The 72,089-nt window shown below is 41.7% G+C and overlaps 2 protein-coding genes across 3 annotated transcripts in view; one reads left to right on the top strand and one right to left on the bottom strand.

The window, feature by feature from the left end:
* Window positions 1–23,970: 23,970 nt before the first annotated feature.
* Window positions 23,971–26,142, bottom strand: LOC147905928 (protein ANTAGONIST OF LIKE HETEROCHROMATIN PROTEIN 1-like). Its single transcript, XM_087375680.1, has one exon. It carries the CDS (start codon window positions 25,907–25,909, stop codon window positions 24,404–24,406), a length of 1,506 nt encoding a protein of 501 aa, XP_087231806.1. The 5' UTR covers window positions 25,910–26,142; the 3' UTR covers window positions 23,971–24,403.
* A 40,699-nt stretch (window positions 26,143–66,841) lies between these two features.
* The window catches only part of LOC147905927 (tubby-like F-box protein 6), a 19,014-nt gene continuing 13,766 nt past the window's right edge, over window positions 66,842–72,089 (top strand). The window contains exons 1-3 of one of the 2 annotated variants that reach the window (XM_087375672.1): window positions 66,842–67,452; window positions 67,647–68,015; window positions 69,859–69,946. In XM_087375672.1, coding sequence (XP_087231798.1) covers window positions 67,647–68,015; window positions 69,859–69,946 — 457 coding nt within the window. In that variant the 5' untranslated portion in view covers window positions 66,842–67,452. Of the gene's footprint in view, window positions 67,453–67,603; window positions 68,016–69,858; window positions 69,947–72,089 lie in introns of both variants that reach the window. The other variant, XM_087375667.1, reaches the window with a different exon arrangement.

Genomic DNA, 72,089 nt, shown 5'->3' with positions numbered 1-72,089 from the left:
ATCCTGGGAATATGCATCATCTGAAGTGGTAAGCAACTCTACAGATAAACTAGACATGAAGAGAACGTCATTGTCACTATCATGTGTGACTGCATTGATCTCCTCGATCTTCACTTTTCCTTTGTCCTCCCTTGGACTCTCTTCCTTTTGATTTGCACCCCAATTTGCATTCTTTTTCTTATCCTTTTGCTCTCTTTTTAGCTTGTAGCAATCCTTTTTCATATGGCCCTTCTTGCCACAGTGGTAACACTCAATGTTTCGTGCCCTGGATTTGCTACGTGACTTCCCTCTTTCTTGGGACTTCCCCATGAACTGTGATCTGCCCCTCTGCACATTTAAAGCTGCATCCTGCTTGTTGCCATCCATAGACTTCCGTCTAATCTCCTCGGCCAACAAGCTACCCACAACATCATCATATTTCAGTACTCCACCATGTGCAGAGTTACTGACAGCTATACGGAAGGTATCCCATGAGGATGGCAATGAACATAAGAGAAATATTGCCTTAGTCTCCACATCAAAATTCATCTTCTGAGCCTGAAGCTGGCTGAAAATAATATTGAATTCATTCAAGTGAGAAGCAATGGAGACCCCTTCCTTCATCTGCAGATCAAACAACCTCTTCATGAGGTAAACTTTATTAGAGGCAATTTTCTTCTCATAAGTGGCACACAGTTTCTTCCACAAATCTTCCGTAGTCTGCTCATTTACTACTATGAAATAAACTGACTCTGCAAGATGAAGTCTAATAGTAGACTTTGCTAATTCATCCAACTCATTCCAATCATCCTCAGACATATTTGTAGGCTTAGCTTCAATCCCTACCAAGGGTTTAATCTACTTCTTTTGAATAAGCATATCCCTTATTTGTTCTTTCCACAAAGAAAAGTTTGTCCCATCAAACTTTTTAATGCTGAAAAACTCCTTTTCAAACATGGAAGAGGATGCCATGATGCAAATGAAACAAAATCACAAATGCTAGTGCCTGCAAGAGAGAATCACACCAAATACCAGGTGCACCCAAATGTGTATGCCACAATAGAGTGAAATATCACCAAAACTCAAAGCTCAAAGTATCAAAAGATGCATCTGACTCATGTGCATATACTATGCATCCATATGAGCAAATCTGGCCCAAAAGAAAATGCCAATAAGTGCCAAATGACTCAAGCATAAACACCGTCCACTAGCATATGCATCAATAATATCTCATCCAAGAGAGCATAGCACTATCAGTGCATCACCTACAATGTGTCAAAGCTGTCCCTCAGCATAAAATAGCATACATGTGCAAAGGGTCCATAAAAAATAGCATCCCACAAGGCAATTTGGGCCTATCAACGCATCCAATAAGGACCGCAATGCATCCAAATGGCCTATAAATCATCCACTGCAACCCAATGCATACCACGAATGAGCGCACACTGCTCAAATTGCAACCAGAGTGATCTGCATAAGGTATGCTCAAGAAATCATAGTCCCACGGTAATGACTGCTACTAAAAATAGAACTTGAGATGCCTCAAAACATGGGCACCATTGCATAATCGGACTCAGCAAGAAAATCTGCAAATATCTCTCTTCTGCCAGAACTCCAAAATCCCAACCGATGAGTGAGAAATGGGAGTCAACACTTATCCATTGCCATGTGGCATAAATCTAAGGTTTCAAAACCTTAGAATGAAAAAATTCATAACAGAGAGACGAAATCGAATACACAGAGATCTCTAACTCTGAAAATCCTCCACCGAATCGTGCAAGAATTGACAGGTAGGGGTTTTTGGGCGTCCGAAACGCAATGGGACAGACGGTTTTGGAAACCGTGGTCTCAATCACTAGGTCCAACACACGGACTGAAAAAGGTTTTTGGAAATAGAGCTGTTTGTAAACTCCACCGGAGTGCGAATGATGAGCAACATAGAAGTTTTAGGACCTCCTGAGTCCACCGGAACTGACAGATCTGCAAATGGTTGCTCCAAACTTGAGTTCCAACACCCAGGCAAAAAACGCAGAAACTGATACAGTGAGTCAGAAATCCAATGAAATAATCCCAGATTCAAGAATGAAGGTGTTTCCAAGCTCCTGAAGTGAAGTGGACACCAAAAGCAAGCAATAGTATCCTCTACAAGTCAATATGGAGTCTCTGTCATCGAACGGAACAGGGAAAAGCTCAAAAAACGACTTTTTCTTTGAAAACACTTAACAGGCTCTCAAAACCACTTCGCAAAACCAAAGTGACTTTTCCAAAGGTTCCTCCAAGGTCTCTACACACTCGGATGCAAGTAAAGTCACCCACAAAGCTTTCGACAGAGCTTCTCCTTCCTCCCACAGAGCTGCTGAGCTTCAAGCATTCACGCACGCTCAGCTAAATCACCTGGGCTCTGATACTAGTTGAGAGTGCTCTCAACGAAAGCAAGAACAGAAGAAGGAGAGAGAGAGACACACAAGTTTTGGTGGGTGCAGAACCACCCTAATCTTCTTTTTAATTCATTTATATATGTGTTTCAGTATTGTACATAACCGGGGTAAAGGCACAGTGACCTTTAACCCCCACACAACCCCCACCCCTTAGATGCCGCCGCTGTACACCCCCCCCAACCTTTTTTTTTTAAGGGTAAGGTTTTTAAAAAACTAACCCTAGTTAGGTTAGATTTAACCAAAGCTAGTTAGGTTAAATTTAACCAAGGTTAGTTTTTACATAGGTTAGTCTTACTTTAGGTTAGTTCGTTTAACTAATTGTAGTTAGTTCATCTAACTGTAGTTAGATAGCTACACAATTAGGTTAGGTTAGACTAAAGTCGGTTAGGGTATTTGCCTTTGTAACTATAGTAGTTCCTCTAGCTACCAATTAGAACCACGAATTCACACACGGAAACACCACTCTACGAGGCATTTTTCCAACCCATTGCACACCATTTTGGCATCCCTAGAACTCTTAATTCGCACCCCCGTGTGGGCCTCTTTTCACACTAATTCACTTGTATATTTCCACCGTGACCTCCGATTCACGATTCATCTACACCAACACATTTCCCTACACATGTGGGACAATCCTAGGCACATTATTAACACAACGGTTCCTACAACACTAACACATCTCTAACCCTCCTAACACAATTATATCAACACCCACACTTGCAGTAGAGACACCCATTACACTTGCATGCAGCTGCGCTCCGCGACCAACGCCTTTGACATGAATGCTCGCCAAATCTGCATACAACTCCATTGAAACCACTGCCTCTGACAATCCTCTACGCCGATTGCCCCCCTGAAATTTAAGAAATCCCTTTGACTCCACGCCACAACGCGCCGTTGCGATGATGGGGATATTAACCTTGATGCGAAGGGGAACAATTTCTTTAATCGCAACAATTTTGGCAACAATAATAACAATCAAGGTAGGCACCCCCTGGGCAAACTTGAACTTCCCAAATATAATGGTAGGGGCGATCCAACCTGATTCCTTCAGCATTTTGATGCCACATGCCGAGTAGGTGGAGATTAATCCAATGAAACCAAGGTCGCCTGGTTCCCCATGGCCTTAACATATGAAGCGTCAGAATGGTACCTAGACCTCCTAGTGGAAGAAAGAGCCACATGGGACCTGCTGCAAACTGAATTCAAGAGGCGCTTTCAAACGGAGAGACTATAAGATGATCCTGCTCTCCAACTAAGCAAGCTCAAACAAGGTCGCCGAGAAGATGTATGCACGTACCTGGGTAAGATGAAACAATTAATTGCCAAACGTGACCCACGCCTGGATGCAAAGTACCTCACGGCCTAGTTCATTGCAAGACTAAGGAAGATAATCACAAAGACATGAAAAAGATTAGCAATTATGAAACATTCAGTGCTGCTCGGGCAACAACCATTGACATCAAGGATGGCATGACCGACTCTGACACGAGTAGTGATGATGGAAGATCCAGTACATAAGATAAATGCTCTAAAAAGGGAAAATCCAAGCCCACTGCCAAAACGTCTAATGAAGATCATCTAGAGGCCATGACCATGAAGCTGAAAGAAGAAATGATGCAGGCCATGGAACAAAAGCTTCACTTGTCTCAGCCGCCACCTCAGACATCCACGACGAGAAAATGTATGGTGCCCCCACTGCATGGCCAATCATACAACAAATGAATGCTCGGTCCTAAGATCCAAGATCACTGCACAAGTAAATCCATCGCGAAGGTTGCGGTGCCATATCTACGTAGTCGATGGCCATGATGAAAATAGTTGCATCTTTAACATGTGCAACAACCCGCCTCGACCCCAACAATACCAACTGGCACCCATGCTAATGTGCAGGCAACTGGCACTTGCACAAGCACCCCCAGCTCCGAGGCTAAATCCTATTCTCATTCAGACACAAGTCCCACAATTACTCAGGAATCCAAATCCATGACCATATCCAAGAGTGCCAAATCCAACTCCTCAGGCAGTTCTAATACAACAATTGCAAGCCGAGGAAGTAGACTCGCCATTCAAGTATGAAGCCGAGTACCCAGTGTACTATGTAGAAGGCGCAGAAGGTTTAATACCAGTCTATGCAAATCAAGTACAATCCAACATGTATTGAGTGCCAATCAAGTGCTACGGTTGTGGAGAAAATCATCGGATCGCAGAGTGCCCTCATCATGGTAGCCCCGCTACTTTCCAACCACTCTACAGAGATTGTGGCATGGGCCATGCCTGTATGGATTGTCCCATGAAAAATAAGGTCCCACAACAAATAGAGGTTAAGCCTGATGTCCCAATCGGCATTATTGGGGTGGACCATCAAAGTCTGGGGCCGACAAGCATAATATCACAACCTGTGAATGTAATTATACGCCAGCAAAAGGAGGCCACCAAGGACCCTAATATTCCAATCCAACCAAGATGACTTCTTAAGAAGACTGCACAAGTGCCTCTACCTCTGCCAAGCAATGAGTAGCCAAGCTCCTCCACATTAGCTTCCAAGCCTTAAATAAAAGAAGCTCCATACCCAAATGCAAAAGTGGAGAAGGCTCGTTTTCAGGCACTTCAACAATGGGTACAAAAGGAACAAGCTCAATTTAAGGCTGAGAAGCAGCAGGCTCAAGATCCACAATCCATGACTTGACCCCACAAAGTATTGATACTATACTCGAGCCTCTATTCCAACAACAGACTCCGCAACATAATGTACTGCCATGTCAACTTGAAGGAGCCGCACTCTCTAGCATCCTAAGTTGCCCTGTGTCAATTCCCATTGGAATCCGACTACAAAATTGTCCCAATCTCTGGGAGAGTTTCAAAGGCTGGATTGAACTTGCAAATCCCTGGCTTTGATCCACAAGGTATATAATGAAGTCCAAGCCATAGTGGATGGTGGAGCAGGTGTAAATGTCTCATCAAACGAGCTCTATGATCAATGGGTTCTCCCACCAATGCAAAAGGCTAATTTCAACATACACCTTGCCGATGATTCACGGACAAAACCCTTTGGAATAGTGAATGGTGTGTCAGCAAAAGTCACAGGAGTCCGCTTTTCCCTTTAATTCACAATCTTAGATCTCCCCAAGAAATCCTATCAAATCTTACTGGGATGTCCTTGGTTGCAGGAAGCATCAGTCCTCCATGATTGGGGAATAGATATACTGACAATCCAAAATCGCGACACCGTAGTCAAGGTGAATGTGGGGATAGGAGCTAAAAAAACCAATTGTGCCTAGAGCGCTGGATGAAACCTCTTCAACGACGATCTCAAGCAAATTAGCTCCCCTGCAACAACATGCCATAGCGGGCGATACACAAAGCAATGTCAATAATTGGATACAAACATTGGCAACCATTGACAAAACTGCCATTCATTAGAACCCATCTTCTCGTAGATAGATGCTAAGGTGATACCGGTAGATCCTCAACTTACACATGAAGAACCAATCGATCTAGAGGTGCCATTCTTTATGGCTGAACTCGAGTGGAATAATGAACCTAAGAAGGTAACCATACCAATAATGAGTCGGATTTTCCTTGGGACCTTGAAACTGAGGCTGAGAATGCTCAAATTGAAGATCAAGTCTTTGACAATGACTTAGCCATTCTACATGCCCTAATGGCAATCGAGCTTCCAAAAGTTGAACCTCCAAAGTTGAATAACATCAAAAGATTCTACAAGAAAGTTGGAGGAAATCGTAGAAAAGCCAAGGCCGAACACTTCAATGAATTCGAACGAGTCCAAATAAGGATTGCCAAATTATATCTTAAAAAGCCAACTCCCTCAAAATCTGATCCACCTCCTCTTGAATGGTCCCCTAAGGGACTGGAAGGAGTATGCACAGCAAATGAAGCCTTACTTGGGAACACCTTACCAGTGGAAAAGTTACCCCACAGTTCCCAACGTAAGAAGTTTCGAAAGTATAAGCCACATGTGCAGATGAAGATCGATCAAGAGACTTTAGAAAAAGAAAGTCCCCAAGAGCCTAACAAATTGGTTAAGGATACTATGCCACCCAATACCCATAGCACATGTCAAGCTAGTTCAACACCATCAGAGGCTGATCTTTGAGAAGTGCCGGAGTACTTTAAGAATTATATAAGTGGCAGTGCCCCCATAGCAATGCCAAGACCACTAAGAGAATCTGAAGTTCAAGAAACCGATAACATTGGAAAAACTCCAATGTATGAGGGACCGGCAAAAACTTACACAATAAACCTCGCCCTTGAAGGGGAGGAAGAAAAACTATTTTTCATTGGGAAACAGCTTCGACAGGAAGATGAAACCAAACTTAAAGCAGTCCTAATGGAATATCGTGATGACTGCCTAGCATGATCATACAAAGAGATGAAAAGAATTTCACCAAACGTGGCAGTACACACAATACCTATAAGGGAAGGTGCCCACCCTAAGGTATGTGGACCTTATCGAACAAATCCTAAGTATGGCACCATGGTTTAATGACGAGCTAGAAAAACTCCTAGATGCCAGATTTATCTATGAGATAGAGCAAATTGATTTGGTTTCACCCATTGTCATTGTGCCTAAATGCAACAAGAAGCTTAGAAAATGTGTAAACGAATGTGAATGCCACCACAATTAGGGATCACTATCCCCTACCCTTCACAGAAATAGTGTTGGAAAAGGTGGCAGGTTCTGAGATATATAGCTTCTTGGATGGCTTCAATAACTATAACCAAGTGCAAATTGCTCCTAAAGACCAATCAAAAATAGCATTTACTACAAAATGGGGTATTTTTGCCGATAGAGTCATGCCATTCGGCCTTTGTAATGCCCCAGCCACATTCCAGCGAGTCATGTTCACAGCTTTCAAGTCATTTCTGAATGAGTTTTTACAGGTGTTCTTGGATGATTTGTCCATCCACTCAAACAAAAAAGACCACTTTAAATGTCTTGAAGTAGTACTAATCAAATGCAGGGAGTATGGCATCTCCCTAAATCCAACAAAATGCCAGTTCATGGTCACCCACAAAGTTGTTTTGGGACACATCGTTTCTCAACATGGAATTGCAACTGAGATGGACAAAATCAAAATCATCATGGAATTGCTTCCTCCTACAAATTCCAAAGATGTACAGGTCTTTATGGGACATGTTGTCTACTATAGAATATTTATCTTGTGGTATGCCATGATAGCCATACCACTTTACAAATTATTAGTGGAATTCTTATGAACAGAAGAGTGCGACCAAGCCTTTGAGCTTTTAAAGTGGCGCCTAATCATAGCACCCATCCTTATATCTCCCAATTGGGATATTGATTTTCATGTTCATACTGATGGATCCAAGTATGCAATTGGGAGTGTGCTTTGTCAACCTAGTGAATATAAGAAAGACTACCCATTCTACTTCTCCAGTCGACAACTCAATGATGCCGAGATCAACTATACCACCACAGAAAGAGAAGCCCTAGCAATGGTGTATAGTGTTAAGAAATTTCGACACTATCTATTGGCAAATGATTTTTTCTTCTACACCGACCATCAAGCATTGCTTTATCTTGTGAACCGTACAACTAGAAGAATAACTAGATGGCTCCTCTTGCTTCAAGAATTAAGCTTCAAAATAGTGGTCCGCAAAGGTGCCCAACACTACATTGCCAATCATATGTCTCATGTCAAGTCGAGAAAAGAAGCCACTAGAGTAGAAGATGACTTGCCAGATGCCACACTATTTTAGATAGATGCTGTTCCAGATTGGTGTGGAGATATCATTGGGTACTTAATGGTAGGAAAACCACCCCCTGGAAATGAAAGCAGTGGATGCCAGAAAATTAATTTTAAAAGCTGCACCCTATCAACTCATTGGAGGACAACTGTACAAGATGGGCAAGGACCAAACATTAAGAAGATGTGTAATGCCTCATGAGATCATGCCAATCCTGAGTGAAGTCCATGAAGGCATTGTAGGAGGACACTTCCAAAGGGAAGCCATAGTAAGAAAAGTCCTCCTTGCAGGCTATTGGTGGCCAACAATTTGGGCACATGCCTATGAATATGTCAAGGGTTGTGATATATGCCAACGGACCACTAAACCCCAACACAAATACTTCAATCCCCTAACAACAGTTCTTGCACAAAAACCATTTGAAAAATGGGGGATTGACTATGTGGGTCCCATCCATCTAGCAGCAAAGAGAACACATACATGCTACATCATTGTGGCCATTGATTATCTTACCAAATGGGCTGAAGCTAAAGCAATTAGAAAGGCAGATGCCAGAAGCACAGCAAGATTCTTATACAAGAATGTGATCACCTGATTCGGATGCCCCATTGAAATTGTGTCATAGATAGAGGCACACATTTTTTCAATGAGGTAATCCAAGAACTCATGTCTAGCTTTATGAGGTAATCCATAGAAAAAGCACACCCTACTATCCCCAAGGGAATGGATAGGCCGAATCCACCAACAAAATATTATGTGTTATCCTCACCAAGGTAGTAGAACCACAACATTGCAGCAGAGAAACTGAATGCAGCCTTATGGGCATACTGGACGACACTCAAGGTCAGTACAGGGAACACACCTTTTAACTTGGTCTACGGCCTTGAAGCTGTGGTCCCACTAGAATTTGTAATACGAAGCCTACGCATAGCAGTAGAGGAATGCGTGGGAGATCATGCATCCTTGAAAGAAAGACTCTATCAATGGAGAAGCATATAGAGACAAGATTAATGCCATGACAATAGAAAAATGTAGAAGAAAGGCATGGTTTGATAGGAATCTTAAAGCTAAAGACATCAAGAAAGGTGACTTGGTCTTGTTATACAATGCCAAAGTATACAAGGGAAAACTCAAGTATCTAGGTCAAGGACCCTACCGAGTAAGAAAGATGAATCCATTCGGAGCTGTGCTACTAGAAACATTGGATGGAGTCCAATTCAACACAACAATAAAGGGAGCCAACTGAAGCACTACTACTTCAACACACAAGCCATCCCCGACAAAAATGAAGATTCGGGAAACCCAAGTCTTCCTTTGTTAGGATTAGATTGTATCACGAGCACTCACTTGCATATGTACATCTTCGTACATATAGGTAGCATCGATCGATTTTAACCTAGGGCTCAAAAGTAATTTCTAGCTGCCCTATGAAATCCTAGCAACAAAAAAAAAGCATATAGTTAGTCCCTACCTAGCTCCTAGGTCACGTGCACTCACACGCTTTCACTTAGACACATAGTCGATTGGATGAATAATTGTGCCACACACTTTCATTCCACACTCTCAAAGCATGTGTAAAAATAGGATCTCTCACAAACATACACACATGTCATACCTACATGCCAACTAATCTAATGATCAATGGTACACCATATGCACATGGATGTAGGTTCAGAAACAATGCCGCCACTAAAGAGGATGCGTAGAAAGAGCCCACTGCCTCAACTACGAGATCCCCTCTAAAGTTCACAGACAATTGTCTCCTCTCAACTACGATGACCACAGGCATTTGTGGTTTAAAGCGATAGCTCTGAGGAGGATTCTGGGCATGACATGGAAACCCAAGAAGAACAAATGTCACCACTAGCCTACACCGCCATTGACGGGGCCCAGTCATTGGAACTTGTGTGGCCACCTACATCGGCTTATGCTCTTTCCAATGCAACAACATCTTTCTTAGAGCAAAGGGGTCTGGGCAGTTTGTATGAGAGCCTAAAATCCTTGGAGGATAGTCCTATAATGACCATGTACATTAGGGACTTTCTCCATTCTTACCACTCCGGCAATGCACAGGATGGCAAGTGCGGCACCATCACTGTAGGGTTCAGAATCATATCATGGCATATTTCCCCGCTTTGTGACTTTGTGTTAGGTGGGAATAAATACTGAATTTCAGAGAATCTTGCATCCAAATGTTTCTTTGGATATTCTTCTTGTGCCTTTGGAAATGAGAAAGCCTCCTACATAGTGGATCTACTGAGGTAGATCTATAAGGGCTTTTCTTTATATGTTACTGTGCCATACTTATCTTTCTCCAACTCTCTACTTTTATATGATGTTATGAATTGACAAATGTATTCTGTCATAGCAGGTGTTGGTGAGAAGGATTTTAGCTTCACAAAAAGACTACCTAGTCCCTTTGACTGCAAGAAGTTGTAAGCATTGGGTGACATGGCAAACGTTGAGACTCATGACCATACAAGTTGTATTGTTCCATCTGTTGCTAGCTCTTTGTTGGTCTGGTCCTCAAGGTGTTTTGCAACTGCATCCTGCATAGTCAATTGCTCTGGCTCAATTTCTCCTGCCTCTAGTATCCCTTGGTTCTGTGGCATTTCTTCTTGGCATGTTGCATTTATTTGCTCATTAGTATCATTGTCCAGAACCACTAGCCGTGGTCGTTTTGATGCTGACCTCTAGGTTGGTGATTATGGACCATGTCCTTCTTTAGGTTGGTGATATGAGGGTTGTTGAGGTTGAGGCTTGGGCCATTTGGCATGGTGTCACTTTGCCAATGGCGTTGTAGGACTTTTTCCCATCTTATTGGACTGTCTTCACCATGGCATTGCACACATGAATCAGGTCCCAGTTTGACAGTGCCAATATAGTGCCATGTGCTAAGAATGCATGTTTCTTTTGTGAGTGGCTAATGCATTTTACTCTTTTTGTGATGAGGGTGCTGTGTGTGTGGATCAAAACAAGTATCTCTTGGGGCTATCATATGTGCAATTTATTCGTGGTGCTCGAAATGTGTGGGTATGCTATGCATGACTAGCGAGGTGGGCATTCCTCCTATATGCTTAATTTGCTAAGGGAATCATAGGGTAGCTAGGACTTAGTCATCACCTCTGAGCCCTAGGTTGAAATCGATTGAAACTACCTATATGTGCGAAGGCATACATATGCTAGTGAGTGCTCGTGATACAATCTAGTCCTAACTATGGAAGACTTGGGACCCCCAAATCTTCAATATTGTTAGGGATGGCTTGCATGTTGATGTAGTAGCACTTTAGTCGGCTCCTGTTTATTATTGTTGTGAACTGGACTCCATCCAGTGTTTCTAGCAGCACAGCTCCGATGGGATTCATTTTTTTAACTCTATAAGGTCCTTGACCTAGAAATTTGAGCTTGCCCTTATGGACTTTGGTATTGTACAGCAGAACCGGGTCACCTTCCTTGATGTCTTTGTCTTTGTCTTTGAGGTTTCTATCAAACCATGCCTTCCTTCTTCATTTTTCTATTGTCATGGCATGGTAGGCAACTAATCTGGTCTCTGTATGCTTCTCTAATTGGTAGAGTCTTTCTTTCAATGATGCATGATCTCCCATACGTTCTTGTACTGCTATGCATAGACTAGGTATTACAAATTCCAATGGGACCACAGCTTCAAGGTGGTACACCAATTGAAAAGGTGTATTTCCTGTACTAACCTTGTATATGCCCATTAGGCTGCATTTAATTTCTCTGCCCAATCAGAACGCTTTCGTTCTACTACCTTGGTGAGGATAATACATAGAATTTTGTTGGTGGATTCGGCTTGTCCATTTCCTTAGGGGTAGCAAGGTGTGCTCTTTCTACAAATCACCATAAAGCCAGACAAGAGTTCTTGGATGACCTTCAATGGGACATCCAAATTGGGTGATCACATTCTCGTATAAGAACCTTGCTGTGCTCCTAGCATCTGCCTTTCTGATGGCTTTAGCTTCAGCCCACTTACTAAAGTAATCAGTGGCCACTATGATGTAGCGTGCCTGTGTTCCTTTTGCTGCTTGGATGGATGGGACCCACAAAATCAATCCCCCATTTTTCAAAGGGTTTATGTGCAATGACTGTTGTTAGGGGATTGAAGTCTTTGTGTTGTGGTTTAGAAGTTTGTTGGCATACATCACAGCTTTTGACATATTCATAAACATATGACCAAAGTGTTGGCCACCAGTATCCTGCCAGGACTTTTTTTGCTATTGCTTCCCCTTGGAATTTTCCACTTGCAATGCCTTCATGTGCTTCAATGAGGATTAGCATGATCTCATGTGGCATCACACATCTCCTTAAAACCTAGTCCTTGCCCATCTTATATAGTTGTCCTGCAATGAGTTGATAGGGTGTAGATTTTAGAATTAGTTTCCTAGCATCCATTGCTTTCATTTCAGGAGGTGGTCTTCCTACCATTAAGTACCCAATGATGTATGCACACCAATCAGGCACAACATCTGTTTGAAATAATGCGACATCTGGTAGGTCATCTTCTATTCCATCCAGCTCTTCTCTTGTCCTCAATCATGACATGTGATCGGCAATGAAATGTTGAGCTCCTTTTCTTGCAACGATTTTGAAATTGAATTCTTGTAGGTAGTAGAAGCCATCGAGTGATCCGGCCTGTGGTACATGGCTGATTCACAAGATATAATAAGGCTTGATGATCTGTGTAGAAGATAAAGTCAGTAGCCAATAGATAGTGTCAAAATTTCTTCACGTTGTAGATCATTGCCAAGGCTTCTCTTTCTGTTGTGGTGTAATTCACCTCCGCATCATTTAGCTGTCTGCTTTTGCAAAGTATATTGGGTAGTCTTTGTTGTGTTTGCCAAGTTGACATAACACACTCCCTACTGCATAATTGGAACCATCAGTATGTACATGAAAATCTATGTCCCAATTTGGTGCCATTAGAACTGGGACTGTGATCAATCTCCACTTGAGGGTTTTGAATGCTTGTTCACATTTGTCTATCCAGATGAAGTTGACTAGGAGCTTATATAGGGGCCTTGCAATCATGGCATACCTCAATATGAATCTTCTATAGTATACGACATGTCCCATGAAGACTTGAATTCCCTTGGCATTTAGTGAGGGGGGAAGTTCCATGATGATCTTTATTTTGTCCATGTCAGCTTTTGCAATCCCATGTCGAGAGACTATGTGTCCCAAGACTGCTTAGTGTGTGACCAAGAATTGGCATTTTAGAGGATTCAAAGAGATTCCATACTCCCTGCATTTTTTAAGCACTTCTTCAAGGCATTTCAAGTGATCCTTTTTTCCTGAGTGTACGCACAAGTCGTCAAGGAAGACTTGTAGGAACTTGTTGAGAGATTCTTTAAAGGTGTTGTACATTACCCTTTGAAAAGTAGATGGGGCATTGCATAAGTCGAATGGCATGACTCTGTATGCAAAAATGCCCCATTCTGTGACAAACATTGTCTTTGCCTGATCTTGAGGTGCAATTTGTACTTGGTTGTACCCGCTAAACCTATCCAAGAAGTTATACACATCAAACCCCGCTACCCTTTCTAAATTTGTTTCAGTCAATGGTAGGGGATAATGATCTCTGATTGTTGCTGCATTGATGTTCTTGAGATTCACACATATTCTGAGCTTCTTGTTTTTCTTAAGAACAATCACAATTGGTGACAGCCAATCAGTATGCTCGATCTCATAAATGAAACCAGCCTCCAGTAATTTTTCTAGTTCTTCATAGACATGGGTGCCATACTTGGGATTTGTCTTGTAAGGTCCACATACCTTTGTTTTGGATCCTTCCCTTATTGGTATGGTATGTACTGCAACTTCTAGGGAAATCCCTTTCATTTCTTTGTAGGACCAAGCCATGCAATCTCTATATTCCCTTAGCAATGCTTTCAATTCTTTTTCTTCTTCTAGAGTGAGCTGTTCACCGATATACACAGGCTTTTCTTCTTCACCATCCAAGGCAAGATTTAGTTTCCTTGTCTTGGCTGGTCCTTCATAAACTGGGGTATCCTCAATATTCTCTGTTTCTTTGAGCTCTGATTCCCTGACTGGCCTGGCATTGCTATTGTTGCTTCTCCTCTAGTGTAGTTTTTTAAGTAATCGAGAACTTCCCTTAGGCCTTCATGGCACTTTGAGGTGCTTGCTTGGCTGCTAGCTCCACTAGAAGATATTTGGTCCAATTCACATGTGTTCCCTTGTTCTTCTTTTATGTTACTTGGGTTTGAACTTTCTAAGCTTTTTGCTTTGTGAGACTAGTGATGGATTTTCAATAGGAGTCGCACTCCCAAGGAGTGGTTCTTCGGCCATACAAACACCTTTAAGCCCTTTAGGATCCCATTTAAAATTTGGAGACTCAGGTGCTTTTGTGGGCTTAGTCAAGTACAATTCTACCACTCTGGTCTACATTCTTTCGAATTCATTGAAATGCTCTATCTTGGCCTTTTGGCACTGTACACCCTCCTTCTTTTTCCTGGAGCGGTTGCTATTAGAAAGTGCTAGAGGGTCAATCTTGGGGTATTCTATGGCCATGAGTGCCTATAGTATTGCCAAGTCATTGTCAAATACTTGGCCTTCCAAGGTTGCATTATCATCTTCTGTTTCCATATCCCACTCTATGTCGGCACCGTAGCCTTCTATTATGGACTCTTCAGGGTCACTGTCCCATTCGATGCCTATCATGAAGACTAGCATTTCCACTACTTCTTATTCATCGTCCCAAATTGGTGCTTCTAGTTGTATCATTTGGGCATCCACATCTAGCAACATTAGATGTGTTGATTTACAATTGTCTATTGTAGCCGTATGTATCCAATTGTTGATGTCACTTTGTGTATCCCCTTCTATGGGCTTTAGTGCATTGGTAGGTACAGGGGATGTGACTGGTGGCTATAGTGGAAGAAGTGTCTTCAACATTTCTAGGAATAGTGGGTCTGATTTCCCCTATTCCCAGATTTACCTTGACAGTGGTTTCTCTATTTTGGATAGTGATCCTATTGGTGCCATGGAGTACCGACGCTTCTCGAAGCCATGGTCTTCCCAACAATATCTGGTATGCTATGGCACCCTTGGGAAGATCCAAGATAGTAAACTGGAGCGTGAATCTTACTCCAGCAATTTTTGTTGACACATTGTCAACGATACCCAATGGCTTCATTTTCGTGTGGTTAGCTAGGCAGATGTTAAATGTGGCCCCCTGCATTGAAGGTAGGCCCCATTCTTCATATATCTCTCTTGCCAGAATGTTTACCACCATCCACTATTGGCGGGTATTGACCATAGGCTTTATGCTTCAGCGGGATGGTTACATTTTTAATGTCATCCCGAGCACCAAATTTTACTGAATTACCTTTTCCTCTTCTTCAGGTGGGGGGAAGTATTGTGAAGATTCAATCCATCCCTTGAAACTCTCCCACATTGTAGGGCAATTTCTTAGTAAGGTCCCAATTGGCATTGTGACGTGGCAACTTATCAAGCTTGCTAGTGCGGTGCCATCCAATTGGGGATGTTTTGCATGTTTCTCTATTACTTGTTGGAAATAGTTGGGATCAATCACCGTGTCAATGCTGGGTCTTGATGGTGCTCTGATCTCTGCTGCTGCCATCCTGTCTGCCTCAAAATTTTCTTGTTCTTGTTGAACCCATTGCTTCAAGGCTTGGTAGCATGTCTTTTCAGTTTCAGCATTGGGGTATGCTTCCTTGGCTCCTTGGGTGGCACTTTCCGTGGACGTTCTAGGCATGGTCTCAGTGTGTTTGTGGGATTGGCATGGCTTGTTTTGCCAGAGGGCTCTTTGCTTTTGGATCGAAAAGGAGTTTTACCATGCCGCTTCTTTCTGTTGTCTTGTCATGATCAAGACTAGCTGTGATGCCACACTTCGTGTTGCCACATTGTGATCTTCCACACTTATCATCCCCAGGGGTACATCATGTTTTACTTCCGTGGTTGGTTGAGGCTTTGTTCTTAGTGGGCAATCCATGCAAGCATGCCCAACTCCACATTCCCTACACATAGGTTGGAATGTAATGGGGTTACCCTTGTGTGGGCATTCTGCTATGCGGTGGTTTTCTCCACAACCAAAACACTTGATGGGTGTTCGATATGTGTGGGTCTTACTTGATTTGCATACACTAGGATGAGTCCTTCGACACCATCCATGTAGTACATAGGGTATTTTGTTTCATACTCATAGTGAGGTTCCAGCTCTTCAAGTTGGAATTGTTGCACCGGAACTACTGGAGCAAGATTGGGAGCCCGTGGATATTACGGAGGATTGGGATTCCTCACATTAGTTGAGGCACTTGTGTTCTCACCGGGAGTGGGTTGAGACGTGGCACTTGTGCATTAGGTGCCAGTCTCGGTTGTCTATACACTGGGATTTGCGGTGGCTGTTGGTATTGTGCTACCCTCGTATTGTAGAAACAAGTATTTACATCATGCCCTGCAGCATTGCAAATGGGGCACCATAAGTGTGGGGGCTGAGCCACTTCTGGTCGGTTTAGTCTGTTCCTTAAGATTGGACATTCATTGGCTGTATGGTTGGCTATACACTGTGGGCACCAAACATTTTCTCTCCGTGGGTACTGTGGTGGCTGACAGACACACAGCTTTTGCTCGATGGCCTGCATCGTTTCACCTTTTACTCTTAGGGCTATGGCTTCCACTCTGTCCTCGGTGGTGCGATCTTTGTTGGAATCGCTTCCCTTCTTCAAAGATTTCCTGTCGCGTTGACTTGATTTATAGCCATCACTATCACTATCAGAATCTGTCATGCCATCCTCAATGTCAATTGCATCTTCATGAGGATCGCTAAAATGTGCATTTTTTTTTAGGGGGGGGGGGAGGCTGGCGGGCGGTGGCTAAAGATGGAGTGGGGGGGTTCAAAAACACAGGAGGGGGCGAGAGGTTTTTGGAGATGCAGGAGGCGGGGGGTGCGAAAGGACGGCGGGGGGAGGAGTGCTAATGGAGGGCCTATAATCCTTGGGTGGCTAGGGCTGGTGGCCGGGCTGGCGGGCACCGCCGCGATAGCTAATAAGCCTTACTTAGAAGGGTGTTAGGCCCATAGTATAGATTAGGAAGGAGCGGCTGGCAAGGAGAGGGGGGGTGGAAAGAGAGAGAAAGGGGGTGAAGAGAGAGAGAGAGAGAGAGAGAAGAGGGGAAGGGGGGGGAGAGAGAGAGAGAGAGAGAGAGAGAGAGAGAGAGAGAGAGAGAGAGAGAGAGGAGGGGGAAAGAGGAGAGAGAAAGAGAGGAGGGGGGAAGAGAGAGAGAGAGAGAGAAGAGGGGGAAGAGAGAGAGAGAGAGAGAGAGAGAGAGAGGGGGGGGGAAGAAGAGAGAGAGAGGGGGGGTGGAGGGGGGAATGGAGGGGGTGAAGGGGGTGGGTGGAGGGGGTGGAGGGGGTGGAGGGGGGTGAAGGGGATGGGTGAAGGGGGTGGAGGGGGGAATGGAGGGGGTGATGGAGGGGGGGTGGAGGTGGAGGGGGTGGAGGAGGAAAAGGTGAGATGGGGTGTAGAGAGATGTAGAGAGATGGTGGAGATGGGGGGTGGAGGTGGAGATGGGGGAGGGAGGACATGGGGGGTGGAAGAGAAAAAGGGGAGATGGGGTGTAGAGAGAGGTAGAGAGATAGTGGAGTGGAGGGTGATGGAGATGGGGGGTGGAGGAGGTGGGGGATAGAGAGAGGTAGAGAGATAGTAGAGTGGAGGGGGTGGGGGATAGTGAGAGGTAGAGAGATGGTGGAGTGGAGGGTGATGGAGATGGGGGGTGGAGGAGATGGGGGGTGGTGGAGGAGATGGGAAGTGGAGGTGGAGGGGGAAAAGGGGAGATGGGGTGAAGAGAGAGGTAGAGAGATGGTAGAGTGGAGGGTGATGGAGATGGGGGGGTGGAGGGGTTGGAGGAGATGGGGGGTGGAGGTGGAGGGGGAAAGGGGAGATGGGTTTAGAGAGAGGTAGAGAGATGGTGAAGGGGAAAATGATGGTTACCTTGAATGGGGGAGATGGGGGATGGACGGAGAAAGTAGAGGGGGTGGGGAGGAAGATGATGGGAGGTGGAGATGGAGATGGAAGGGGGGGTGAGGAAAAAAGTGGTGGTGGAGGGGGGTTTGACAGAAAAAGTGCTGGTGGTGGTGATGGAAATGGTGGACAGAATTTGGAGGACGAAAAATAGAGATAGACGGAAAATATGGAGTGATGTAAAGATTATCTAAAAGAAAATATAGCCAAGAGAAAACATAAATATGTTTTTCTCAACTTTTAGCACTTTGCATTTATCTTTGTCATATCTCACCTTAAAAACTTTAGCCATTAGCTTTTTGATTCTAAACTTCGGATCTTCAAGCTTGATCTTTGTATAAAGTGTAGTAAAATCATTGGTTTAAAGGAAAATAAGAGACTCTTTTTCTTAAATTCTTCAAGAGGAATAAAATATTTTACAATAGGAATCACTCCTACAGAGTGATTTAAAATCCAACTTGAATGTGAGGGAACATCTGCCTCCTTTAATAAGTCCCTCCAAAATTCATGGACACTAGGCAACATGGCTTTGAAGAAGCAGTAGCTTAGCCACCTAGAGACATCTATCAACATAGTCTCACAAGCAACTCCAACAAATCTTGGCTTTTTTGGAGTTTTATGAAACTTTCAAGCAGCACAAAGAAAAAGGATACTTGGATTGCAAACAAACCCTAGAGATTTGCAAAAATTATGGTGTTTTGAGATCAAATTGTTTTAAGAAACTAAGGCAGGGACGTAAGTTTTGGTAGATGAGTTCACTTCTTTTTAAAGACATTCTAAGTAAAAGTGAAGGACGCAAATCATAATCAACATGTGAGATTGTAGGAGAGCTAGGACAATCCCCTAACATCACTTTAGGTTTCCATACATGGGTAGGTATATGACTATGTTGGTAAAGAGGAATGTTAAAGGGCTTGATATGAGTTCTCCACATCATAGGGTTTTTTTTAGAGGTTCTTTTATTCTTACAATGAGTTGATTTTCCTTCCAAATTAAAACCTCTTGGGAAGAAAGTGTGTAAAGTTCTCATCCAAAAAAATTCATGAGGTCGAGAAACCTTGTAAAAATCCTTGGCACTATTAAAATGGCCCTCTATATGCTCGATAGGAAAGCAACGAAAAGATTCGAAACCAAATTTTGCATATAAGGGTTTTTGAATTCTCAATCAAGCTATTGACTTTCTAGCTTCCCTAACATGTTTTTGAAAAAGAATAAAAGCCATTCGATAGGTTTGTCCTACATTAAGGATATTACTATATAGACCATAAATTACTTATGTGTCATGAATAGGACTAATAGGAATAGAAGTCTTACGATGCTTGTTTCTAAGACATCTTAGTTTATTATTTGTATAATGAGTGCTAACTAATAAAGCCTTAAAGCTAGTCCAATTAATGTTATTATTTGTATAATGAGTGCTAACTAATAAAGCCTTAAAATTAGACCAATTAATGTTACCTCCCCCAAAATGGGGAATTATTTTTTGTGAGCTTTCTGTCGCGATCATTTTTTAGATCCCCAATAACACTACCCTTAACACACACACTCTCTCTCTCTCTCTCTCTCTCTCTCTCTCTCTCTCTCTCTCTCTCTCTCTCTCTCGCTCTCTCTCTCTCTCTCTCTAGATGTGGACAAAAATCTCCTAACTCCAAAGAGACCAAGAATCCTACATTAAAGGAAGGAAATTTTCCGTGAACTTTTTTGGTTTCTTACAAAGTGTGCAAACTTCTTTCACACATTTAGCCATATCTATGGATTACATGAATACATTGAATTTATCTACATAAATTCTAGAGATACCTTTATGTGTATATATCAATTTCTCCATATACACCATGGTCGAGATATTAAGGGTCGCATATGAGATTTAAAAAATATATATTTATAGCCTAAATCCCTTTCAAAACATCCAACATTTTGACACACACATAATTTGGCATTTTGAACACCAAGTATGAGCTCATAAGGCCCAAAAACCCTAGAAACAACTGTAAGCATTGGTACCTTTTGATGATTTTTCAAAAAAGTGCACCTGTAGGGCTCCTACACTAGCGTAAACTCTAGCCTACTCTGCATGTACACTTTTTTTCCAAAGGGGGTTTTGAAATGTCATCGAAAGGTACGCATGTTTACAGTCGTTTTTAGGGTTTTGGGGCCTTATGAGCTCATTCGAGATGTCAAAAATGCCAAATTATGCATATAAAAAGTTTTAATATGTTTCAAAGAAATTAGAGCTTCCAAAGTTTTTGTTTGATGATGACTAGATATTTATTCCATTTTGTAATAATCTCATTGAAACATTGAGGTCTTCATTAGAGGCATCAAGTCCATTGAATACATCATTGCATTAAGAGAGCTCATCCATAGCCTTCAATATCATATATGTTGATGATTTGATCATGCTCATATTAGATTAAGGGTGTAACAACCCTCATTAAATGGAAAATTTTAATTTAATGAGAATTTTGTTGCTAATCTATATCTTTTTCTGAAAACATTATACACTACTTAAGAGTGACAGTAATGGTCATGGTGCATTGAGATTTATGTTTAAAAAACATTACATCAACGTTTATTGAAATTTCATTAAATATACCAATAAAATATCTCTGGGATTTGTATGTGTAGAAGGGGGATGCCAAAAAAACTCACAAATTTTATTAACTTTCATAAAAAGCTCGTGACAAAAAGCTCACTAAAAAATCAAACCCCCCCAAAAATCATGAAGATTAATTCATGCTTGACGTAGCTAACAAATCAAACCTTTCTCTATGTATGTTTCTTCTAATTTTTTTGTTTTGATTTACTGAGCTAGACCCAACTAAATCACCTACCAAAGAGACAAGACCATCACTAGCCTTTCCGATGTTGTTCGGTGAGGTCAGGCGATCCAACATTGGGGAACTTGCTTGCAATGTCCTTGCCCATCCCAAGGTAGTTTCTCCCTTACTATATCCCCTAACTCTAGCAGGAGTGAGACTAGTATTTAAGGGGGGAGGCTTGCTTGCACAATCGTTACTCGTCCCAAGGTTACTCCTCCCTTACTACTACAAGGGTACATCACAAGAGTCAAATGACGACCTAGGAAATCGCCCTATTGGTTTCCAAAGGGCAAATTCATCATAGCATGTACCACTAAGCCAATATACCCCCCAAACTAGCGATTGTCGCAGGTAGGGTTAGCTAGGGCCCCAAGGCTGTAAGAGCTTTTTCATCCTAAAAGCACCAAAAAAGAGAAAGAGAAGAGGAAGATAAAATAAAAATTAAGAGAAGAGAACAACAATACCAAAGACAAGAAATGAGAAATGAACGTTGAAATAAACAAAAGGATCACAAAAAGCTCTTGAGAGCAACAAAAACAATAAGCAACAATGAAAAATAAAAATATAAGATTAATCAAAATGAAACAAATTAAAAATAATAGTAACAACAATACTTGAGAATTTTTAACTACTAGGGCTTCTGCACCCACGTAAGATAATTCGATGTAGTTGAACAACTAATCACCACTTGGACGAAAATTTAAAGAATTTGCATGTCTGCTAAGGTGATAGAAAAACACACCTTTGCCAAACTAGAATATATCCAATCGTACAAATTAAGATTTTTTATTGTTCTAAAGTCCAAAAATCTACACAAAATATAAAAGAGAAGAAAAAAGAGGTAACCAGAAAATTTTAAAAAACAAAAGGAACACATACTAAGCAAGCAAAGCAACAATTATGTCGTCATCAGTGCCCAAGCATAAGCAACTTATCTAGGTTTCTAAAGACCCGCAGAGTCTCTTGGGCAAACACGATGCTTGCTAAAATATGTCCCCAAAAAAAAGAGAGCGAGATAAAGAAAACAAGAAATAAAGAAGAAAGAAAGAAGGTGACTAAGCAAAAATAAACGAGCAAATCAAGAAACAAATTGACCCAAAAACAGGAATTAAATCAATCTCTCTCTCTCTCTCTCTCTCTCTCTCTCTCTCATGTAGGAATGGGAGAGAGATAATATTTATGCTTCACAGGATTCCTTAAGAGCATTACCTACGCCTATATGTGGGCTCTGATGTCCCCACTCACATATAAACAACCAAAGTAATTGCATAGTTTTGAACAAAACCCAACAAGCTGAATCAATCGTAAAACAAAGTTTAGCATTAATTTGCAGAATTTTACCAATTATTTTGATTGTGAATGAATATAGCTAATGAACCATACATTCCACCAAGCCACCTTGCTACAGCTTGGCTTTTCCAGTTTTAAAAATTACTGCCTAAAATGTGGGACATTACAGGAAAAGTTCATAATTTTTGTCTTGTTTTGAGGGCTGACACAAACGCCTCTCATCTGCACTTGCTATCTTACAAACTCATCACCCTGTAAATGCACACATACAACATAGCAAGTTCTCTGCTGAGATACATTCATGAGCTCCTGGCACTTTCATCATCGTCCACAGCTAGTGCGACCTGTACAATAAATGCACACACCAACTTCGCCTAAAATAAGACATTTCAGCTTCCTCGTCTCAACATGGCAAGTTCCATGCAGAGATACATTCGCATGCTCCTGGCACCGTCCATCCGAATTTAAAGTTTTCTAGAGTAACTGGAAAAGGACAAGCCCGATTTTTTATGTCAACAAAATACTGATGCCGAATGCCACTCTGGCCTTTTCATTCCCCATAGGCTCCAGCAATGGCACATCCTTCCATCATGGCAAGAGAGCCTTTTCTAGGACCCCCAGGAACTCAAACACATCAATTCAGTCAGAATTGTGTGCCACACCAAACGATTCGAAGACGTAAATGTTCTCCTTTGAAGCATCCTGCGCCAACCTTAAACTCTGATTTTTTGTAAACTCTGCACACTCGCTTCTCACTACATCCTCCCATACAGCATATCAAAATGGTCTAAACGTGTGTTAAACGTCTCGCTACTGAAGTAAAGGGTGGAAACGCTTACCGTAAAGCTATTTCGGAACATTACACTCGCTTCTCACTACATCCTCCCATACTGCATATCAAAATGGTCTAAACGTGTGTTAAACGTCTCGCTACTGAAGTAAAGGGTGGAAACGCATACCGTAAAGCTATTTCGGAACATTACAGCTTGTAAATGCCAGTGAAGTAACCTGTTTGTTTTTCGTATAGATGACTTGTTCCAAAATCAAAGCTGTGACCTTCGTCCAAGGGGTCAGACGTGTAGATTCCTCTTCAACCGCTATCAATACCTCACAAGCAGGGAAGAAGCACTAGGTGCTTATGTATGATGAAGTGTGGGAAATCAACACCTCAACCTCATACCCATTTTGAAGTTGGTCTAGGCTGGAACAGCAGTGCTTTCAGCCCTTACACTCAATGCCACGTAAGGTTTCACCTGCTTTATTGCCGAGCTTTCAATCAGAAGACCAGTCCGCTTCTGCCTATTCAACGTCATGTACCTTGTTTTAAAGCTGAGCTCAGACTAGTGAAGCTCAGGCCCTAGCACTGTGTCTAATTGTGTCAAGGGGTCATCAGCCTGTGCTTAAATATCCTTTTAGGGGCGTAATTCTACGGCATCTAATATGCAAATTCGACAGTCAAGGTTCCTTCCAAATAGAAAACCTACAATCAGCTAACAGGATTATAAAAAAAGCTCTGTAAAGATGTTGTGATTTAATGTCATACATGCAAATCTCACATAAATCTTAAATTGAGCGAGAAGAAACTCAGGAAAAAATCGTATGATGATACTATGAGGCAGGCTGAATTTGGATACTACAATTACTTATTTGCATCTGACTGATATTAAACCAGCACTGCCACATACAGTAATAGAAAATTGTGGTTCCAAAAAAGAAAACATGACAAAAAGAGGGGACGACTCTATTTTAGAACGAAGAAAGAACTTGAGGCTGGCTTCTTACAACTTTTTTCCCCTTGTCAGTTTAGCAGTACCAGCACAACTGCTCATGGGCACTGGCAGATTTTCAAGAGAATTTCTCTGAGGTTTTAAAAGGAAATTGTAATAGCCCTAAAATGGTATACCGTAACTAAAGTATACAATTCTTTACCAACACTTTCTTAAAAAGGATCACTCGAATAAACGTTGCCGTATGGGAAGAGATTTTCATCACCCAGAGGAACAGCCAGGTAGGCAGACCCATCTTCAAAATCTTCCACTATCCAGACCAGACACATTTCGTCCAATGAAAATTGACCTTTCCTACCCCCACACCGAAAACAAGTGCCATTGAAACCTCTGGACTAACTCTGACCACTGAACATACTTTCATGGTCGAATGGTACAAAAGAGTTGTCTAGGCTCCTCTTAACCCAATCTCTGAAAAGGGCCTCCCTAATTGCCTCCCCAGCCGCTCTTGCAGTCTCATCAACTTCATAGACGGAAGAAGATCCTTTGCTGTGATTATTATGATGCGTCTCCACTTGACGCTGCTCAGGTTCTGGTTCTCCCCAAAGTTGGCAGATGTTATGCAGCACGCAACAAGCCACTGCAATCTGAGGGGCGTGCATCAAATGTACGTTCATGCATTTGAGGATTCGCCATTTGGTTTTGAGGATTGCATATGCACCCTCGATGCAGGCCAAGCCCTTCCTAAGCTGCTCATCAAAGGCCTTTCTCAGGGCATCATCATTGTCAAAGGGTTTCATGCAGAAAGGCCGAATTGGATAAGCACTGTCCCCAACCATGTAAGGAGACACTTCTCTACCCTCCAATGTCATGACAGGCTGCTGCAAGCACACCCCGTCCTTTATTTTCTGATACAGATTGCTTGTCATGAAATGTGAGGCATCGTGAGCTCCTCCAGGAGCCATACAGCAGACATCCCAGAACAGCTTGTTTGCATCACAGACTCCTTGCAGAAGAATGGAGTGAAACTTGTATGGACTCCTATACGCGGAGGGAGTATACCATTTTGCAGGCTTGAAGTATAGTTTGATGTGGGTTCCGTCGATGGCGCCACACATGTTAGAAATATTAGTCAGCTGCTCAAACTGCGAAATGATTCTAGCCATCCGATCACCTGTTGGGATTGTAATGTATCGACCGTAAAGCTTATTAGCCTCGGCGAGTGCCGAGGCGATGATGAGTGTGTACTTCCCAACAGTGGAAGCTCCAACATTGTACTTCTCTGCAACCTCGCGAGCACTGAGACCATGTGCAAGCCTGTAGAGAACCATGGCCACGGCACGTTCAACCTCAAGAGGTGCCCTGACAAAGAACTTGCTCTCAGATTGAATGAATGGGCGGAGCTCTTCTACGACGTAAAGGAAGCAAGCATAGGACATACTGTACTTCCTGCGCCAGATGCAGTCTCTTGTGGCAGCATCAATTGAGCCAACCCCTCGCTCGATCCGCGTCCATTCCGATCCTTGGCGTTCCAGCTTCCAGCACTGCCGGCCTTCGTCCTGCATGAGGCTGGTAGCGGCGAGCAGCATGAGCTTGAGGAAGGCAATGGGCACCAAGGAAGTGCCCTCGGAGTAGATCTCGTCGGGGGGAGGGGTGGTGTCTCGGCAGAGCTCCATGGCGAGGAGGGTCTGGAGGGAGGAGAAGCACATGAGGGTGGCGAGCTGCTTTTTGCGGTCAAGCTCTTCGGTCTCTTCTTCATCCTCGTCCTCGGGGGCGTCCTGCTGCTCCTGCGGGGGTTGCTGGGGTTGGGGCTCGGGCTGAGGATGAGGATGAGGATCCTCGTCCTCCTCAGTGGTCTCCTCGGGGCTATGGTGGGCAAATTTAGCTCGTTTGGAAGGCATGGTAATGGCGAGATAGATCAGAGTGATGCTTGAACAGGTAAATTTGACGCTTTTATAAGGAAGGACGAGGAGGAGGAGGAGGAGGAGGATTGTGGCAAAGGATGCTTGCAGAGCTGCTGATTCTGTGAAGAAGATGAACAAGAAGAAGAAGAAAAAGAAGATGATAGAAGTGACAAAGAAGAGAAGAAAAAGATGATGATGATCATGATACACAAGAAGAAGAACAACAACAATTAAAGGCCACTCCAAGCACATGAGGTACAAGAGTTTTACCATGGTCTTAAGGCCGGAAAAGGGCGACTAAGGCCCTTTCCCGGCTGTCGAGGGCCAGAGGGAGCGGGTCGCATAGTAATTACTGCAAATTACTCGTGCCGTGGTGTTGGTAAATGCGTGAGGAGTTTTGGCAACGTGTCAGCACGTGTTGATGGGTAAATGCATCCCGAGTCATTTTCTTGGTTTGGAATTGCTAGAGTTTCCGGTGGTGTTTTTACCATGCCTTTTTACCTTCCTTTTGATTTGGAAGGGTCCTTCATCTAATAGTGGAGATCGCTCTTCCAGCAACCTCGGCCCTTGACGGTTGGAGGCAAATTGCCTTGGGACCCCTTTCTTGGGGCAAGCGAGCCGCTCCGAGGCTGCAAGCCACTTTTCTCGACAGTTTCCTGATAGGCATTTCCAACCATCCAAGGCCGGTGGGAGAGGGATTTTCTAGCAGCGGTAGTGTTTTACTATGAGTTACTCGGGCTGGCTCGGAGTTCAAACGATGCGGTGCATGATGATATGGCAATTCGGCGGCAGACGAGAGCTAGTGTTTTTTGCAACACCACACTGACGTAATGATGGCAAGGCAAAGTGTGAGATGAGCGACGCGGCAGCGAACTGGAGAGATGATGTGGAGATGAGGAGATTACGTGGCATGGTGGTGTTGTCAGATTCTCCATGTGTCGATTAGAAATCGCATCGTGCGTCCCTTTCCAACTCGTGGAATGCGAGAGTTACTTTCCACCAAACATTGCCATTGACAATATGGGTGAATGCAGACCACCCGCCCCCATGGAGGAGGAAATAGAATTGAAGGATGGCAACTACGTATGGTGGCGATCATTAGGTTTCTCATTTATGTCACCACCATGTGATTGGTGTAGCGGTTTGAGGAGATGGAATGGGCCAATCATGTAGGGTTGGAGGAGTTGGCCATAGAGTCAGTGGCCTTCATGGGCCAAATACAAATCTACCAAGTAGGATGGCATCCCTTCACACAAACTTTGGAGATGGTGGTGGGAGGTGTGAATCCAAACGGAAAGGATAATTGGAGCCATGGGCCATAGGGTTCCCTGTAGGGAGCCACTTCCACCAAGGTGTCTAAAACCTCAAGGTATTTATGAACCAATGTTGCCCACACAAGAGAAGGGGCGTGCTCTGATATAGCCACCACATGTGCACTCGCGAATCATTCTGTAAAATGGGGAGTGCCCTTCCCACCTATGCATGAAATGGGATGACAAAGCCAAGATCCCATCAACAAGAAGTGTCCCAAGGTGTCCATCATCTTGAAGTGCCATCATCACTTCCATTAAGTGATACTGCTATCCACTTGGTGTGTAACCACATAGCGCATGTCCTTCTCCCATGTGAGCGAGCATTGGTCAGTGTGTCCCCGCCCTCACTATGTTGTCTTTAGGACTAAATCCACCAATCAAACAACCTACTAATGATAAAAAGTGATGATCTCGACCACCAGTGGCTCTCGTGAAGGCTAGGTTTTGGCCTATTGGTTTGGGCATTTGGAATTTTGGGCATTTAGGTTCCAATTTTCACTTAAGTCTCTAGAGTCTATATTCCATAATGATATTGCATAAATTACATATCAATGCTCTCACTTGCACTTTGTATGCATGTCTCCCTCCCTTGCCATACTCCTTCAAGGCCATTCTAGCAAGACCCTATGGTTGCCCTTGGATCCCATACAAGAGGGGAGGGTAAACCCTCTCCCACTCTCAAGAGAGATATGCTTGCCCTCCTTGGGGGACCTGCACTTATGGAATGTGGCTCTAAGCCATGTCAGGGAATTACAAAAGAAAAAAGAAAGGAGAAAAAAAGGTACTCCAAGAAGATTAGAGCACATTTCCGTGACGCCCACCTCAAAGATAGAGGTTCTTTGGCTTGGAAAATAGGCACCCAAATGAGAACACAAGGATCATTGAGATTTGCTGAAATTTGAGAGTGTTGCAAGGCATTAAAGCAGCTAACAAACCCATCAGCTTTTCTTTTCGTCTGTTACCCATGATGATTTATCCTTGACATCTCCTCTTTTTCTCTTACTTCCATCCCGGCTCCACCTCATTTTGCTTCCCCTATACAATTTGCCTGGAACCTATTGTTACAATCCTCATGATGATGTAGTGGTGGCTGGCCTATGTGCAGGCTGAAATTTGGGTAACACATGAAAAAGTTACATTCATTTGAAAGGAGAAGGGTTTTCATATTTTAGTGTATTTTTTGTTTCAACCCCCCTCATCCAAAAGGCCCCCCCCCCCTGGGCCTCACATATTATGAAAAATATGTACAAATCTTAAAATCTTGCATATTTTTCAAGGTATATACCTTGTATTTTGTGGGAGGGGCAACATGAAATTTTCATATTTCTCCCTTGCATATTTCAAAATTTTTAAGGAAATCCATGCATATTATTTATGGACCTTGTCCCCCCATGCCTTGGATTTTGGATGAGGGTAGTAACATATTATATATTGAGTTGGCACCCCAGGGATAAATCACATTGTGGCTAGAGCAACCTTGTAGGTGATTAGTGTGACTAGACTAGGTGGTGTGCAATCTTGTAGGGGCTAAATGAAGGCTTTGGTGGTCCATGAAGGGCTGGACAAGGTGTGACATGGTAACTTTTCAAGCATTTACCAAATGTGATGATCAAGATATAGGGAAGGTTTTTTGGGAGTTAACATTGTATTGTGTGTTCCATGGTAATTAAATGGAGGCATTATAGTTAGAAATTCTACCCCTTTAGTATTAAGGATTAGTATTAATATGATGTAAATGTTTGCCCCCTACTATTAAATGCAATTGGAAATTACTTACATAATTTGATTGAATAGTTTGAGACAACATTTATAAGCATGTGTCAAACTTGCTACTTGCATTAGGGCAATCTCTATGTGAAAGCATTTTGGATTATGCTAATAGAGCAATATATTAGTTGTACTATTTTCAAAAGGCTACCAAGCTAACTTAGCCAATGGTTGAACTTGTGGCAAGAAATTGCTAAAAAGTGAGTTCATTCCATTGCTAAGACAAGAAGTTAAGTTTCTAGATGTATCATTAAGTTGGCCTTGAAATGGGAAAATTTTCTTGATAGAGGATGAAGACATGGAGCCTATTAATGATCCAAGATATGGGTAAGTAAATAAAATGCATCTGGTGAGAAGAAAGATCGCATTAATCATAATATTTTTTTACTCTTGCGTAACATGAGGTACATAGTTATCTCTGACCACTAGACAAATGTAAAAGCAATGCCCATTATTGAATGTATGATTGTATCACCAAGAGTGGAGGACTTATAACTGATTTGAAATTTGAAAGTAATTTAGGGTTTCACATAGCAAGTATAATAGCATATACTATAAGAGAGAAGGCCCATTACAACATTGTGCAAGTGATCGTGGACAGTGTGCATTCACGTGTGTAAAGACAACTTGAATATACTATGGCAATATCATGGTTTAAGAATATTGTGAATGATGCCTGAGATTATAAAGTTCAAATGATCAAAACAACAGCTAGAGATGATATTCATGTCAAGGGATGGATCCACTGTGTTACCATTGCTTGCTGCCCCTACAAGGTTTTGCATGCACTTTTATATATTGCAATCGTTGATTAAGAATAAGACCTTGGATATTTGAGCTTATTACTAGAGTAACAAAAGATGAGTGGATGAGGTCAAGCAATCAATAGGGTCCATTTCATTATTGAAGCCTTTTTAGGATGCCATGAAGGCCATCATGTTTGTTTTGAGAGCTCTAGAATCAAAGGACCCAACCATTAGGAAGCTTGCATGCACTTCTGGAATAGGGACTAGCTCTCATTCCTAAGAATGTGATGCTACTAGACGAGCAAGGTGTGAGAAGACTATTCGATGTTATACTATGTAGGGACCTATGGACTTTCTTTAGAAAGTGATGGGAGCGAACCCATAGTCAATTGAATAGCGTTGGATACTTCCTTTATCTACAATTATGAAATATCAATGAGTTTTATAAGGTTGTACGCACCTATCATGCATACAATGAGGAGTTTGCTAAATGTAGTGAGCTAATCAAAACTCAATGCATTATTTGCATCGTCAATGTGCAAGGTTTGGCTAAAACTACACTTGCATGGAAGTGGTGAATGACAATGGTGCCTAGATGCGAGCTTGTATGCTCCTTGATTAAGAGGATTCCAGCACAACCAACTTAGGTGCTCAAATCCACTAACTTTAGCTCCTATAACTTGTCTCTCCTTATTGTAATCATAATATGCTAGGAGACAAGGGATATGAGGAGCATGCTTTGAATGGACTGGTAATGTGGCTCTTGATTCCAACCCATGTGAAGAAGTTCCTCGCACTATGCAATCAATCCAAATAATCCTAACACGTGGGAATGAGAAGGCAACAGCTTTAGGGAGGATGAGGAGGAGGAAGATAATATTGGCCTTGCAAACCATAGTGATGATGGAGATCATGATGAGTGTAATATCATATGGCTACCTTTTAGGCCCTTTTAAATAGTCAGATTAGGTCATCAAAAAAATATACATACAATCACATTGATTTTGACCTTGATGCTCCATTCTATTCCCTCAAGATGATGAACTTAGGGTTTGAAGAAGGTCAAACTGATACTCTTCCATTACTTCCCCTTAATGGGAATGTCATTTCTTTATGTCAAACCAAGTGCTTGTTGATCCTTTTCAAATAATTATAGTGATCAAGAGGGTTGATAATAATATATGAACTATTGCCTTTGCTATCACGATTCGATAATGGTATGTCACCAATTTGCATCCTTTATCTAATGATGTTCTCTTTGACATCACCACGCTTCGAAATGATAAACTAGGGACTTAACTTAAGCTTATGCTTATGCTTATGATTGTGCTTATTGATTGTCGCAATAGATTGTCATTGATTAATTTTCATTAAAATATTCTTTGACAACAATTTTCTAAGGCAAATAGCTTTACATGTACCTATTGTTAAAGCTCTGCATTTTGCTTTAGTTGAGAACAAAGACACTATAGCCATGAAATGAACTATTTGCTAAGAAAAATGTATATCCTTATGTTCATATTCTATGACATGATCTCTTGTATACTAGATGCCACAAAGTCAATGAAATCTTGCTTCACTTCCTTTGTATTCATAACCAAGTTATTTTGTGGACACATGCATAGAGTCACATTACCTAAGGGAATAAGGGACCCTCATTCAAGTTGAATACAATTTCGGTATAGAGCCACTGATGATACTCTTTAGCCGGCAGAGCGAGTGCAAGTAGGTCCCTTAGCAAAAGGATCAATAGTCGGAAGAAATGCATCATAGTAGCAAGTTGGAAGAAATGCATTGTAGCAAGAAGGTCCCTTAGCAAACGGATCAGCAGTTGAAAGAAATGCATCATAGCAAATTGCAATTACTATAAGATTAGGGACTAAGGTGAAAGTATTGTTAAACTCCTCCATCTGAGCAGCCAGTGCTAAGAAAGAGCCAACTTTTGAAAAGTCAAACCGTGGTAAGTTGTATGCTATATTTGGATCTAATGTTTGCATCTTTTCAAAATTCGGCCAACTCCATCCGGACATAGTGGCACGTAAGGGGGGTTGATCTGCTGTTCTAGGCCTGCGCAATGGTATGTTCGCCTAAATGTTGTGTGCTTCGAAAAATGGGATCCGCCATTGAGGTTGTAGACCTGCATCAATGTCTGTGCGAGGTACTTGGTTGTAGTCTAGCCGGCTGTATCCGCCCCATGTATACCGAGCATTCCCTTACTGCCATTTCTAGAAGCTGCGTTGGATGAGCTCAATGAGCTCGCACCTCCATGATGTCTTTACAGGTGAGGTGGAAATTCTACAGCTTTCCTTTTCATCTATTGATGTCCGCCACATCCTCGACCATACGGAAAGAAGTAATAGCATTATACCATGTATCATGGTCGGGAGTGGTGTCCTATAGTTGTTGGTCTTCTTCATCTTATAGTTGTTGGTGTTCATCCTGTGGGTGTTGGTCCACTTCTTCTTGACCCTCTTCTTCATAGGTCCCTTACACATCTGAGAAGAGCATGGGTTTGCGTATGTTGTACCAATGTTTGGTCCCCATGTCTTCTGGTCCCTCCTGCTCAAGAGGTTGATATTACGTGTCCGTTGTGCCATGCTGTGATGTGGGGGGCTATGAGGTGGGCCTGTTCTTGTGTGGATCCCCATGACAGTAGAGTTGGGGCCTATGCCAAGTGTTGTGTTAGGATGTAAGGGCAATGGCAGTTGTGGGGCCGAAGAAAAAAGGTTCCAAGCCGCATCCATATCATCGAGTTGTACATTGGTAGGGTATGCCACATGTGAATCATCAAACTAACTTATGCCAGTTTGAATCATGTTTTGAAGGGCTTGGGGTATATTATTGTACAATATGATGATGCCGATAGGGGGATATCTTTCACTAGCTGTCCTGAACAAGCGGTGGAATATAAACTTGGCATCATTTCTACCATAACCTTGCATCCTTTCAAGACTTTTACAAAGGATTTTTGGATTGCAAGGGTCTTCTAAGGCTAAGGGCTTGATGATATCTAGAAGAGGCATAGCCATGGTGAAGTCTACGGAGTCCTGTAACACTCAAGTCCATGCCATGGCGTTATATGCAACGGGGTGGTAAAAGAGTGTGAGGATGTCCATATCAACATCCAAGACTATATCCTCATGGAAATACACCATAGCAATGATTGGATGGGCTTGGGTGGTAGAGTGGCAAAAAACCTCTTCAAGGTCATCCAGTGTGAGGGTGTTGTCCAAAAAGTATATCGTGTGGGAGAACGGCGGCGGCTACTATGTGTAAGAAGTAGGTAAATGTTTCACGGACGATGCGTGAGGTGAAACAAAGGATGGAGGCACGGAATGACACTTCTAGCAACCTCTCGTGGGGATAAGACCCGGTTCTTCTTGTGGAAGGGTTGGCGCTCGAGCTACATGGAGGTCCACCTAGACTATAAGGATTTGTTGTTCACGTTGTTGGGCAGCTACATATAGCTAGTATATTAGTGTGGCCTAGTGCTACACTTGAGCTCTAGGGCTCTTTCTTCCTCCGTGACTCGGGCATGCTACTGTTGGTCCAGCATGGCTTGTCTCTATAAAGCCTCGAAGTCTATCTGGAGGGTATCGGTGTGGGAGTGTTCTATGGCCAGGTCTTCTTGAGTCCATTAGAGCTCTTGTTCCAACTTCTTACTGACTTCAATTGCTTGGAGCCCCCTAGCCTCTACCATTAGGTGCTCTGCTTTCTCCTTTTGGAGAGCTACTTCCATCTATTGGAGCCTTTCGTGGGTTTGTAATGCGATGAAGTTGTGTCACATTAAAATTTCTTGTCCCATTGGAGAATGTTCTTGGCAGTGGATGTCAAAGCCATGATGGAGTCCATGAAGGCCATCTCCTTGCTTGCATCCTTGTTGTCTTCCATTAACAACTTTTTGTACTCCTCTTGTGAAGTGAGGGTGAAGTGTAGGCACTAGAGGTGCAAAACTCCATGGCCTACTAACAGACATTAGGGAGAATGGGGGTTGGAGAGGCTGCTAGCTTGGGGTAGATGTAGGTGGTCAATGGGGGTTGGGCTCTTGTGGCTCCTGTGTAAGATCCGTTATGTCTTCTCCTTGGCCAATTAGGCCTCTTCAACTTATGTTCATGACACAGACATTCAGCAATATCTGCAGGCTTCTTCTACTCTTCCTCTGTGCGGAGCCGTTCGATTTCCTCTTGCAGTTGGAGGTCCTGTCGCTATTTTTGGGCCACTTCCCATTGTCTTTGGGCCTCCTCTTCCTCCCGAAGTCTGTGTGCAGCCTCTTCGCCTTGCTGCTTTTTGGCAGCTACTTCCTCTTGTACCTTCTTGCTTTGCTCATCTCTTCTCCTTTTCGATGAGGGCTTTTCGACATCAATCTGGTGGAGGGAGCTACGAGTAGACCAATGTCTCTTTTTGCATCACCATAATCATCCGAAATGGGATCATCGGATAGGTGTTGTATGATGGGCATCAAGAACATTGGGTTTCCGATCTTTTTGCCATGCATGCATGCATGCAGATACTGATGATTTCTGTGTAGAAGAAATCGGCCCGATTTGTGGGTTCAGGCTTGTGGAGATGAGCCAGAAAATTTGGAAGCACCACGGTGCGATGCTCTGTGAGCTAGATCTACACTAATAAGGTGATAGCGCGAGCTATCCGAGCCAGTGCTACGTCCTTGATGAGGTTGATGGGGACTCCTCCCATGTGTACTTTTGAATTGTAGTCGACCACTATGGCCAACTGCTTCTCCACAGCCCGTAGCTTGGCAAATGGTAGGGGGTGTCCCAGGAGATTGAAGGCGTGCTAAACTATTTCTACCATGAATCGGTAGTAATGATAATCTCCGTCAGCATGTAGCTAGTTGGTGGTGCATGTCGCTTGATTGAAACAGTTGATGAATTCCACTGCCTAGCGGAGAATTGAGGTGGCAGGGAAATCAGTTGTTGGTGACCATTTGCAGTCCCACTGGTCGGATGTAAGGCACCACCTCTGGGTGTTAGAGCGCCTAGTAGGCTACGTCATTTTGATAGTAGAGCCGGTAAAGTTTGGCATTGCATTTGAACTGTGAATGGATCACCAACCCCTATAGCTGTTCAAGCCAGTCTTGCCCAAGAGGTGAGAATTGGGTGACTAGACCACATGCAATGAAAAGTTTCGGACATCAGCGGTGTCTAGGATGCGGCGCTTGCAGAGCATACAAGTGGTTGAGTGTTGAGGATTCGAGCTCGTGGGTGGCTTCCTAAGCATAATGTTCCTGCTCCATCTGATTGGGTAGTGGCACGGAGATGGTATGTGAAGATGAATGTGTGGCAGAGTGGGGGACGGTAGATGACACTTCATTGATTAGTTCTTCAGTGAAAAAGAGGTCATGGATGCTGATGGAGTGCGAGGAGGTGGTGGACATGCAATGTGATGTTGAGCGAAAGTGATTTCGAGAGTGTTTGACAGCGATAAAGAATTTGAAAGAAAATTTGGCAGAGTTTCTGTACAAGTGCAAGTGAGGTCCTTCAGAATGAGGGTGGATGTTTATATAGGGGACCTGTTAAAGCAGCCAGTTAGCTTTAGCAATAGTGCAGCGATTGGCATTTAGCAAGAAAATATAGCACGGACTCAGCATTAATAAAGCAGCATAAGCATTATTGTAGCATCGATTAGCTTTATTAAAGCAACGATCGGCGTTAGTGGGATGGCGTATCACTATATTAGAGATGGGGCCGTTATCAATAAAGTAGTGGGTGGCATTAATATGGTAGTGCTGGCTTTATATTTAGAGCAACGGGTGGGGAATCATTGCATTATTCGTATAGCAATGCAACAAAGTAGTCAGTTGTCGAATTATTAGTCTCGTTATGTTATTGTTATAGCAGTAACTCAATTTTATGGGCTCTGATGAGGAATTTGACTACCTAACAAACTTCTCTAGGCTTCACCTAAGTGTGTGCAAGTGCATGTGAAGTGGTATGGATGATGTGGCTGTGGAAGTTGAAAGTATTATGATGTGACCCTAGCCATGTGTTGGTGAGTGAGTGACTTGGTGAATTGATTGTGAGTGAACCTGTGGAGCCTAGTCACCTAGTGGAGATGGACTGAACCCATGGAGTGGAGGACTTGACAAGGAATGGCAGAAGATAATGTGGCATGGACCATACCCTCTTCTTACCTATGATGTTGACTCTCTATTCTCACCTAAACCCCGTGCATGGATGATGGATTGAAAACCTTAAGATTTAGAATACCTTGCATCTCTCCATGTGGCGTACTTGCTTAGCGTGCCTATAAAGAGTGTTTGGGAAGCTTGCAAAAGTGGTGTTGCTTGTTCATTGGTGCCTTCTTTAACTGATTGTAGCACTACTTGAAGCTTAGCATAAACTTGCAGGAATCTATCAAGATCCAAAGATTGTTGTGAGGGAGTTAGTATTTTCATCCGGTGGTTGCAGCACAGGAATAACGGAGGTTCTTGTGGGTCTGTCATCATTTTAGGGACAGGTTCTCGTGGGTCTACTGTGTTGAGTGTTGGTGTCAAAGTAGAAGGAAAGGATGAGATTTAGGGGATGCATTTCGGAACCCAACGAGCCTCATCCTTCCCTTTGAGCACAGCAGGTTCTTGTGAGGGTCCCATTGTTGAGAGACCACGCTCAACATCATGTGATTATATGTGCATAGCACTAACACATATAGAGTGCTATAAAGGAAAGGGCTAGATTCCCTAACCTTAACTCTAAATGGTTTTGTATATATTCTACGTTTTTAACTAAATCTAGTGTACAATTGGTCATTTGTGGTATGCTCTCTAGATATGCCCTCTCTCCTCATCTCCACTCTTCTCCTCTCCCCTCTTCATATTTTGTCATGGTATCAAAGCATGGTTCTGCCTTCCACTAAGGAATCGAGATCATCGTTCAAGAGAGAGCGATTGAGTGGCATCCATTCTCTTCTGTTGAGATAAAATTTCGTCCATTCATTCTGTCCTTGAGAGAGAGAGTTTCTATTCTTTGATTTAGAGCTTATAGCTCATTAGATCTATTCATCTCTGTGAGAGATTCATATGAGAGAGAGGTGTTTCCATTGAGACAAAGAAATTGTGAGATAGTTCTCTAAGATTGTTGAGAGAGATAAGTCTACTCTCTATTCAATGAAAGAGAGAGAGAGAGCTTGCCACTAAGCTCCACAACTGAGGACTGTGCCACTAAGCTCCACACCTCGATCAAGCAAGTTTGAGAGAGCAACGTACAAGGTGACTCCTTCCTTCCAGCTCTAGCTACAATGGCACAACGAAGGTCGACCAAGTCTCCAACTTCTGCAAGCTAGCTGGCTGGTGGCTTTCAACTGGCTCTATCGATAGAGTGGCTTCTCCATCATGACATCCACAGCTGACTCTTAACAACCAGCCTCTGCATCCCCTTGTGCTCACCCTTCATGACTCCAGCACACGGTTGTCGCAACGACCATAAGCAAAGCAGAACCTATGAGCTCCATCTACGACCATGGCTCCAGTAGCCTATCGTTCCAACCCACCAATGAGTGACTACTCTGCATAGGCAGACCAAGCGGACTTCCACTGCTCATGACACCTCCAACAAGACTTTACAATGGTGCACAACAAACGAGCTCTTCCTCACGTGGATCTCCATCAAATGGCAGCTCCAGGCTCCATTGATGCTAAGCGACCACAGCAAACAGGCTGACGACAACAATTTCTTCATGCTCAACCAACTGCCAACTAGTGAGCTCCATCAAAGGCGCCTCCTTCAATCGCATAGCCTTGAAACACTTGCAGCATCCCATCACATAGACCCGGGCATCTCCAAGGCTCTCCAGTGAGCCCCCAACCTCTACCTCCAAACATAAAGTGCCATCTATGCAGAGCTCATGGCTCCCTCCATCGACCACATATGTCCTCCTAGTAGCCTCATAGATGCTTGCCTTCCCTACATGCAGTGAGAAGCCCGCCAAAGATCTCCTACACACAACGGGCGACAAAACTTCTTCAATGCCAAGCGGCACACACATGCTACAACCGGTGCATTGACCCATGAGGCTCCTTCATCCACCAACAGAATCCTTGTCAATGGAATCTTTGAAAGATTCTGACACTCCAGCAAGATTTTGACCTTATCTCCACAAGGTGTCAACACGTGGCATCACCATACAGTGGCCACTTGGCACTCAATCCGCTAGGGCCATGTCACCAACTCAGCCACACGGTGACACACCATCTTATCGTGACACTTGGCAATCCACATGGTAGTCGACTGCCACATCATGCTTATCTATACTGACACATTAGCAACCAGGTCACCTCAGCCATGTCAACTAGCCCAGTCAACTACCATGTCAGTAGGTTAACCAGTCAACATGCCACATCATCATCCACATCATCAAGCATAGTGACCTCCCTGCCAGGCACACACAGTCACTACATGTGCACCCAATTGACACCACATCATCACACAATGCTTCCTAGGCACAGTCTTCTTTTTTTGCATGTGACTCACAATGCCACATCACCATTTCACTCTTTTTTGCCCCTCCACCTAGATCAAGTCATATCTCTTGATCCAGGAGGAATTTGATGGTGCTACGAAAAGGTGAAATGATTGATTTTTTGTGCTCTATGTGCTCATTACATCACATGCACATTTTGGCACAAGTATCACTCACTTTTGAGCCTCGCCAACAAATCCACTTCCTACATGTACATCAGCCTCTACATTGACGCATCTGACCCAGCACATAAAAAAGAACCAAAGAAAAGAAATTATTTGTTGTTCTTTCATCGATCAACAATTAGTATAGATCTAGATCAGAGTAGACTAGATTGCCATAGAGGAGACACTTTAAAAGGGCTTTGAATTTCTCCAAGTTGCCAATCTAAGCCATGGCCAAATTTCCCAACTAGCTCCTACTCAGAGTCAGTCCCTATACTCACATACGGTTTCACATCATCACATTACCTGAAACTTGACGTTCATTAGTTTAGTGAGAGTAGACTTCAAAGTGTTCAGAGGCATTGCCAATTGATCAGTGGGGTAGATAGCACATAATTTGATTTCACACACACATGCCATCATTGTAAAGCCTATTCTGCTATTTCATGGGATTGTGCACTTTATTTCAGTCTTGTAAAGCCTCTTGGCTATTCTCGGCATCATTTACCACAGGCCTTGTAATTCAAATTGGATTATATATTGTAGTTCTACCTTCACTGACAATTCAGATTTCACTTGCCATAGTCAATGTTTTGCGGTTGATACAGATGGTGATTTTCACGACACTTTGAGTACATTTCTTACACCATGTCTACGACTAGTAACCTCAATCTAGAGGCATCTACTAAGCTAGACAACTCCAATTACAGCACATGGAAATACTGAATGAAAACCATTCTTGTGCTTCAAGACAAATGGGAGTATGTCGATCGATCTACACCTAGACCATTGGATGGTCCAGCCAATAGTAGCTCTACTCCACCTGTTGTCACAGCACTAGTAGCGGGATCTACAATGAGATATCTAGCTACACCAGCAGTTTTGGCACCTTAGTAGATCCTGCCATTGCTCGAGCACAGGTAGAATGGGATAAGAAAGATAAGTATGCATATCATCTGATTAAGCAAATTGTGCAAGATGTCATGCTAGGACAACTCAACACTGTCAAGACATCAAAAGAAGCATGGGATATGTTCATAGCTCTCTACGAGTCCAAGAACACTTCCAGGATTCTCACACTGAGAAACCAAATCAACTAGAGTTTCCGCAATAGTAGCAAAATCGGTCATGCTTACGTACTCAGAATCAAAGACCAACAACAATCAACTCGTAGTAGCAGGAGAGACCATGAATCTAGCAAAAATGGTTCAAGTCATCTTGAATGGACTAGGCAAGGGAAACGAGAATCTAGTCCAGAGTATTGCCATCCAGTATTGCCATCCAATGGCAAATTTCGACACTCGAAGAACTTCAGTCAGTCTTACTTGGTGAAGAACTCAAGAATCAAGCCATTCATGCATGCAAAGGTCATTCTAATGACTAGGCATTCGTAGCTTCAGATAGAAGCTGAGGTTGAGGCTGGCACTATAGGTATGTAAATCTTCAATGGACTCCCATCTATTGAAGAGGAAGAGGATGCCACAATGGGAAACAACATAGATAGTCTTTCCCAATAATCAGGCCACTAAAGCAAGAGGCAATTAGAACTCATGTACAATGACATTGTAGGGAATGTGGTCATCATCAGCAACAAAGCCAAAATCAACATCAGCATCATCCTTAGCAACATCAGAATCAGCAAAGAGGAAATCATTCCAGTTGAGGAATATTCCAAGGATGAGAGAATGCATCCACCAACGTGTCAAAGATCCAGTGCAACTACTACCATAAGTTTGCACACTTTGAAAGAAATTGCCATCGCAAGAAGTAGAACAACCAAGGCGGTCAATCTAGTAGCAATCGAGGAATTTCCACGGCAGAGGAAATCATCATGGTGGACATTCTAATCACAGTCATTTTGCAAATGAACATGGGAATATGTTTCTTGCAAACGAAGAAATGCAAAAAACTGATATAGTGTATCTAGACGTTGATTTCAATACAAAAGAGGATTTTAGCTCAAGTTAACCAAGCAGATTAGGATTCTTGGTACATCGACAGCAGTGCATCATCTCATATGACAAATCATTAGGAATGGTTCACAGAGATGAAACCATTAGAAGGTCTAAAGAATGCCATCTACATAGCAGATAATACACCGAATCCAATTCAAGGGACAGGCATTATCCCTATGAACAATTTCATTGGTACGAAAGGATTGGTTACAGATGTACTCTACATTCTAAAGCTCAGCAAGAACCTCTTGTCAGTAGGTCAAATGACGAAACACAACTATCGAGTCATCTTTGATGGAGATGAATGCACTATCAGAGACAAATCTAGAAGATTTCAGCTAGTAGGAAAAGGAGTCAAGGAAGGACGCTTGTACAGAATGCTAGCTACACTACCAGATTTGCATGCCATGTCAGCTCAACCACAATAGATGCCACTATCTGCAAAATGGCACAAGAGATATGGCCATGTCAATTTTAAGAGCTTGCTAGATCACAGGAATAAAAATATGGAAATTGGGATTCTAAGCTACAGTCTCTTGGAAAAGTTTGTGAAGCATGCTGCTTCAGCAAAAAAAAGGGAACCAATTTCGGCAAAAGTTATCTCTCGAGCATGAGGTATTCTTGATTTGATACATATAGATGTATGGGGTTATGCCCAAATCTGCAACATCAATGGTTTACTTTACTAAACTTTCATCATCGACGACTACAACAGATATTGTTGGGTCTACTTTTTGAAAGAGAAATCTGAAGTGTATTCCAAATTTCAAGAATTCAAAGCCATGGTAGAAAACCAGAGAGGCAAAAAGATCAAAGTCATGAGATCAGATAGAGGAGGTGAATACATGTCTTCAACATTCATGAACTTTTGCAGAAGTCACAACATTCGAAGACAATTCACTTGTGCAGATACTCCTCAGCAAAATGCAAGAGCTGAAAGGAAGAATGGTACTTTAGCAGACAGTGCTAGAGCAATGCTTAGTGAGAAGCATCTTCCGAATCAGTATTGGGTAGAAGCAAAAGCCACTGCAAACTACTTGCTTAATCGACTTCCTACCGAGCCGTATATAGTGTATGACGCCTTATGAAGCATTTACTGGACATAGGCCACACATTGGGCATCTCCGCATATTTTGTTGCATAGCATATGCCCACATACATGATGATCATTCGTAGGAAATTGGATGTGAAGTCACATAAATGCATCATGGTTGGCTAGAGTGAAGAAAGCAAAGCATACAAGTTGTATGATCCCATCAAGCGCAAGGTCATTATCTCCAAAGATGTAATATTTGATGAGGAATCGGAATGGAAAACCTCAAATACACAAGAGATAGACGCACTGATTTCACAGTCATCTACATAAAAAGTTAATGAAGAAGAGTAAGAATTGCCAGAAACACCCCAAGCAGAGCCATGGCAGCTCAAATGGTCTAAGAGGGAAAGTAGATCACTAGCGAGATTGACCTATTCTCAAAAAGGCAAAGCAACTCAGGTTGAAACCACAATTATGCTCTTATGACTACCATCATGGCTACAGAAGAGCCAGTGACTTCAAAGACGTAGTAGACAAGCCAGAATGGCAAACTGCTATGAATGAAGAAATGGATGCTTTGTACAAGAACAATCTTGGGAATTATGCGACCTTCCACCAAGAAAGAAGGCCATAGCAAACAAATGAGTATACAAAGTGAAGTACAATCCAGATGGAAGTATTCAAAGATACAAAGCCAGACTAGTTCCAAAAGGATTTGCACAACAATATGGTCAAGATTATGATGAGAATTATGGTCCAGTAGCAAAGATGGATTCCATACAGTTCTTGAAATCACTAGCGACACTCAACAGATGGAATGTGTACCAGCTTGATGTCAAGAATGCATTTCTCAATGGTTACCTGGACGAGGAAGTCTACATGCAACCACCAACAAGTTATGTTGAACTAGGAAAGGAGAATAAGGTTTGCCCTCTTAAGAAAAGTCTCTATGGCTTAAAGCAAGCACCCAAAAGTTGGTATAGTAGAATCGACAAGTATTTTGTTGATCTGGGATACATGAAGTCCAATGCAGATCATACTCTCTATTATAAAGTTCAAGGGGAAGACATTACTAATGCACTTTTGTACGTAGATGATTTGATTGTGACTAGAAGTAAGGATAGGTTCATAAAAAATCTAAAACAAGACTTATCTGCTGCAGAGTTCGACATGAAAGATCTTGTACTTATGCACTATTGTCTTGGAATTGAGTTTTGGAGAGATTCAGACAATGCTTTCATGAGTCAGCTCAAGTATGTTGACAGTCTCCTGAAGAAGTTTCATATGGCAGATTGCAAGATTGTAGCCACTCCCATGGAATAGAGTTTGAAACTTACTAAAGATTTAGAAAAGCCTGCAATCAATGATAGGTACTATAGGCATCTCATCGAATCACTTATATATCTGACTATCACATGACCAGAACTTTTTATGCAGTAAGTCCACTTGCACAATTTATGGCAAATCCAAAACAATCTCATTGGAATGCATCCAAAAGGGTCTTGAGATACATCAGAGGTACAAGACAGTTTGGAATAGAATACAAAGGAAGTCATCCAAGGTTGCATGGATACTGTGACAGTGACTATGCCGGAGATCATGAGATTAGGAGATCGACACAGGGATATGCATTTTTCCTTAGTCAAGGTGCTATATCATGGTTGTCAAATAAACAGCCAACTATTTCTTTATCTTCAACTGAAGCAGAATATAGAGCACTCACTATAGGTGCATGTGAGGCTATATGGCTCAAAAGACTATTGTTAGAAACATATTACTTTGATGAGTCAAATCCAACAACAATATACTGTGATAATCAATTGGCTCAAGCATTCATCAGAGAAAGAGTATTACTTGGTGACATCACACCACAGCATTGTGATAGCAAAGAGAATGTTGCAGATATCTTCACCAAACCACTCAATAAAGTGCTTTTTGAGAAACACCAACAAGCTCTTGGTTTGACACAGAGGAAGGACATTCCCATGAAAGGGGTGTGATGGAATGTAATGTTCAGTCCTTCTTTGATTCCCCAGAATCACCATCTTGAGTAAAGGCCTACTTCATGATGTTGATCTTGAGGGAAGGTGTTGAGAGACCATGCTCAACATCATGTGATTATATGTGCATAGCACTAACACATATAGAGTGCTATAAAGGAAAGGGTTAGATGCCTTAACCCTAACCCTAAATGGATTTGTATATATTCTACATCTTCAACTAAATCTAGTGTACAGTTAGTCATTTGTGGTGTGCTCTCTAGTTGTGCCCTCTCCTCATCTCCACTCTTCTCCTCTCCCCTCTTCATATTTTGTCACCCATTGTTGTATATTTTCCATATTTGCCTGTGAGCTCTTATGTATCTACCTCATTTTTAGAGGCAAGTTCTTGTGGCACTACTATGGTCTTTGCCATGGATGATGTACGGTGTTATGTGGTACACACTAGAGACTTGCACGCTCTAGGCACCCATTTGCAACAACAGCTATTGCCATGATAGAGTCCTTGAGCTTCCAGTAATGTTTTGGGTATCCATCGAGAGTGTTGCTGCCATTGGCCTTTCATTGCTTCATCTTCGGGAAATGGTCTTCTAGCATGGCTTAGCTTGAACCTTTGTGGATGGAGAATGGGATTGGAGTAGTGAAATTGCATCCTTACTTTGTCTCAACATGATCTAAAAATGACTTGTTCATCCATGGCACCTATAAGCATAACCTAAAACATACTTGCAATGGTTATTAATTGATAAAGAAATTTTGATGCAACCTATAATGGGTGAGATTTTGCCATTTACTACACGTACCATAACAAGTGTAGGTTCCAGGGTTACCTTAAATGTTAGTAGTCTAGTACACATTTCTTAAGAGATCAAGTTGTGGTTGGCAACAAAGTCAATGAAGACATCAACAGAGCATATTGTTTCCTTGCATAGTTGAAAACTAGCTTGTATCCTTATAGGGGCAACAGTCCGATCCTCCATGGGGTGTAACCCTTCCATGGATGCTTTATAAATTGATATAAGCCCTAAATTTTTTGCTTTGGCTTGACGCACTCTAACATCTTTTGATGCTTGCTGCTTCATTCGAGTGACATCCTTTTTAAGTTTCTATTCCCAATGGATGGCCTGTAATATTTGCAATGTTAAGGGGTGGTAGTAGCACTTAAGCTTATTACCATTAATATAGCTGTCCATTGCAATACTGTGACAACAAAAATTGATATCTTTTATTTGGCATTGGTATTGCTTTTCTCTATGTTTGATAAGAGTGTGAGTATCAAGTGATAGCCTAGTGGCTCTCGATTATTTCCATTTTCTAAGATATTGTATGGGATTGAGAGGATGAGTAGAATGGATCATTGTAAATACCATGTGTATGAATGATAAATACCTTGGTATAGGGTGAGAGTTATTTGTGTATGGGATATTATGGGGTTTTTAGAAAATAGGAAGAGTGGGTCATATAAAGAGGTGGAACTCATGTCCATGTGTTCCAATAATGTAAGAGAGAACATGGGGCTAAAGAGAAGAGTGATACGTTGTGTTATAGCTATAATCTCCAAGGCTTGATGAGATTATGGCCTTCACTGATGCTTTCCTTCTCCCTATACTAGACTACAACATCACTTGGGATGTTATCATCTTCATTCTCATCTAAGAGAAGAAAGGGAACAAGGTGTAGTGTGGTGACTTAACATGAAAGTTTCTATTTTATTTCCCCTTTTCCACCAGTGTGTGATAAACATCCTTGTCACTAAGTTTGGAAGTAGTAGGAAGCTAACAGGATCGTGAAGTTTTATTATCCCCAACTTCATGTCACATTGGAAGTAGTAGGAAGCTAACAGGATCGTGAAGTTTTATTATCCCCAACTTCATGTCACAGTACAAGCTAACAGGATCGTGAAGTTTTATTATCCCCAACTTCATGTCACAGTACTGTGACATGAAGTTGGGGATAATAAAACTTCACGATCCTGTTAGCTTCCTACTACTTCCAAACTTAGTGGGGGGGATCTTTATCACTGGGAAAGGGAAAATAAAAAAGAAACTTTCATGCTAAGAGACCACACCACACATTATTCCCTTTCTTCCCTTAGATGCGGTGTGTTTAAGAAAAAGCGTGTGAGTGCATGTGACCTAGGAGCTAGGCATGGACTAACTTTATGCTTTTTTTTTGTTGCTGGGATTTTCATAGGGCAGTTAGAACTCACGCACCACTTCTGAGCCCTAGGTTGAAATCTATTGATGCTGCCTATATGTGCAGAGACGTACATATGCAAGTGAGTGCTCGTGAAACAATCTAATTCTAACTAAGGAAGACTTGGTTTCCCAAATCTTCCTTTTTGTTGGGGACGGCTTGCGTGTTGATGTAGTAGCACTTCAATCGACTCCCGTTTATTGTTGTGTTGAATTGGACTCCATCTGATGTTTCTAGCAGCACAGCTCTAATGGGATTCATCTTTCGTACTCGGTATGGTCCTTGACCTATAGAATGGGGCAGGTCCTTCGTAATAGGGCTTATACAAAGTACTAATGGCAGCCAAAGTGCACTACACAAAAGCATCTCCCTCTTTTAACAAGAGTCAGGACGATGTACCAGACTAAGCTCTCTATTGGGATAGCCACCAAATGCAGTTTTGACAGTTGGATTCTTTAAAGGGATTCTTTGGGGATGTTTGGGCCAAAGAGGTCTAAACATAAAGATTACAGAGGGACTATAGAGGCTACCAGGAAAATGGAGGTGTCTCTCAAGAAAGCCTTGAGAAAGAAGTCCAGAGCACTCATTGGTTTTGTTCCCTGAACTTGGTTCCTTTAGTGATGAATAAGAAAAAGCATCTTAGGCAGGAAAGGGACCTACTTATAATCCACAATGTGTGACATAGATCATTGATCAACCACGATATTCAAATTGTGCAGGTACTTCCACCAATGAATGTGAATGGAGATGGTAACATCCCAAGTAATGTTGTACTCTAGCATAGGGAGAAGGAAAGGATCAATAGAGGACATAATCTCACCAAGCCATTCTGCACTAAATAGAAGAGCAATACGTTGTTGAAAGAAGATCTTGTGGCTTAATATGACATGAACTGGATATATATCAAGGAGTTTGAAGGGGCTGATTGGGTCGGATGGGTAGGTTCCAGGGAAACAATGCACCTCCTTCATGAATACCTCTACAAGTAGCTCAAAACACTCTACAAATTGTCATCAAACATAGAGGCCTATAACTTCTAACAAAGACATGATATTAAAGATTTAGGTATATGTAGAGATGTGCCTTGAAATGGGCTTCACACTGATATAAGTTTTGTAAGAAACAAAGAAGCGGTTGAAAAGTTATGGACATTTTACTAGAAGAGGGTATAATTAAACATGTAGGATGATGCGCCTTGAAGATAGCTTCACATTGATATAAGCTTCATCAAAAGCGGAGCATCGAGCAGGAAGTTATGAGTAAAATAATGGTAGGGGGTCAAACAGTCATGAAAAACACCTACTCCTTCTACTGATGCCAACTTAGGAGAATACTCCCTCCATGCTCAGACTTTATCAATGATCCATGTCCCATAGACGTCACCTAGGAGAGAAGGAAGAGCTCCCTTTGTGGCTCAGGAAACAAATAAACCACATATGCACAATGAGCGACCAAATAGAAAGCACTTTTGAAGACTTTGAAAGAGAGAGAAAGAAAAAGCAATGGAAAAAAGGAAGGACACTGAAGAGAGATAACCTGAAGTGACCTTCATTACCAATAGAGTGAGACTCTACTCAAATGCAACTCAAAATACTACAAATACAAGGGAGAAGAAGAGGTTTCATGCATACAAAAAAAGCAGGACCTCTAAGACTACTCATAGAAAGAGAGTGAAGTAGAGAGATATGGACTCAAGAGAGGATATCTAAAAGAAGCAGAGAGAGGGCTCATGGAAGAGGCTTGAGGAGACTAGAGCTACATCAACATGAGGCTCAATGGTGGAAGAGATGTTGAATAAGGAAGAGGAGAGCTCCTTTTATAGAGATTTTGTCACCCTCCTTCACCCATTTACAATTGCTGCGTGTAGATTCCTTTCCCCATCAATCACATAAGCCCGTATGTCACCATCCATGTCCTTTTTGGATACTCTTGACATGTGTTCCATCAAAAGATGCTCATGAAATATTGAGAGTCAAGGGTCTTCCCACATTGATCCCATAGGGACCCTCTCTTTTCCATATGTCCATGTCCTCCTTATTCCACATATGAATTCTAGAAGGATACCTCTTTACTCCACACTCTTCAACACTCCTCCACATTCATTCCACATGCTTGGCATGTGATCGCTCTTACATTATTTAAACACATGGACAATAGACCCGCTCTTTATATGACTCACTCTTCCTATTTTCTAAAAACCCCATAATATCCCATACACAAATAACTCTAACCCCATATCAAGATATTTATCATTCATACACATGGTATTACAATTATCCATGCCACTCATCCTCTCAATCCCATACAATATCTTAAAAAATGGAAATAAGTGAGAGCCACTAGGCTATCACTTGATACTCACACCTTATCAAACATAGAGAGAAGCAACACCAATGCCAAATAAAAGATCTCAATTTTTGGCATCACATCTTCCCCCCCTGCAAATCCTCTCTAGTAATAGAGAGGGTCTATTGGCCCTCAAGGTGGTCAAGCATAGAAGAATTTAAGGCAATACTCATTGGTGCATCTCAGTATCATCATGCCGTCAACATCCTCAATCTGATAGGCTCCATTGGTGAACTTCTTCTTGACTCTATATGGTCCCTCCCATCAATCATTAAATTTTTTGTCTAGCCGCTTGTCCAAATGGCTATCAAATCTCATGACCAAATTTCATATGCAATATGCTTCTTCTTGCATAATTTGGTGTCAAAATAGTCCTTGCACCATTTTTTAGAAGATTCCAAGTTTTATAAAGCCTATGATCTGCATTCATCCAAGGCTTCTAACAGTACCAAGTGTTGAGCATAGGCGTCTTCATGTCCGTCTATTTTGGCTACAGCTATGCGAAGATTATTTCTAAAAGAGGTTGAGAATTTCCAAAGGACAACCAAAGCATAAACAAATTTGGTCAAAGAGAAATTTTGCAACTGTTCTTGCCTTGTTGTTGACTATGGCCTTGGCCTCCTCCCACCGAGTCACATAATCTATGGCCACCAATAAATAATGCTTGCCGTGAGATGAGCAAGGGAGTGGTCCCACAAAGTCCAACCCCCACATCTCAAAAGGTCCATATGCTAGAATAGGCCTCAAGGGCCCAGGGATCACCTTCCAAACTTCTAATACACTGTACAACTTTGACACCATTCATATACATCCTTATGGCGGCGTGGCCAAAGTAACTTGCATTAAGAATTCTTCTAGGTGTGCTCACTGAAGCAAAATGACTGGAGCATTTATGACTAGGATGTTAGTATTGGGTGGTCACCATCATCCTCATGGGGTGACTCACAGTCGATTAAGGTTAGGAGGGAGCAAGACCTATAAATACTTGGCAATGGTTGATTGGATGGCCGACTTGGAGATACATGATTGGATAACCAATTTGCATGTGAGTTTTGATTGGTACATGATACCTAGGTGGTTTTATGGTGATTTTGGCAACTTCTAATCAAGGTGGCATAGCTCAACATGAAAAGCAAGATTAGAGCTTTGAGCTTTCTCTCTTTGTCCTAGCCTTCGAGGCTCTCTGAGTCTTTACATGTTGTGTGTCTGAGAAACTACTCATTAGGGTCCATTGAAGAGTCTTGTTTCATTCCACGTAAGGCCTACAAACTCTGTAGAGGTGCGGCCAAAGTCTCACCATGTCGATTCTTCTCTAATAGAAGGTTTTTGCCTCAAACTGAGTCGCAATTGTTCGTCTCAATTGTATTTCAAAATATTTGTCTTTTGGAAGGTCGTGATTTTTTGGTGCGGCCAGAGTCTCACTATGTCGATTCTTCTCTAATAGAAGGTCTTTGCCACTCAAGGTGAGTCACAATTGTTCGTCTCAATTGTATTTCAAAATATTTGTCTTTTGGAAGGTCTTGTGATTTTTTGAATTTCAATCATAGATTCATGGCTCCAAAAGCTAGCAGTGGTATATCAGAACAATTTGGTTCAAAGGGCTTGTGACAATTTGGAGCAGTCATGAGGATTTATGATTGCATTGTATGAGAATTGAATGAGGGCCCAAGCTATTATCATCAGAGTTGGTTGTAAGAGTTTGTGATAATTAGAAAATGTTTTGGCATATGATCTTTGTGGTTTTCCTTGAGAGGCTTCATCCCTTAATCGTTGAACATGATAATTGAAGCATCGAGTAGCAGGCGTTCATTGAGTTTTCTCTTTTCTCAGCAAAGGCTAAGTTTGAGAGCTTTTTTAAGATCTTGGGTGATGGGCTTGCAAGAGATGGCAAAGTCTTCAACATGCCTCTCGTGTTCAGAGGCAGCTCTGGAAGTGCTAGGAGTTCAACAAAAAGTAGCTACTGCAGCGAGAACTAGAATGATGGGAAGTGCAGCAAATTCTAAAGGGGAGCCGGTGTTGTGGAGAAATCAATTTGCGGAGGAGATTCCATGTTTGTTGCTGCTAATGTGTTGGATGAAGATTGGGCCTTCTAATATTTATAAGAGACAGGGAGGGCAGTGTTGACTACCAACGTTTGGGCTCTTTGTGAGCGATCTTTGTTGAGCTCTTTGTGAGCATTTAATGGAGTGTTTGTTGTTCTTTGTGAGCAGGCGTTCTTTGTGAACATGAGTTTTAGTTCTCGAGATGCTTTTCTAATCTCCCCATTTCGGTTGAGGGAGGGAATGTTAGTATTAGGTGGTCACCATCATCCTCATGGGGTGACTCACAGTCGATTAAGGTTAGGAGTTGGAAAGACCTATGAATACTTGGAAATGGTTAGATGGCCGACTTGGAGATACATGATTGGGTAACCAATTTGCATTTTGATTGGTACATGATACATAGGTGGTTGCATTGTGGTAGGATTGCGGTTTTGGCAACTTCTAGTCAAGGTAGTGTAGCTCGACAAGAAAGCAAGATCAGAGCTTTGAGCTCGCTCTATTTGTCTGAGCCTTTGAGGCTCTCTGAGTCCTTACATGTTGTGTGTCTAAGCAGCTGCTCATTAGGGTCCATAGAAGAGTCTTTGTTTCATTCCATGTAAGGCCTACAAAACTCTATAGAGGTGCATCACTATGTTAGTTCTTCTCTAATAGAAGGTTTTACCACTCAAGCTATGTCACAATTGTTCGCCTCAATTGTATTTCAAAATGTTTGTCTTTTGGAAGGTCTTGTGATTTTATGAATTTCAATCATACATTCGTGGCTCCCAAAGCTAACATAGGATTCTCCTAGCCTCCATGAGATGGACCCAAGGAAGAACCTTATCTTTTCCCAATATATAAAGAACGTCATCAACAGTATAGGGGCAAGTCTTCCTTACCAATCCCTACTTTTGTTGTGGAGTTAACGCTTGAGGAAACATGCCTTCTTCCACATATTGCTAAACATCTTGCAGTTCTGCCCGTCCAGTGTCTACTAAAGAAACCACCTCCCATCTCGTAAGCAAACATCTCTTACACAGACACACACACACACACACACACACACACACACACACACACACAACACACAAAAGGGGTGTGGGGGGGCTCAGCCCTACTTGAGTAGCTAACTCATCTGCCCTTTGATTTTCTTTTTTGTTTGTTCATCAATTTTCACTCCAAATCAAGATTCGTAAATGGTCGAACTTGTGGATGGGATGGGTCATGAGGCACATGTGATTTCATGACATCTAGAAATTTGTGCCATTGGAAGACATTAGAGCCTCATTCTCCCCAATGGATCCTTATACAGACCCGATGGTAATCCTGTTGAGCATTGCACTTCTCAAGAAAGTAAAAAAACTAACAAATATGTAGCATTCTGGTCTTCTTTTAATGTCTTCCCCTTGAAGGGGCCTGAATTTTCTACAAAATACATGCCTTTGACACTTGCTAGCTCGATTGTATCTCTTCTCTTTCTAGCTTGAACTTTCCTCTCCTTGATAAGGGGAAGCTTGTTCCTGCAATCTCCTTTTCATTGGCGGAACTGGAGATTGCTCCGCTACACCTTGCAACAAAAATTAAATTATCCCTTTGAATTTACTATGTTAAATTGAAAAAGCAATTTTGATAAAGTTATACAAACCAAATATAGCCACACATCTCTCTTTCTCTCTCTCTCTCTCTCTCTCTCATGCATTCTTTGGATCTCTTGACAAACCTTTCAATTTGTACAACAGAATGCGATTTGGAAGGTTGGGAAATTCCCAATAGTCCAAATCACATTCTTTTGTACAATCTTCTTACCTTCAACATTTTGTACACTCTAGTACATAATTTGAACAAAGTGAGAGAAAGATCTGAAAGAACTTAAGTGATCGAGGGCAAGATTGATATACAAATCTAGAAAAAAGTAAGTGGAAGAATTGAAAGAAAGTGATCAAGGACAAGATTGATATACAAATCTGGAATAATAAAGTGAGTGAAAGGTTTGACATTAAGTGAAAGATTTGACATAAAGTGACTGAGGACAGGATTGACTCCTAGAGGGTACTGAAGTAGGAGCACTGGCACCTCAAATTCTTTGCTCGCTTTACTTCCCTCACTCCTTCCTAGAGATGGTTAGTTACTAGCCACGTACCTTCCAGCAACTAGCCAGTCAGTTATTAGCCGCGTACGTTACAACAACTATAAACATGTCTAATATCCCTTCTATATGGATCCATGAAAGGAAAGTCCTTCCAAGGGGATATGTTACGGACTTGGTTGCTTGAATTGAAGTCAACAGAATTGGTGAATATTTATACCTTTTTTTTTGTTTCATTCAATCACGTAACTTGTATGCTTATGAGCTAAGTTTTTTTGTACAATATGGGGGAGGCTAGACATTGTATTGAATGAGAAGGTGAGCAAAAGGAGGAGTTCTTGTGTGCTTACAAGTTGGTGGAAGACTCGAAGTAGATTGTGAGGAGAGTCTCTGACAAGATTACAGACGCCAATCCAAGTTACCAATGGCTTACAGATTTAAAGTCAACTTGTTTTCATGAAGCCAATGCGATAGTAGGGACTTTGGAGTAGACTCTTGTAAAAACAAGATGTAGTTCCAAGAAAATTTATGTATTTTCTAATGGTGTAAGCGACAAACAATGGAAAACATACTTCCAAGAAGACTTATGTATTTTCTAATGTTGTAAACAAACACCTTCGTATTGTTACTCTCTCTCTCTCTCAAATCCTAGGCCCTCCTCTACTTTTTTGTCTCCCATGGGAGCACGTTTGCCTCAAAAAGTGCAATACTAGAGATTGTACAGAAGAATGTGATTTGGAGGGTTGGGAAATTCTTGACCTTCCAAATCACTTCTTTTGTACCCATCATTGTTGTTTAACATTTGGAATCCTAGATGTCCTACAAAGTGAAGAAAGAGCACGCGTGCATGCAAGAGAGAGGAGAGAGAGTTCTCTCTCTCTCTCTCTCTCTCTCTCTCTCTCTCTCTCTCTCTCTCTCTCTGATGAGACTGCTTTGCTTGGGAAGTCATCTAGGCTTCAGAATGTGAGAAGATAATGGTGTGTACAAAAGAACGCGATTTGGAGGGTTGGAAATTTCCCAAACCTCCAAATCGCTTTCTTTTTAGCACATTATTGTCTTCGTAAAAAAGTTATGAGAGAGAGAGAGAGATGACGATGGAGGCTCTAATGTCTTCCAATGGCACAAATTTCTAGACATCTTTACATCACATGCACCTCACAATTACTAGTACCATTGACACGTTCGACCATTTAAGCATCATGATTTGGAGCAAAATTTGAGGAACAGCTTCTATTTATAGAGTTCGATTATTTTTATAGCACCAACTGCTCCATTCCCTACGTTTGCATCGGCTTGCTCACCTGCGTTCGCTATTAACTCGCTCACCGGTGTGCCCTATCGGCTAGGATCCTTCCCTTTGTTTGCGCTAGGTACTCTCTCTCTCTCTCTCTCTCTCTCTCTCTCTCTCTCTCTCTCACACACACACACACACACACACACTTACTATTCTCCTTTTTCTTTTGCATCCATTTAATTTTAAAATTTTCCATTTTCCTATTTTTTCTAATTCCTTTTCCTTCTATCTCACAAACACTCCCTAAATTTTCCTAATTCCTTCTAAATTTGTTTCAATTTGTTTCAAACAAATTTGTTTCAAATTTGTTTCAAGAAACCCGGTATTGGAGAAAAACACAGAAATATAGAAGAGGCGTGGGAACTAGAAGCGGAGGATATTAATATTGAGGCTCAGGAACTAGAAGAGGAGGATATTAATCTTGAGGCTCAGGAACTAGAAGAGGAGGACATTGATCTTGAGGAAGAGAGCAAGGAGGATGCAGCCTTGGATGTTAGTCAAAAACAGTAAATAGAGCTATCTCTATTGAAGGACTAGAATTTGAAACAAGTACTCCAGCTATACCTATCCTTCCCTCCACTATTCAAGGTCAAGAGTATTAGCTACTGTCAGATATACTTGTCATCTTTGAACTCATAGAAGATTACACCTTGGACTTAATTGCTCAACTCTGTAGCATAGACAAGGATGTTGGAAGCACTGATCTTTGGACTGATAAAATTTTGGAGGATGATGAGAATATGAAGGTACGATGTCACTATTTTCTCTGCTAGATCTTCTTTATCATGACCTGTGTACATATTTCTCATTACTTCTTTTTTGATATTGTAGCTCTATATTGAATATGACAGTTTTCTAAGAAGGTCCATTGGGAGAGAGAAAGGGGACTTGGAGAATTGTCTTCCCTTGCACACTATATGAACAAGATGTCCTCTGCCAAGATTTTGATTTACCATAGACAGTCAAGCAACAATGAAGAGGTGTTCGTCTACTTTTTCAAATGATTGTCAAAGTTTCTTGGTGGGTACCAAGTAAATTGGCCGAAGGAAAAGGTTATATTAATTGAGAAGCTATTTGCTTTAGGCATTTTGGGGTATTGCTCGAGCAAACAGTTGTTACATCAACTATAATACAGTGTGACCATAGTATAAGGTGGGAAGCTAGAGGGCTTGGCAGCACTTGCATTAACACAGCCTAAAGGGCTTGGATCTAGGGTAACGCCTAGGTCTAGGCATTTATGAGGTGGTGCATAAGGAGTCCTAGAGAGGGCTACAAAGAGAGGAGTCCCTTGTGGGACATGTGGCACCAAAGCTAAAGGCCAAGTGGCAAGTGCTGGAAGGAGAGCTCCACATAAAAAGTGGATGAGAAAAGGAACTGAAGGGGTTCACGAGAGGCATGGGTGGAGCTCATAGAATCCGTGGTTGGGTGGTAATCAAAGAGAAGCCCTTTATGTCTGAGGACCCATTACATTGGTATCAGAGCCAAATCGAATGGATTGAGGAGTGCTTTTAAGAGGTTTTCATGTGCAACAACGACAAGAGGAGGAAGGTGCTTCATCGACGATTGACTGAAGCTACTAACTTTAATCGTGTGTGGCCGTGATGGACCATTCATATTTGAGAAAAGGCTTGAAAGATATATATGAAAGGTAGTTTGTCATTGTCGGTGATTGGAGTTCCCGTTTTTTGGTTGGAATCAGAGTCTGAGCCCCAAGGCAAGGCAACCCATATAAAACAAGCTGTTGTTTTATCGATCTACACAGCCCAGTATACCTGTATACGGTGGAGAGTCTAGAGATTTGCTTATATAAGTTCTGCCAACTTCTACGAACTAGAATTGGCATTGTAGCAAACCCGCGAATTGACTAAGCTGGAGTTCTATGACCGATGGAATTTATATGTGCTGGAAAGGAGCCGTGATCCATCATTTGTACTGTTGTGAAGAATCCGTCACGAGTGTCACTATGTCAATCTTGGCTGCCTTGCTATGCTGCAGCGTGCCAATACATTAGAGTCTCAAACTCTCAGAGCCTCAGAGGAGTCAGAAAACAATCGACTAGTCAGAGTCAAGGGAAGGAAGTGCGCAGTGGAAGCTATTCATCTGTTTGCATACTAAGGAGAGCAAAACAAGAAGAAAGTTGCACGCGACATTCCTTCACCGATTTCTATTTCGTCGTCCCTGCTTCTTATTGCCTAAGATTTGAAAAAAAAAACAGCCACGTCATTCAAAGGTTCAACAACCTTTGAAGAAAAGCCACCTCACTTTTCTTCTTTTTAACCCCTCTCATCGTGTATATCTCTAAAGAAAATCCCAAGGCCCATATCATTTTTTTTCTCCAATCTTCTTAGCCTCACTGAATTTAAAGAAGAAGATCAAAGCGAGGACTTTGAGATTGAAGAAAGCAGAAGGGGCCGGAGTTAAAAGAAGATTTTGGGGATCGAGTTCAAGGAAAGCAAAGGCGAGATCAACAATCAAAGAAAGTGAGATGACTTTCAAGATGAATCTAATGCCTTAAACAAATACCAGGGAAGTGGGCATCACATTTTTCTCTCTAATATAAAGCGCTTTGCTTTATAATTTTTGGAAAATATATGTCTATAATGACCACTCTAGAAAGGGATGGTATGATTAGGGAGGCTGAGGAAAGGGCTAGAAAGGGAAAAGCAATAGTTGAAGAGGAAACACATGAGGAGGTACAAACTGAAACGCAAGAGGATAATGTGGAAATGGAGGATATTGATTACGCTGATAATGAAATTCCGTATGCGGAATTCACTAAACTTGAAACTCGGATGCAAAATATAAAAACATAGTTAGGGGTTATCAGTGAAACATTAAAAACCCTAGCTGAAGCTATAACTAAGATAGCCGATTCTCAATCGGTATCTATTACTAAAAAATCACCGATTCCTTCTAATAATGTTGAGAGGGCTACCTCTCGACTTAGAGAAACCTCGAACATTCTTAAGGACTTAAAACCGCCAATTTTCAGTGGGGAAGAAAAGGAGCGTAATAAAGATGCGATTAATACGTTCTTGCAAAAATGGCAAGACTTCCACTGACTCAGGAATACACCTCCTGAAAATCAAGTCATGGAAGCAAGTCTTTCCCTTGGAAATAAAGCCTATAAATGGTGGATGAGCCTCAGAGAGAGTGATAGAATTCCTAGGTGTTGGACTGAGTTTGAACAAGCCTTCCTAAAAGAGTTTTTACCAGAAAATGAATTAGAAAGGGCGTGGGAGGCTTGGGACAATTGCACTATGGGTAAAAACACTTTAGTCCGGTACATAGCAAACTATAGGGAGGTAGTCCTTAAGCTGAAGGGAATTGATGAATTCCAAAAGATAAGGGGTTTTGTGAGAGGTCTCAAAGACACTTATAAGGTTGAAGTGAAAAGAAATTCTCCAAAAACCTTTGAGGAAGCCATTAAGTATGCCCAAATATACGATGATATGACGGGGAAATTCAAAGTTAGAACTTCATAGCAAATAGGTTTTGTTCCAAATTTGGTTCAATAAATTTTCTAATTTGAAAAGGAATGGGCACTTTAAGAAGGAGGTTTTTCAGGTACCACCTAAGAAACCTCAAACACAAAATCATCCTCTCTTAAAGAGAGAGGATTATGAAAGGGCCAGGCAAGAAAATCTTTGCTTCAAATGTTTCGGCAAAGACCATGCTACTTGGAACTGCCCTAAAAATAAACCAGTGGGAGCTAAAGCCCCAAATAGACCTCCACAAAGACAAGTGCATGCTGTGTAAGTGTTGCCGCTTAATGGTACTAAAAAGTACACTGAGGTAGGGGTCTATCATGAGGATAGCACCCACATGTGCTGTCTATCATCGGCAATGTGGCAGCCCACCTTTGGTCCTCATGATTTAATGAGGATGCATGGAAAATTTAAGGAGCAAAGAGTAAGAGTGATGGTCGATGATAGTGCAACACATAATTTCTTAAACTACTCGTTAGTTAAGAAATTAAAATTGCCTAAGAGTCCCAATGCCCATAAATATGTGGTCTCTTTGGCAAAGGGTAGTGATAAAAAAGTTTGGGACACCATGATCTATGGTGTAGAGGTGGATATTCAAGACTACCAGGATGCCTTGGATTTCCAAATCATGCATCTTGAACTCCATTATGTTTGAAAAATAGGGTAGAGTCTTCCATATTCAAGGAGAACATGACGTGCCTAGCTCTCCTCTTATTTGTTCGATGGAATTGGAACGACTACTACACCAAGGAGAATGCGAGGTATATCTTTGTGAACTTACTTTTATTGGTGATTTTATGTCTTCTGCATCGGAAAGAAGTAATGTTGTTTTTGATAATGTTAAAAAGTATAAATCTTCTTTCAATGATTTGATATTTGAATTTAAAGATGTTTTTCCGTCTGATTTACCTGATGGTTTATCTCCTAAGAGAGAAGTAGATCATAAAATAGATTTAATTCCTAGATCTACACCTATTTGTAAACCCCCATATAGGCTTAGTCAAATGGAGGAACATGAGATCAAAAGACAGTTAATGGAATATCTTAGGAAGGGCCAAATCCAAACAAGTAGCTCACCTTGGTCTGCACCAGTTTTACTAGTAAAGAAAAAGGATGGTACTATGCATTTATGCATAGATTACCGAGCACTAAATAAAATCACCATAAAAAATAAGTATCCTATGCCTCGCATTGATGAGCTCTTTGATCACTTGCAAGAGGCAAAATACTTTACTAAAATTGATTTAAGATCAGGATATCACCAAGTACGAATTAGGGAAGAGGATGTCCCTAAGACATCATTTCCTACTAGAGGTATGGGCATTATCAATTTAAAGTAATGCCATTTGGATTAACAAATGCTCCAGCAACTTTCATGACACTTATGAACAGTGTCTTAAGGCCATATCTAGGAAAATTTGATGTAGTATTTTTAGATGATATCCTTATTTATAGTAAAACCAGGAAAAAGCATTTGGAACATTTGCGAAAAGTGTTCCAAGTGCTTAGAGATAATTCACTCTTTGCTAAAGAATCCAAATGTGAATTCTTTGCAAAAGAAGTGAAATACTTGGGACATATAATATCCCAAGAAGGGGTTCATGTGGACCCTGACAAAGTAAGGGCCATATTGGAATGGCCACATCTTACAAATTTAGAACAATTACAGATATTCTTAGGTTTGTCAAGATTCTATAGGAGATTCATCCAAGATTACGCTAAGATTGCTGTTCAGATGATGGACCAGCTTAAGGGAAAGGGAAGCACCTTAATATGGGATGAACCTCAAAAGAGAAATTAAAGGTAGCTATAGCGGCAACTCCTGTCTTAAAAGTAGTGGATCCCAATGAACCATTCGTGGTTGAGACAGATGCTAGTGATTTTGCTATTGGGGCGGTACTTATACAAAAGGTCGACCAGTGGCTTTTGAAAACAAAAAGTTAGATCGTGCCCAACGGAATTACTCGGCATATGAGAAGGAACTATATGCTATAGTCTATGCTTTAAAAAAGTGGAGGTCCTATTTATATGGTGCAAAATTTGAGATCATCTTTGATTAGGAGAGCATTAAGTGGATTTGTAAATAGCCAGAGTTTAAAGGTAGAAAAGCTAGATGGATTGAGTTAATGCAAGAGTTTGATATACAATTGACATATAGGAAAGGGAAGTTCAATGTGGTAGCATACTCTCTTAGCCGAATGCCAATTCTTAATGAATTGAGTTTTACTCAATTTCAAAATGATTTCCTAGAGTCCTTAAAGGGGAAATGTGAGTTTGATTCTCACTTCTCTGAAATATGGAAAGTAATTAAAAATAGGGATCCAACAAATCAAGAGGCTTTCACTGAGGAGTCACATGGAAATGGGAACACACCACAGGTTGGTGATAAAGGACTCAAGTGGAAAAAGTATACTATAGAAGATGGCTACCTGCTCTACAAGGGTAGAGTATGTGTCCCAGAAGATAATGAAATTAGGTGCCAAATCCTTTTTGAATGTCATGATAGTCCAAGTACCGGACACCCGGGAATTCAGAAGACATATGTGCTTCTGAAAAGACAATTCTTTTGGCCTGAAATAGGTAAGTGTCAAAGTGCGGATCGTACTAGCCTAATCTCACTTAATGAGCATAAAGATCACGGAGGATCAAACCAAATACGGTATGCCATGGAGAGAGAGACAGGAAGTATGTGCTATATCAATAATACATGATGGGCCTCTTATATAGAGAGTGCCCTTTGAATAGTCAACATCTGTGGGATCCTCTGATCCACATCTCTCCTTGTGGATATCCTCAATCCACATCTCCACATCATGTAGTCCACATCCTAGCGTGGCTACTTTAATTCTTTCCTATACCATACCTTAGCCTTTAATCTATGTACTCATGGCACCACAACTCTCAACACCTCCCCTTGGTGCCATGAACCTTTGGCTACTGCAAGGTGGTCAGATGTGAGTTACATTCCATCACCTCCCCTTAGTGCATGCATTGCTACTTAAGGTGGTCAAGTGTGGTTTTTACATGTCAATACCTCCCCTGGGTGCTTTCATAGCTACTCTCAAGTGGTCAACTTTGATTTCCATGTGTGTGGGCTAAAGATGGCAAGGTTTTTGCTTCTCAATACATGTTGTCGATGCCGTTGTCTTCTTTGCTTAACGTAGCTTGATGCATGATGCTTTGTTCTACCATGTGCCTTAATGCTTTATGTGTGGATACCATGTTCTGTGCTATGGTCATCTCATGCACTTGTGTTTTTGGCATGCTTATGACAGCGATGTGTGCATTCATGGTTATTTGTTGCAAAGGTCCTACCAATTGATTTCTTTCAATATTGGTAGTGTCTAATTGCTAACACTGATTCTGACTTGACAAGTGCGTAGAGCTAGAAAAGACGATCACTTTTCCTTTTTGGAGCGTGTGCAAATTCTTATTGGATTAGAAGTTATGGCTTGTTAAAGTTTTTGTGAAGAAGAGGGGCAATCGCTGATGTGGCAAAGGCTATTCTCATGCAACTTGCAGGACTGTGCTTGGGTGGCACTATGTGCTAGCTTACCACGTGTCACTTCGTAGACTAACCCAAGTGTAGTTGACTAATCCAACCTTATGTTCCGAACCATAATCTTAACTAAGGTTTAAGATAATCAACTATGGTAAATCTCAATCCTTCCATGTGTCAACTTGCAGCAGGTCGTGGTCGATGTTCAAGCTTTTCAAGACTGCACGTAGGTCTTCGATCATTTGAGCCGCATTGTTGGAGTTTTGGGCGCTGCTATGCATGCAAAATGGGCAAGCTATCCAATTGGAGTTTCAGCGGCCAAGGTGATGGTTCCACCAGTAGTTTCGTTGAGGGAGGCGCAATAGAGGTTTCAGGGCATTGAGCTGGTTACAGGAGTTACAGCTTGTGGATGTAGACAGTAGGAGAAGGTCAGGTTGCAGATGGCTTTGGAACCTTGTTGGAGAGGCGCAAGCACGGACCACCCAGTCTTTGTCTGTTAGAGCGTTGTGAGCATCTATAAGCAATCGTTGTTGAGGAGGAGCCTTGGCTCGTAAACGTAGTGTGAGGTTTGGCCCGTTTGCACTTCTGGTTGACTGTTGTTGTAGGTGCCGCCACACAGAGATGGAGCATGGCGTTGCATTTGTAGATCATTAGCTGTGGGTGGTAAAGAAGGTGCTATCGTTGAGCACAAAGCCAGGCTGTATGGGACTCAGGCTTGGCCAATGTCCTAGGTCGATGCCTGTTGAATTGCTCCAAAGGTTGAGCCCATCACTGGAGCGTCTATGGAGCTGAGTTTCAAAGAAGCAGCTAGGAGAAGATTGATGTATGCATCCCTTAACTTAGCTAACAGAGCAAAAGGAGATAGCCAACAGAAAAAGGAGAGATCCATGGAAATTGAAGGCCCTTGATCTTCAACGTCCTCCAATTTCATGATTCTCACATGTTGCCTCCTTGAGTTCTGGCTCTGCGACCTTCTATTGTAATTAGAATAGGAATGCAGAAGGCTGTTGAAGCACCCTTTCAACCTACATGTACAGTGTTCAAGAAGACCTTTCTCAATTGGTAAAGAACTTCTCTAAGTTTTCTCTCACACTAACTAAAATATATGGAAGAAATGAATGAAATTTCTTTCTCAAATGCTCAGAAATGGATGGACTCTATTCTCTCTCTACAATATAGAAAACTTCCTAAACAAATCTAGGCTTAGCTAAACTAGCTCTGATACCATGTTAAAGTGCGAATCGTACTAGCCTAATCTATCACTTAATGAGCATAAAGATCACGGAGGATCAAACCAAATACGGTATGCCATGGAGAGAGAGACAGGAAGTATGAAACACTCAATCTATTCCAATGTGCTATATCAATAATACATGATGGGCCTCTTATATAGAGAGTGCCCTTTGAATAGTCGACATCTGTGGGATCCTTTGATCCACATCTCTCCTTGCGGATATCCTCAATCCACATCTCCACATCATGTAGTCCACATCCTGGGGTGGCTACTTTAATTCTTTCCTATACCATACCTTAGCCTTTAATCTATGTGCTCATGGCACCACAACTCTCAACAGTAAGGACATCCAAGATTATGTATTGAAGTGCCAAAAATGCCAAGTCAACAAGGCTGAATGCCTTAAGGTAGGAGGTCTCCTACACCCATTGGAGATTCCATCTAGCAAATGGGAAAGCATCTCCATGGATTTCATTGTGGGACTACCTAGGACACAGAGGGGGCACAACTCTGTGTGGGTAATTGTGGATCGGTTGACCAAGATGGCTCATTTTATTTCTACTATTAGTGAAGATGTTAAAACTCCATAATTAGCTAGGCTATTTGTGGAGCATATCTATAGACTGTATGGGCTACCAACAGCCGGTATTGTTAGTGACCGGAATAGCAAATTTAACAGCCATTTTTGGAGAGCTGTGTTTAAGAGGTTGGAAACTTCATTGAATATGAGAATCGCGGATCATCCACAGAGTGATAGTCAAACTGAAAGGGTCAATCAGATCATTGAGGATATGCTTCGAGCATATGTAAGTAAATGGCAAACTAATTGGGAACAGTATCTGCCCATAGTAGAATTTGCATATAATAGTGCCAAACATTTAGCTACAAGTTCTATTCCATACATGATGATGTATGGATTTCAACTAAGAGCCCCAATGATAGTGGGACTCGAGAAAGAGAAGGTTCAAGCGGCCAAAGACTTTCTTGAAGATATGAATCAAATGCTTAAGTTAGCTAAAGATAGCATAAGAAGAGCTCAAGATAGAGCATGAAGTTATGCAAAACCCCACTGTAGAAAGTTGGAGTTTGAAGTAAATGAGAAAGTCTACCTTAAGGTACCTAAATCTTCAGAATCTCTAAAGACAGGTAAATGTCCAAAGTTGTCTCCTAGGTATTGTGGACCATTCACAATACTTAAGAGGATCGGAGAAATTGCTTACAAATTAGCCTTACCTGAGGGATGTAGAGTACATCCAGTTTTTCATGTTAGTAGACTAAAAAGAAAATTAGGAGATGATGATAATCTCATTGGAAATGAAGTCCTAGTTGAACTCATTGAACCTGCATCTTTACCACATGAACCAGAAATAATTTTAGATACACAAGAAAAAAGAACACGACATACTATATGGAAAGAATGTCTGGTTAAGTGGAAAGATAGATCTGAAGAGAGTTCAACATGGGAAAGGGTAAGCAGTCTTCAGAGGAGGTTTCCCAATTTTATTTTTGACGACGTAAACATTTCTTAAGGGGAAGGGAATGTTACGTCAACTATAATACCGTGTGACCACGGTATAAGGCAGAAAGCTAGAGGGCTTGGCAGCACTTGCATTAATAGGGCCTAAAGGGCTTGGATCTAGGGTCACGCCTAAGTCTAGGCATTTATGAGGTGGTGCATAAGGAGTCCTAGAGAGGGCTATAAAGAGAGGAGTCCCTTGTGGGACATGTGGCACCAAAGCTAGAGGCCAACTGGCAAGTGTTGAGCAAGGGGGAGGATTCTGGAAGGAGAGCTCCACATGGAAAGTGGATGAGAAAAGGAACTGAAGGGGTTCACGAGAGGCATGGCTGGAGCTCACGGAATCTATGGTTGGGAGGTAATCAAAGAGAAGCCCTCTATGTCTGAGGACTCGTTACAACAGTGCTTAAGGGCAGGGTACTTTTTGACATACATTGGTTATGCTTTAGCACTTGGAATTAAAAATCCTAGACATTTAGATGGTTATGGAAAGCATCATTTGATAAGGTTTAGAGAGCCACTTCTACTAGATTCTGAGGGTAAATAGATCGAAGGAGAGCAGCTCAATGTAAAAGAAGTAAAAGAGTAAACTCAATTATATTGTATTGTCAAATGTTACAAAGGACACAAAGTCCTACAACAAAAGATAGTCAACTCAGACTTTGTACTAAATTTATTGGAAAATATTACAGTGTCTCTGGTTCATTGTTATAAATCTCCATAAGGTCTCAAACACTATCAATCCACTTGTGATTCACAAAGACCTTTGACTGCCTTCACTCTGCGTGTTTCTATGTAGGTGTTGAATTGTCTAGAATTTGCACACTGCAAGAAATGCTTTTTTTCGACATACACAGCATTTCGAAGGAGCACAAAAGGCAAATAGTCTCAAAGAAGTATTTTAGTGGTTCTTTGGAGGTATACTTCAAAGGTTGCAAATCAAGAAAATAGTTGCATTATCACAAGTTAAGCTTGCCTACAATGTGGCAAAAAAGAAAAGAAGAATAATGAGGCTTTTCCATTCCTTGTGTGGACCATATTGCAAGGCATTCATACTTTTTAACAAAATATGGAAGGTGGTTATATAGAATATGTTGCAATCACAAAAAAGATTTAAGTCACTATTTTGTAGACTATGCTTGAAAGTACAAACTATGCATACAAAACAAATTAGTTCAACTTACCATGTAGTGTGTTATGTTGCAGCTTGTCCAAGCTTGTTTCATTGATTTTCCAAAAATTTTAAGCTCCTCTTCTAACGTACGGTGATCACTCTTGGTCCATGTCTTTTCGTCACAAAGCGTGAAAAGCTTGTCTAAGTATTTCCATACGTTTGCTTTAAGATTTCTAGCAACACCATATCCACATGCTTCCAAAGGCCGTATCTCACCCTCAAAACATATTTGATCGTCTACCAAGCTTCCCTTCTCTTTGTGGTTTTATTAAAAGCCTTCTTGCTTTGACTCCACCCATTGACGGCTTGATAGGAAAATGCTTTCCATTTGTGGACTTCTTGATGCCTGTTATGATATGAACATCTCCTCCATGGAGACCCATGTCTGATGATACTATTTCTAATGCAGCAATTGCTTTTTTCCTATGTTTTTTTTGTGAAGCTTCCAAGAAAATCCAATATATAAAAAAACCAACTTTTCAATGATTCTACATAAAGCATGCAATGTGCATATATGTACATTGCACAAAGAAATATCAAGAACTGCTTTGAATGTAGGATCAATCTTATCCCTATTAGGAGCTCTTCTCCACCATTTAGGATCCATGACATGGGCTGGCTCCTTGTAGTAAAGGCATGGAGATTTTGAATTACCTCCTTTGCTTATGTTGAAAATGCACTTGAGGGTCTTGAGGCCCTGCATATGCCAATCAATTTGGAAATCGCCCTTGCCTTCAACATGAAGTTGCCCTCCTTAAACTTGGTTTTTGATGGTTGCTGGTATTTTTGTATGGTGAAACACCCAAAATAGGGTTTGGTGGTCCTTTTTCTTTACTTGCCTTTGGGAAATGAAACTCTATTCAAGCGTCAAGATATAATAAATGAAATCTAAGAGCAACATATGTTAAAAATGAAAAATAATTTTAAGTGAAAGTTGTGCTTACCTCAAATGCACCCAACCACCAAATGTGCTTTTCAGATTGTACACTGAAATGCTTTGAGTTTGCTTTTTTTATTGATGTATCAAGTGCCCTATTCATAAGTGTGATGGTCACTCTCTTAATATTTTTCTCCTTAACAATTTCGCATTCATATATAAGTCATCCCTGAATGTGATTCAATAGAATTCAACCATTCGTTTTTGTAATTGTTCAAGATCAACAAAAATACTAGGCCATGCTAACCCCACTCTCAGCTAGTTATATGGACGACTCTAGTGCTGTAATCTCCCTCTAGGTAAGCCCACACCTTGTGGAGGTAACTGACCGTCTGGAAGATGGCATCAACTTGGAGAAGTGTCATGCAAAACTTTGCTTGTATGATCTTGGTGGGGGACTAAGGGCTTGCTTCGAATCATCTTGAATCCCATAGTCACTTGCAACCTCTCAAAGCACCGCCACTCAATCGTTGATAGATCACCTTCACAAAAGGGTGTTGCATACATGGCCGTCAGTCTCGCTAATGTGTGAAAAAATACTCAATGAAGCATGACCATAGTATTGTTTGCTCAAGCGAATGTGGTCATAGGGCTTTTAAGGCTTTGTATCAAATGTAGTACTTTTGTCTTCAACTCTAATGAAATTCTAGATCATAACCCAAGGTGCATCAAAAATGGAAGTCTCATTGAGGTCAGTACTAAATGAAATCACAAGCAGAAACACAATGCACATGCTTAAAAAAGAAAAAGAAAGAAAAGCGAAAAATCAAATCATGATGATGTTTGCCACATTCATGAATAGATCTCATTGCCAAAGAGGCATCATTTACATGAGAGCATTTTAATATCACATTTTTTCCTAACCACCTAACCATTCAATGTGACACACATTCAATTTAATAATTACTCACTTTCATGATTTAAAAGAGAATAGAACATAGCATAGAATATAAACCACAAAGATGTGAATTCCAACTAACTTTCCCTTGAGGTAACTCAATGTGGATCTTTATGTTGTTTAAGGAAATAGTCCTCACTAACATATAAAAGCAAAAGTGTGTGGACATGTAATAATGACTTTTGTAAGAGACTTCATCATTACACCATGAGACCAAAGTACACTCTAAAATTATGGATATTTGCCATGGGCCATGTGTAGGTGATGAGCTTTGTTTTGATCATCAATGGTCATGTTTGGAGAATAAGGATGGGTCCTAGAAGTGACAAAACTACAAAGAAAATGAAGAACAATGAAAATCAAGTGAAGAAGTTGACACAAGAGAACACGAGGAAGGTAAGGAGGAGATAAGGCATAAGACGAGGCAACAAGTGTAAGAAGGAGATAAGGCATAAGACGAGGCAACAAGTGTAAAGAATAAAACGTGTCTTGGACATGTAATACTCTAGCATCTCTATCATCTATCTTTGTATGAAAGTAGAGCACATGAACGTAAAAAGGTCTACATTTACCATTAACCTTAGAGTTTTAATTATGGCGTTTTCCTTCATTGGTGGTAAGACAAGCAAGCACGCTTAATACCAAACAAAGACGCCACATTTAGCGGCATTTTAGGAAGGAAATTGTGTAGTGTCACATATATATTTTGGGTTAATGAAACATGGTAAGGAAAATAAAAAGATTTAAGTCTTTGTAAATCTTGGTCTCATTTTTGTCGATTTTGGGTTGCTTGTGGGTAAAAATAAAGAAAGCTTTGGAATCCGGAACAGGGACAATTCTGTCTTCTCTCTACTCTTCGCCCTCACACACACACACACTCTCTCTCTCTCTCTCAGTTTCTCTCTCTTTCCAGGAAGCCCATCCCTGCCTCCGCCATGGGCTGATCTGCACAACCCCTCTTCCCATCTTCGCTCTTGGGTCCTTCTCCTTCCTGCCAGTTCCAGTCCCTGGTCCTTTCCCCCCCTCATTTCCCAGCTCCATCCCTCCCCTTGTTGCTTTTGCCACTGCCGTGACCATCTTTTTTACCCTAATTTTGAGCCAGCCATTTCCCGTTACGCGGAGCAAAGTACACAGATTGACTCGTGAAATTTAGTGGATGTGCCTCTCCTTGATTACTTTCAAGAAAGTAAAGTCTGCGTTCTTGATTTGCGAACAGCAGTCCTACGGTCTATCCATCGATGGAGCAAACATCTCAAAGTTCCAATTTTGTAGCAGCTTTTTTTAGCCGAAGATCTAGAAAGCGGCTTTTAAATGTTCCGGCTTTTTGAAAGACAATGGTTCTTTAGCTCGATCTTTTTTAGGGATGGAGTAATCTTGAAAGTGTACGATTGAGAGGTGAGATACGGAATTTACGTTTCTGAGTGGTCCTTTATATATCTTAGCAGCTACCAACACACCGTTGTATTAATTGACATTGATCCGTGTATGTTTAAACGGGGTCGTACGGGTGGTTGTTGAAGTACTGCATTATTTTCGTTGGCTTCAGATCCAGTTCACATAGCTTGCATCTGGCCCCAATTTCTGGATAGATGCCCATCAAAGGCTTGATTCGGGAGTTCCAGGACATGAAGGGTGGCTTGGGAAGCATTTCAAGACGAAGTTTTGATGTAAAAATGTCCCAATTTCAGCGAGCTTGGTCGCACAATGCAGTATATGATGATAAAGTCTACAAAGCGGATACCATGCAGATTCAGCAACAGAGTTGCTGGGTTAATATACCACCTGAGCTATTAAGGGACGTGATTCAAAGAATTGAGGAAAGCGAAAGTACTTGGCCTTCAAGAAAGGACGTCGTTGCTTGTGCTTCAGTCTGTAGAGCTTGGAGGGAAGTGACCAAGGAGTTGGTGAAAACACCTGAACAATCAGGAAAATTGACCTTTCCTATATCACTCAAGCAGGTGAATATTTTTATTGCTATGTTGTTATTAGAGCCTCAAAGTTTTCTCTCGCATAGTATGTGTCTCCTGGATAGTTCAGGATACATGCAATTTTTAAAACTGGAGCACGTTAACAAATTATTTGGGGTCAGAAACGACTATGCCTAAAACGTAGGTCACACAACATTAAGGCCAGATGGTTATTGGTTCCCTTTGGTTGCTTTGACAGCATATTAAGACCATTGGTCAAATAGCTTGCTCTTTGACGTTGTTCAAACATATGATCCGTTGAACACGAGTGTTATAAACTGGCCACCATGATTCAATGCACTTTCTGGATGTCTCGGTACCCTTAGGGGCTGAAAACTTGGAAGGCTGAAAATCATAAATATTGGAGTATCGACAACAGACTGAATTGGGCAGAAAGCAAGTTTGGCTGTTAGATTACAATGCTTGGAAACTTCTTAAACTGTTATACTGTCATGCCGTTGCTGATAAGCAGGAGACGACTTATATACGATTCTTGAAAGTTGACGGATGGCCATGATTTAGATGGTTCCCTTCTTATATTCTCATCCGCCTTGGAGGAAAAGGCAGCTATGCCAATAACATAGATCATCACCAGTTCTGTTTTAGTTGTCCAACTTTGGATAAGACCATTCAGTTTTGACTCATGCAAATCTATACCAAAGAATAGGATGACAATTGATGCGCACCTGAATCTTACTAGCCCCCGGATTATGCCATTGGAAGTAGGTTTGGTTTTGCGTGATAGTACAAACAGAAGTGTTTGCCATGACAGACAATTGTCTGGGATCTACAAGCGACCAGTGCTTTTTATTAGGAAACTACCCAAGCAGTCATGGACTGATTGTTGAAGCCATGGTTTTTGCATCTCAATGGCTGCTGCCAACAGAGTGGTGTGGTGTAAATTCATTTGATTTGCTTTTGCTTGTGGCCTAATTTTGTTTGGTGCTTCTCATTTATGATATTGAGATGAGTTATATGTATATGGTACATTTCGCTTAATGTAGCCGAATATTTCCATGTAGCAGTGGAACTTTCAGAGAGACACACAGGTTCTTGCAGATGTGAATGTGTGATACACATGTACCATGCTCATGTGGACTTGCATGCACATGCATACATGCGTTGACACTCTCCTGTGTGCATGCGTGCATGTACACAGGTACTCGCTCTCGTGGAGGGAAAATGCCTACCTGCATATGCACATTCTATTTATTTTGTGCATGACTATGGTTTCATCTTAAAGGAGGCGGCTTCCTTAGGGTTTAATGCAAATTATAGGTGGTCTACTAGTCAATTTGAGAAAGATGTCCAAGTCTTGAATAATTATATTTACACCTAGCTGGCTCTTTCTTAGGTTTGCCAAGGCTTGAAATGTATGTCGTCCAATCAAGTTCATAGTAATCGGTAGTCAGTCATGTTTTGACAAAGAGAGCAAGAGAAGATATATTTGTGTAATGCTGAATTATTTTGTTGTATGTTGTGGTGGTGCTATTAATTGTTGTGAATGAATATCTCTTATTGGTGATAGACAGTTGGTTTTGTTGTCAAGCCAGCTGCCCTTGTACCTTTCTGTCATGATTAAATAGCTTTTCAATCGAGGCCACTGCCTATTGCCTTGAAGATCAGTTTGATTGCTATGACATTCTGTGATGATGGCCTTTTACTTTTTAACAGACTCCTTCGACTATGGAAACGATTGATTGATAAACTTTACATACTAATAAGAGTGCCTATAGAGGATAGTCTCACGTTCATTGCTTTGTTGTAATCTTGCTGCCTTTTTCCTTTCCATTCTGATCTATAATAACAGTTCATGTTTTGGTATTGGCTACAGCCGGGGCCTCGAGATTCCACTGTTCAATGCTTCATCAAACGGGATAGGATTACTTCAACATACTATTTGTATCTTGGCTTGACTCCAAGTAAGTATTATAGCATTGTAATGTGCATAGCTGTGGATAATCATTTAGCGTGTATGCACTCTCACATGTTAATGGGCAACTTATATGCATTTATTTATCTGCAGACATGGTTGTTATGTGTTCACGTAAGCTCACACATGCTTATAGAAAAACAGCGCACATGCTGGCACGTTTGCACAGATGCATATGTATGTGTATTTGATCTGTTTTTGCATTCATGTTTTGTTAATGTAAATCAAGCTTCGATAGGTAGCAATTTTTTTGTAAAGATCTACCTCACCATCATCACACGCTATGTGCATGTTTGAGTGCGTTAGGTAGACCGGAGACAAGGTGGACTTAAAAGGGCAGTTCTAATTTTATACATGCACACAGGCACACACGTATGCACTCACATGTACACTGTGCGAATAATGTGCACATGATCAACATTTGTGCATCTGCGTGTGCATGCACATCCATTTATAATCAACAATGCAACTAAGGATTAATAATAGATCTTTATATATACAAGTACTCAATCCATGAGATACAATGCTCTCAAGTTTACTTTGACGTGCTGATGTGAAAAGTGGTCCGTAGTGCTGTTTAAATTCTACGATCGGCTGTGTGCTAGTATAGTAAATTCCTTTGAAGAACACATGGATGCATGTGTTTTGGGTATGTAACAAAGGCTTGAAGAAGTTTGCACCTAGGGCTGCCATCACAAATACATGCGATAAAGGGGGGAAAATAAGTTATTTTAGTGGGCATAGAGATTGCTAAAATAGGTAATCTAGGAGGGGGGGATCTGGTAGTCCATGGTGCCCACGTTTTGATGCGACACTCGCTCCGTAATCTGCTTGAGCTTTTTGCTCTCTACCTATCTCTCTGTGTGTGTTCTCTCTCTCTGTCTCTTTCTCATCTTTCTCCTAGTCTCTCCAGAGTCTCTCTCCTGTCATTCTTTCTTGAGCTATGACCCTTCTTTATATGGCTTCTCATCATCATCTCAGTTCTAACTGGGCTTCATCTGTTAGAAAACAGAGATGGACACTGCTTGCTGTAGCCAATACTCCTGCAGGCGGTATAATTATGGAAACATAGCCCAGGAAACACACAATTCTAAAATCAAATTTCACTCCTTTCCATTGTGCACACAAATGTAGATACAAATAGATGCAGACACAGATCTTGAACAATGCACAGTAGAGTGGAACAGCAAATTATGTATTGTAGATTGCTCCAAAGATGAACAAAACCTGATACTGAGTGTGCCACCATGTAGCAACTGCCAAGATGTGGACCACTGGCACCTCTCAGAGCTGTTTTCTACCTCGGTGCTTAGATGCCGCACAAGCAGGCCTCCTTACTGCTCTGTGCATCTGCCCTGGCTGGTCCCTTAAGTCTGCCGTCCAGTTCTCATGAACTGCTCACTCCAAGCTCTATCTATAGACCTACAGATGGGCTCTTGTACGTGCCCACCACTTTGGGCCTGTCAACAGCATTCCATGAGCCTTCAGATGTACCCGTGTGGCCTTTCTCCTCTCTCTCAGCTCTGCCCCTGTGGCACATTTCTCATCTGCCCATGTGGCTTCCCTCTGAGTCCAACCTATGCTGGTTTTAATACTCCCCCATGTCCTCATGTGGGGGGCTCACAGGTGGGGGACCTCTATCCTCCAACATCATCATTGTACAAAAATTTGTTGCGACATTGAGCATTGGTCGTATGAGGTACCCTTATCAATGCTGTGTAAGAAATCCTAGATTTACTATATTTAGAAATGTGCTAAGGAACAGAAAGGAGACTGAAATAGCAGAGGACAAGGAATATTTGTATTGCTTGAGTGTCTGTAGTGTGTCATCCATACAGTTGGGCCTCTCTTATATAGAGAATGAAAAGTCACACACGAAAAGGTGTGTACTCCAAAGTGTATGTGCATGAAGAGGTGTGTATCCCTTGTGAAGGGTGTGACCCTTGATGAGAGGGTACATTACAATAGGAGTGTCTCTTCCATAGAATGTCTCTTGTGAAGGGTTGTGCCTCATAGGAAGTGTCCCGTCGAAAGGGCATACCCTTCCACAAGTGTCCATTCATCAAACCATCCATAAGTCTAAGGTATAGAGAAAGGAATACGTCACAGATCGTGACATCCCCTCCCACTCA

The sequence above is a fragment of the Dipteris shenzhenensis genome, chromosome 1 (assembly GCF_047967505.1).
Source record: "Dipteris shenzhenensis isolate YYH24624 ecotype China chromosome 1, Dip_SZ_1.0, whole genome shotgun sequence".
NCBI classification, from domain to species: Eukaryota; Viridiplantae; Streptophyta; class Polypodiopsida; order Gleicheniales; family Dipteridaceae; genus Dipteris; species Dipteris shenzhenensis.
Note: the sequence above shows the minus strand (reverse complement) of the source record. Positions and strands in the feature narration are given on the sequence as shown.

Excerpts from the sequence above, each read along its gene's own strand:
- LOC147905928 (XM_087375680.1), bottom strand. The coding sequence starts at position 25,909 with ATGCCTTCCAAACGAGCTAAATTTGCCCACCATAGCCCCGAGGAGACC.